Source organism: Lycium barbarum, chromosome 8, assembly GCF_019175385.1.
Source record: "Lycium barbarum isolate Lr01 chromosome 8, ASM1917538v2, whole genome shotgun sequence".
In the NCBI taxonomy this organism is placed as follows: Eukaryota; Viridiplantae; Streptophyta; class Magnoliopsida; order Solanales; family Solanaceae; genus Lycium; species Lycium barbarum.
The window spans coordinates 128,375,135-128,447,072 of NC_083344.1; the positions used below are offsets into that span (position 1 = coordinate 128,375,135).

A 71,938-nucleotide genomic window follows, 5' to 3' on the forward strand; every position below is an offset into this window, starting at 1 on the left:
GAAAGTCCGTGGCCGTCGACTGCACCGCCGATCGACTAAATCCACAAGACCAATCCAACTAAAGGGGTAATTTAGTAGTGCACGGGCGCAAACTGCGAAGCCGCTTTAAGTGTGTGAATATGTGTGAGTTTTCTAGGAGTGTAAGAAATATGAGCGGAATGCCAATTTAAGGAAAGTAATAACATACATATTACATAGAAAATTTACATAAGGAATAAAATAAAAACAACCAAAAGCATATAAGGGAAAGCAAAAGCAAAAAAAAAAAAAAAAAAAAATAAAAAATCCAACAAATTAACTATTAACCTAAGTTGTTATGGTTAAGAACCTAAAGTTCCCCAGCGGAGTCGCCAAGCTGTCACACCCCATTTTAACCGGATCGATTTAAGGAGTATGACGTATTGGTGATTCCCGTTTATTTTGTTTTAACGAGTCGCCACCTAATTAATTTAACGGTGAATTAGGACACCTAGGGGTTAATTAAGGCAAAGTTAAAACTAAACCTCAATTAATAGTCTGCTTAACTAGTGTGATTCCAGGTAAGGGCTCTATATTATCCTAAAGGGAAGGGGTTAGGCATATTTTAGAATCCGTTAACTACGGTTGTCCGGCCAAACTTAGGTTAATTAATTAAGAGTAAATATAATGCTTAAAATTTAGAAAATGATTTTAAGATATTGCTAAAGTTTTAAAAGAAAATAATGTTAGTTAAAATAAGATTTACAGAAAATATAATAATTTGTATAAAAGAGACTTTAAATGCCATTTTTTGAAAATACGATTTATGAATGTTGTTAAGGTTTTAGACGAAAGTATAATAGTGTTGTTTAAAATAATACTCGTAGAAACCATAATAACGTACGTAAAAGAAGATTCTAAAAAAATTAAATGAGACTTAAAAATATTGATGAAGCCTTAAATGAAAGATAGTATTTTAATAAGATTTATAGAAAATTAGATTTTTTTGCTATTACATGTCATTGGGTTGATGACAGTTGGGTTATGCAAAAAAGAATTATAGCTTTTTTATATGATGAAGGAAAAGGTCGTCACGATGGAATTTTTTTAGAGGATTGAATGTCTACTATTCAAGAGTGATCAGATAGATAAAAATATTTCTTGCAATCTTAAGTTAATTCTACCAATCTACATTCTCAATGGCAATTTCTTTTAAAAAAAAAATCTCTTAGTATAAATACTCTTTAGTTAACAAGCCAAAGTAAATGTCCTAGAGTTGACCATGCACTTTAACGACAAACTCGACTACCTAAACTCTGGGATTTAGGCAGGATCATTGGATAGAAATCTTATATTGACCATACCTCATAAAGAGGTAGAGATAATATACTCTCCATGCACTTCTAAACCTATAAACGTAGAGATCCAACAGGTTACACATCTAACATTTACATTGAATGTAACTGCATCAATCAAACATATAGCTTACTCGGGAAGTTTGAGTAGAATGAACCATAAATCGTATACATTTTTTATGGTCAATATACCAATCATGCCCGACCCAGTATACAACTAAACCACATATTCAGCTAAAATTTAAAACGTACTAATTACTCAAACTAAACATATGATTAACACTCAGCTAATACAGAGGCTACAGAAATTAAAAGGAAAAAGAAATTACCTTCTTCGGGTGCAGAGAAGTGAGGCTTCGGATCCTTCGATCTACCTCGAACACTTCAAATTCTCCGAATTAATATCCACTCGGATTCGAAGCAGCGAAAAAAAAAGAATGAAAACATGCAATATTTTCTAAATCGATATTTGAACTATATTGCGACTGCTAAAATTATTTTGTATGGATTTTTGGGGTTTTCTCAAAACTCATTCGAAAAGATTTCGTTTTTTTTTTTTTTTCGATCTGATTTTTCAGGGATCCTCAGGTTCCAGAGTTCGTTTTTGCAAGGCGATTTTGGGGGTTCTCCCAGAAACCTCCTCTTCTAAACGATTCCACCCGACTATTTATAGGTTTTTTGTATGTGTAGAAGAAAGAGAGAGAGAGAGAGCGGGAAAGGGAGAGAGAGAGAGGAGCGGGGGGAAACGGAAGAGGAGCGGGGGGAGCAGACGGCGATGGTGGGGTTGGGAGGTGATGAAAAGGAGCGGCGGTGGTGGGGTAAAGGGAACGGCGTGGTGGGGGATGGAGATGATGAATGAGAAGAGAGAGAGGGGAGCGAAGGGAGCGTGCGGCGGATGAAAAATGTTGGGTTGGGTATTTATTTTTTTGGGCTGGGGTGAATTAAAATGTGAGCTGATTTTATGAATTGGTCCAAAAATAGTATGGGTTGATTGGGGTTACTACATTTAAATAACTTGTGTTAAAATATTACTCAATATAAAATATGTAATTATTAGTGTTCAGATAGCAAAAATGGCGTTGTGATAGCCGTGCAATAATATTTCGAAAATCCACAGTAAATAAACACTATTATTTAATTATGCAAATATAAATGCGATGCGTGTGCGTAAGCTGGTAAAATATGTTGAAAATGATAAAGATGTGAATTATAATTATAATAATAATAATAATAATAATAATAATAATAATAATAATAATAATAATAATAATAATAATAATAATAATAATAATAATAATAATAATAATAATAATGATGATGATGATGGCTAGTAACTGTAATAAAATAATGAAATGTCAGTATTGATAAGAGGCTAATAATTATAGTAAAAATATAAATATATATTTTTTAATTTTCCAAAAATATTAGAAGCGTAAATAGGTATTTTGGAGGAGAGGTGGGACAAAATTGGGTGTCAACAGCAGCAAAATGTGGATATCAAGGAACTAGATGAGTTGGACGTCTTAGCATGGTGGAAAAAATACAAGGCAAGTTATCCGATACTCTCAAGAATGGCTCGAGATATCCTTACGGTTCAAGTATCAACCGTGGCTTCGGAGAGTGCATTTAGCCAAGGAAGACAACAAATTGGAGACCATAGACACTCATTATCCGGCTTTAGCTTGCAAGTACTAGTGTGCATTCGCGATTGGATTAGATCGGAGCGATGCAACCAAAACTTAGAAGCGGAGAAAGGCGAAGAGGAAGAGATTGAAGATTTGATAGCAAGTGGATCGGACCAAATGGAAGACTTTGAAGATATCTCCATGGCCGAATATGATATGGGGGAAATTAACCAAATGATTGAGAATTGGTGATTTTATTATTCTACTATTTCTTTGCAACTCATGTATTATTTGGCTCATTGAGCTTTTTTCTACTACATCTTGTAAATAAATGTTATCCAAGAATGAATAAAATATATGGCTCATTGAGCTTTTTTCTATTTACTTGTGTTTATATTTTTACTTATATTAAGTTAGGAATATACCTAAAATATACTAAGAATATACATCTACTTAAATTAAAAACTAGAAAGTTATATACTTGAAAAATAACTAAAATATACTTATAATATAAATATACTTAATTTATAAAATACGAATTTATAAACTTAGAAAAAATTAAGCTATAAATAACTTAAGTTATAATATATAAGTATATATAGTATACATATAACTTAAACATATATATATATATATATATATATATATATATATATAAGTTATAAAAACACACACACATAAATATATATATTTTAGGTATATGTAGTATAACTTAAGCATATAACTTAATATATATATATATATACGTATATGCTGCCTGTATTGCTGTTAGTCAGTTAATATATAAACCTTACTTATAAATAAATATAACATATGTAAATATAACTACAATATACTAATAAATAATTATATATATATAAAAAAAAAAAAGAGGTTTTGCCACTTTTGAACCGGATTGGTCCGGTTTCGGTTATTTAACCGGTAAACCGGAACCGATGGCCGGTTCCGGTTTTTGAACCGGAAACCGGTCGGTTTGTTAACCGGTTACCGATCCGGTCCGGTTCAAACCGGTTAACAGGTTTAGTTGGGACCAAAAGAAATATTGATACCTGTCTCATCTACAAATTAAAACACTTAGATAGGGGTCGTATACTTTAATTATTTTTCTCTTTTATCAGGTGGGTATTTCTCCTCTTTTTAACTTTCATTTTCTTAATTTCCTCCATTTTTCCTTCTTTTGGTGTTTTTGTGACCACCATCTCATTCCAAAAAAGGATGAATTCGACATATTCAAGATTAAGATGAATTGCATGCTTAGTCCTTTGGTATGTAGCAAGGGGCAGAGCTAGCATGAGAAGAGCCGTTTTGGCAGAACTCGGTAACTTTAATCCAACCCGTGTACTCCTCCGTCTGAAAAGCGAAACGTGATAATTATTTTGGAACAGATGGAGTGTATTTATTAATAAATCAACTCTCTCTCTATATATATATATACACATAAATTTCAAATTCAGATCATCATAAACTTTAAATTTTGAATCTGCCTTTGTACGTAGGTTTTTTCAACTTCTTTTTTTTTTTTTGGGGGGAACTTGGCATTATTGAAACTTGAAAGCATTAAAAGATGAGGAGTATTTGGCTTTGGACTACTTGGCGTTGAAAACAAGAAAAAGCTTCTCACTTTCGTCCTCTTTTAATCCATAGATAGGCCAAGTCTCTTTCATTCTCTTTTATTTCTCTGTATACACCTAGCTAATTAACTTACGTACGTAAAACACTTATAGAACAAGATCGAATTGATAGCCAAAGAGAAAGCTGCGTGCCTCTTATATACGCAAAGGTATATGGTTGCCCCCCCAAATAATCATAATATCTCGACACGCTTAAGCCCCTTCTATTGGTTCCTTTTTCTTAATAATCTAGAGATATTGATCCTTTTAAATTTTAGTCGAGGAATTTTCAATTTATATACAGGTAGCTCTATATAACAAAGCTTGATAAAAGAACTTACTCCCTCCGTCATAGTTGTCGTGTTTTTTTATTTACACTCCCTAAAGAAAACATTAATAAGAGTAGCATTTTGACTATTTTACCCCTTTTAAAATATTTCACATGTTATCCGTGTCAACTCCATCAGTGATATGTACTCATCTTAAATGTTGTAATTAATATAACGGAAAAGGTCCAAAAATACCCCTGAACTATTGAAAAAGGCTCATAAATACCCTCCTTCCACCTTTTGGTCTAAAAATACCCTTCCATCCACCTTTTAGGTCTAAAAATACCCTTAAGGTTTGTTTTTGGCTCAAATATACCCCTCAAACTAACAAGTTAAAATTAACTCTTTTAAAAAGCCAAATGGCAATTTGTAATTGGTCAATAATAAAATTCCGTAATTTAAAAAAAAAAATCCAAATTTAAAAAAAAAATTGCCAATAATAAATTTCCAGTAATTTAAAATACCAGATTTAAAAAAAATTGCCAATAATAAAATTCCGTAATTTACATATTTTTTTTAAAAAAAAATTGTGTGGAAGCTTAAAAATTAAAAACTAAAAAATTTAAAAATATGAACGAAACTGTTTTTTTTTTTTTTGCATTTCTTGAATTAATCAACGAAATATGTTTTTTTTTTTGCATTTCGTGAATAAAAAAATGAAATAGGAAATTATAATTTTTTTTTGCATTTCGTGTATTAAAAAATGAAATAGGATAAAAAAAAAAAAATTTCGTTCATATAAAAACGAAATTGGAAAATTGGACAAAATATATTTTCCAATTTTGTTTTTATATGAACAAAATTAATTTTTTTATCCTATTTCATTTTTCAATACACGAAATGCAAAAAAAAATTATAATTTCCTATTTCGTTTTTTTATTCACGAAATGCAAAAAAAAAAACATATTTCGTTGATTAATTCACAAAATGCAAAAAAAAAAAAACAGTTTTGTTCATATTTTTTAATTTTTAAATTAAATAATATATGTGTCCAATCACAAAATGTCATTTGGCTTTTTAAAAGAGTTAACTTTAACTTTATTAGTTTGAGGGGTATATTTGAGCCAAAAACAAACCTTAAGGGTATTTTTAGACCAAAAGGTGGAAGGAGGGTATTTATGAGTCTTTTTCAATAGTTCAGGGGTATTTTTGGACCTTTTCCGTTAATATAAAGATAAAAATGAAGAAAAGGCTACTTAATTTATCTTTATTTTTAAAAATGACAAGTATTTTGAGACGAATATTTTTAGTTAGGATGACAAAGTATCTTGAGTTGGAGGGAGTAAAAAATAAGTTTATAACATGCTATAATTAATTAGTTATTTTTAATTGCAATGATAGAGTAAAAGACGTTTAATGCATGTTTCTAAATTTCACCAACAACAATGATCGGTAAATGCGTGATCTTTCTATACACGACGAGCAGACTTCCAACATGGGAAGCATGCATGTTTGTCAGAAAATAACAGACAATTATTGGATATAATAATCTATAGTGGAAAATACCTAATAACCATTTCCTGAAACAAAGTAGACGGATGTGGTACATGCATGGTGCAATTGCAAATTGACAAGCGACGTCGTTGGTTTCTTCCTACCTACCTCAAAAGGAGTTCAATTATTTTAAAGTAGTGCTTAAGTTATATACATCGCAATAGAAAGGGATTTAACACGTTTACATGTTGTAACAGATGATTTATCTTATTTTTAATATTACAAATCTCATATTTTAAGAAGGCTTATCTATAAATTAAATATCGTTTGAATGACCTAATAATTTAAAAAGATCTTTATTATGCTGACTGTGTATATAATTTAAACTCTTTAAAATGTACTAATAGTGTATTTAGTTTGAGGATAATTCAAACCTATCTAAATGATTGTGACTTCTGATAATTATTTGCAATTGTATTTTCCTCTTAAAGATAAATTTACTTCTATATAGTGTATAATCGGAAGTAATATGTATCTATACAATGATGTACTTGTGTGTACCATATTGTGCATTTACGTGGTTAATATAGCAAAGTATATATTAGCTTTTATTGGATAACATCGATATCGATATCAAAACTTTTAATAGTTCCCTATCTTCAGAAAGAAAATTCATCAACGCCGAAAAAATAAAGTTATGAATTACATGAATGACCAAAGACAAGAAAGTAGAGAGGAACTCTTGTTGGCTTTCTACACTTCTTTCCTTTTTTTAGGTTTATAGATAAAGATGGTATAAAAAGCTCATTAATTCAAACAATTCTCCTTACGTAATTGTTAAGGATCTGTTAACACTTCAAAAACGAATGACAATCATTGTACCATAGAAACATATCAAATCAATAAACATGACACTTCTTTGTTTTTAATTTTATGGTGTAATTATCCCCATATATGTGCCTCGCACGTATCGATATCACCCTGAAATGTAAGATTCTAAGCCAAGAGAAAAGTCTAAAATCTATTTTAAGTGAGACAATTACTATAATGACGTGCTAATGATTGTTTATTAGGGTCTCTCCTCCCTTACTATAATAATGGTTGGTTTCGAAGGACGTACAATATTACTAGTTCATATCCTAAGTATGTCGAAAAGATAACAAATAGGGAAAAAATAACCAAAACATATTTGCTGTGAAGTTGATAATTGAAGAAGAATCAATGGTTAAATGTTTAAACCCATTTTAATAAAAAGAACTATTGCCAAAATTTTGTAGTTCAAGATCCTTAGGCTACCCTAATTTTTGAAGTTCTTTTGATGGCAAATAGGGGTGGCAAAACTAGCCCAAACCCTTTTGATCCGCTCAAGCTTTAATGGGTTCGGGCTAGAGTGATTTTGAAGATGGATTGCTTTGAGCTAGCCCAAGTTGACCCATCACAAATCATTAGCCCAAATTGACCCATCAAATGAGCCCAAACTGACCCATCAATTGTCATCCATTCATAAGTATAAAAGCTTACAAAACATTATTAACTTCTTTTTTAATTATTATTTAAATTTATTTTTGTAATTATTTTTATTTTTTAAAATGTTTATTTTTAATTTTTTTAGGAATTTTTTTTATTCCCTTATATTTCATATTTTACGACTAGTAATTTTTTTTTTTTTGAGTTTTTAATTATTTTGTTTACCAAGGGTCGATGCTTACCGTTCTTTTTAACCTATTTTCAACCCACCTATATACGACACACGTTTGCCACTCTTAATTATGTACAAGACAACCATAAAATTATATAAAAAAGGCAAAGGGGTAAAAAAGAGGAATCTGACAAAATCATTATTCATTACGTTAATTAACATTTAATTTTCTTTTGAATTACTTTTTGGAATAGTTTCGAATATAATTTATGTACTGGAATAACTTATGAGGAAATATTTCAAGTGAATATCTTTATTAATTTTGAGTAAAAGCATACGTTTGAGTTTTTTATATCCAAAAAGTATTTAAAATTAATTTTCAAAACACCGTTTATTTAGAAAAGCATGAGCAAAGAATATTTGCAATAAAAGAATATCGATATTTTAGTTTCTCAAAATGTTGAAAAGGTGGGTTAAGTTGGAGGGGTTGGGTTATGACCCTTCATTTAGCTTATTTTGGCCCAGTCCATTTTAGCCCAAACAAGCTTTGGGCAGGGTTGGTCTTTGACCCACCTATAGGTTAGCCCATCTTAACTTGCCCAACTTTAGCCCAAATGACCCATTTGTCACCCCTATTTGGCAAACATCCTTGCAAACACTTCATATAACAATAACAATCTCATTGTTATTTCTTGAATATAATTGACATCTCTAAATGTAATGTCAACAGCTAAGTAAGAAGACTTGACATCTTTATTATGGTCTTCAGAGCCAAAGAAAGTGTTTACTTCTCGATAACTCGTTTAGCTCCATCCAATGTATTCTTCAGAAGCATTGCAACAGTCATCGGTCCAACACCTCCCGGAACTGGAGTTATCCATCCAGCTACCTTACATGCTTCCTGAAAATCGACATCTCCAACAAGCCTATAACCCGATTTCCTAGTAGGATCATCTACAGCATTTGTTCCTACATCAATTACTGCAGCACCGGGTTTGATCCAGCTGCCTTTGATCTGGAAAAATAAGACAGCAACTTGGTTTAGAGGCCAGCCCTCTTAACTATTGAAAAGGCAACATTCTTGCAGAATAGTTTTAATATTATTTCATTGGGACAGCTCGAGGAAATGACAAAAATGGTCCTTTATCTTTCGTAGTAGGATCAAAATACACCCTTAAGTATCAACTTAGCAATTCTGGTCCTTTAAGGTTTGCCAAGAGTGAGTATTTTCAGACTTCGTCAGATATTTATCAAACTCTGAAAAGTATAATATAATGAATTGAATCAAAATGATACAAAAGGAAGTTTCTAGAAAGTGGGAAGGGAGAAATGAATAGTAATTGTTACCATCATAGCCTGCCCTGCGGCAGCAATAATTATGTCAGCTTCACGAATGATTTTCTCGGGTTCCTTGGTGCGTGAGTGGACTACAGTAACAGTGGCGTCTTCCTTCAGAAGGAGCAAAGAAACTGGTAATCCAACAATATTGCTTCGACCAACCACAACTGCGTTCTTCCCCTTTATGCTAATCCCACTTCGAACTAAAAGCTCGATGCATCCCTGTTTAGCAGAGACCGGATAGGAGTGCTTTTAGAAGACGACACACTATAGTATAGATTTGAAAATAAATTCTTAATGAGGCAGGAGAACTAGAGAATTGGATGTTTCGATCTTCCGTTTCTTAGAATCAATGAAGTTAAATCACATTATTACCTTGGGCGTGCAAGGGAGGAATAAAGGTTGTCTGCCTTTCATTGCAAGCTTGCCAATATTCAGAGGATGAAAGCCATCTACATCCTTTTCCAGACTGATTTCACCTAGAACTCTCTCTTCATTAATATGTTTTGGTAATGGAAGCTGTACCAGTATGCCTGCAGCAATGGACAGAGTGCCTTCAGTTATGCATCATGATATTCTAGAACTATAAAACCCCAAAAAATGCAAGGAATGAGATTTAAGATGGGTGCGGGTGGTACCTAGTGTGTCAAATAGCTTACTTATACCAACTGAAGTGGTACACATTTAGTACAAACATCATAAAGCAATATACAGGTTGCGTGCATAATGGTTGGTTAAAATTATCTGCCACTATTTTTGCCAACAATTAACACAATTGAGTTTATCCAACAGAGCAATTTCTACAACAGCTAGAACCTTATAATTTTCTTTTTGACTAACTACACAGGCATGCACAATGTTGGCTAAGAAAAACTTGATAGTGCGAAAAAAAAAAAAAAAAAGGAGGATTGATGACAAAATAACACCTGCAATATGTCCAACCCAATTACAGACAAACAAAGCTAAATTTCGCCACTGAAAAAACAGAAGTATAACAAAGGAAAATGCAAGAAAGATTAACTTCACATTATCGCAAATGACTAACCATGTACGTCAGGATTAGCATTCAGCTCATGGACCTTGCTAATCACTTCAGCTTCAGCTACATCCTCTGGGAGGTCTATGTCAAAAGACTTGATGCCAAGCTCAGCACAAGACTTTCTCTTCATGTTCACATAACTTTGAGAATCCTTCCTATTTCCTACAATGACAACTGCCAACCCGGGGACCTGAAGAATAACAAAGAACTTGGATATGTGAATACTGAATGACCCATAAAAAGATACTAGTTCATTGCTTCACCAGCCTCAGAATTCAGATGCATCATATACACTTGTAATATGCACTCTTTGAATTATGGTCATTGTAATAACGCGTCATTAGCAGATTAATAGGAAAAAGTATCTGTATATGGACTCACTTAAGCATGCAGATACCCTTGCCAGGGAACTTTTTTTGGTTTTGAAACTGGTAAAGACACATGCCAGCGAACCCTTTTTTTGTTTTGAAACTGGTAAAGACACATGCCAGTTAACTAACCTTCCCATACTTCTCTGAAAGAAGTCGGACTTCAGAAGCAATCTCAGAACGAATAGTTTGAGCAATTGCTTTACCATCAATGATGTTAGCCTTGTGATCTGACGACGACGCCATTGTTACTTCAATCGAGAGATAAATTCCCTATAATTTGAGGACTGCAAATCTCATACCACAAAACATAAGTTAAACAAAAACGTTGGATTAGGGTAAGAGTAGGCATATTCAAAGTCAATATTTTACTACACAATTCAGTACCAATCCAATACATATTGAATCAGCTAGGAAGTAACTTCTGATCTAGTGATACATTACAGTGTGTAGGGATTAGGGGGAGCATAACAGGATGATGGCTTTAAGAAGGCTCATATACGCCTGACTGGAGTGTTTTTGTGGACTGATGATTACATTTTTTCCCTACTTCACTGACACTTGTGCAGTACTTCTCTCATAGGCCATTAGGAAGAAAAATCAATTAGAGAGTGATTAAAAAGGAGTAGAAAAAATAAAGGATTTGATTGAGTGTTCGATTTTAATGCCTAATTAAAGTTGATTAGGTTCGGTTTTGATTTGGATCTGGATCTAATCTTGTTCAGCCAAATTTAAAAACTAAACCTTTTTTTTTTTTTTTTTTTGGTAATTAAAGATTTTATTACCAGGGAAATAATATATACAACCAAACCAGACCCTCTAAAACTGGACAGCCCCAGTTTTAGACTTAACGGAACATCAGCAACACCTAGCAACAACTGCTACCTTTGAAATCAAACACTACCAAAATATCACCTATACTATCTAGGAAGCTAGGGATAAAAATTGAGAGTGACCATCATTCTAGCCAGCCTATGAAAGGTATTTGCTCGACAGAGAACATCCTGTATAATTAGCCTCACAACTTGATCACCAGTCCTGGATGGATTCTGAAAGACTTTGTTATTTCTGAGCTGCCAAATGTAGTAGACTGTGGCTGCCAACGCCATCCTATATACCTCTGCCTTAGAGCCCTTGTTTGCAGCAAAGTTCACAGCCCATTGCAGCTCATTATGCCAGCTCATTGCCTGTCTAGTATATCCTTGCCATTTAAGAATTTTACACCAGATATAAGAAGAGGTAGGACATTCAAAGAAGAGGTGCTGAATTGATTCCTCCGTAGCTTCGCATATTGGACAGGTTTGGTCGTTGATCATGCCCCATTTTAGCAATCTATCCCTAGTATAAAGCTTGCCTTGAATTATGAGATAGAGCACAAATACCCATCTAGGACAGCCAGCATTGTTGCATGTCATTTTCCGCCACCAAACCTTTGGTAAGACTCCCCTTAGCATGTTGTATGTGTGCCGCATGGAGTATGTGGGTGTATGCAGCAAGGTGTCAGGGGTCATACCTGCTTCTATTAGATACTTCCCGGCCTTGATAATCTTGTTAATCATCCAAATGATTGTTTAGCCTCTGTTTCCCAAACTGGTCTATCTTTTACATAGTAAATATGCACCCACTTAATCCAAAGCTTGTCTTTTTTGAGGCATAAGTTCCAGTAGTGTTTAAATGTGGCAGCCCTATTCCATATCATGCAATCAGTAATGTTTAGGCCCCCCACAGTCTTAGGAAGACATAAAGTATCCCACGATATCATTACCGCCTAAACCTAAACCTTTTTTTTTAACAAACAAAATCTTATATATATTTTCTAAACCACAACTACAACATACAAAGTAAGATCACAACATCATAAACTTTCCAATTCAACTTCTGAAAGTAGTTATTTTTAGTGGTAGTAGCCAGATGCTTGAAACAACTGAGAGACCACCACAAATTACTCCCTTATCAATACTACATCTACCTTCAATTGCTGGAGACAAGATTCTTCTACCAATTCCACAAGGTACAGTTCTCAGGCACCCACCAGAGAGGCCGACACTCCATCAGTAAACACCTTTACCACGACTTAACAAGAAGAGATACAAGGGTAGACACTCTTGTCACCAATATAATGTGATAAGTTGAAAAGTAATACTGAGAAGTAATTCTAGACAAATCATAAAACTACACATCATTATATTCACTACAGAGGAGGGGAAAAACCCGAGTGAGATGTCAAGCTTCTGCTATATATAGCTGCATGTAGTTGAAGTAAAGTAAGTCTATGAATGGTTAGGATGGATGAAGCTTGTTATCTTTTCCACGAGGCAACGGAAATGATCATTATTGGGCAGGAAGTAGAAACCTATTGTTGCTTTTGCTTTAGCTATAGTAGATTCACCTCATGCCCTGGTTTCTGCAAACCTTAAACATAAGTCAATTGCCAATCTTGAACAAGATCCAAAATGGCTACGGCGACTAAACTCTTTGGAAAATTAAGTCCTTCAAGGCTTCTAGACCTTGGGCCAAATATATTACAAGCAGGATGGTCCCTATTATAAAAGCTTGAAGAAGCTATGGAAAAACTATGTATCTTATTGAATGTTTGAATGAGCTTAAATACACGTTGGTCCTAAGAATACTATTCTAACTAAAAGAGAACTCTAGAGACTAATCTATACTAAAGGATAAAGCTAAGAGATAAGCATAACGACATAAGGATAGATATAACAGACTCCTAACAATGATAAACGACATCTAGATAATGATGCTCCAATATGCCCCCCTCAAGTTAGGCGAGGTGTTGCTAAGCCTAGCTTGAACAAGTTGCGGTCGAAAGCTGATTTGGCAAGTGCTTTGGTGAGGGTATCAGCTAGCTGGTCAGCACCATGGACATGGACTATGCGAACTCTGTTGTGTTCAACATTCTTGCGCACAAAGTGGAAATCCACCTCAACATGTTTCATACGACCATGAAGGACAGGGTTCTTGCTCAAGAAGATGACACCAATGTTGTCACAATAAATTGTCGGAACTTCCGTTGGCTTTAGACGCAACTCAATCAGCAAGTTGTGCACCCAGAGTGTTTCAGCAAGGGCATGAGCCACAGCTCTATATTCAGCCTCTGTGGAAGAGCGAGCTACAGTCTGTTGCTTTCGTGAGCACCAACTAATTGGGTTTTGGCCAAGAAACAGTATATACCCAGAGGTGGAGCTCCTGTCATCGAGATCACCAGCCCAATCGGCATCAGGTACATATGGAGATTGAGATCGACATCCGGAGATACACGGAGGCCAAATTCGCTTGTACCACAAAGATATCTGAGCACTCTTTTGACAACTTTCCAGTGAAGTTCAGATGGTGCTTGCATAAATTGAGAGAGCTTATTAATTGCATAAGCTATGTCCGGCCTGGTGAAAGAGAGGTATTGGAGCTTGCCAATAACTCAACGATAGCGAGTGCCGTCTGTCAACTTGGCTCCATCATCGCGTTTGAGCACCTCAGTTGCACTCACAGGAGTTTTGGCACTTTTGCAATCAGACATGAGTTCGTCATTCAGGATTTCATTGACATAGTTAGCTTGTGAGAGCACAAAGCCATGGGAATTCCGAATGACCTCAACACCCAGGAAGAATGTGAGTTTCCCAAGGTCTTTTATCGAGAACCGAGCAGCAAGAAAGGAAATAACATGATTCACACTAGTAGTGTTGCTGCCAGTGATGATGATGTCGTCAACATAAACCAGAAGGAACGTGACATCGCCGAGACCATGTCGAACAAATAAAGAGCTATCAGATTCTGTCTTGATGAAGCCCATTGAGAGCAGATGACCCTTAAGCGCGGTGTACCAAGCTCGAGGTGCTTGCTTCAGGCCATAAATGGCCTTGCGCAGCTTACACATGTGAGAAGGAGTTACCTTGTCTGCAAATCCGGGAGGCTGCATCATGTACACTTCCTCATCAAGGTCGCCTTGAAGGAAGGCATTATTGACGTCCAGTTGACGAAGCGACCAGTGAAAGCGAAGAGCAATGGACAGGATGATGCGCACTGTGGTAGGTTTGACAACAGGGATGAAAGTAGCATGAAAGTCAATTCCGGGTCTCTGAGTAAAGCCCTTCGCAACCAGCCGCGCCTTGTAGCGATCAACGGAACCATCTGCTTTCCATTTGATCCTAAAAAGCCACTTACAAGCCACAATATTTTTAGAAGGATCATGTGGAACAAGTTCCCAAGTCCGGTTTTTCATTAAAGCATCAAGTTCATGTTTCATCGCTTCGCGCCACTCGGGGTATTTTTGTGCTTGTTTCAACAGTAGTGGGTGTGATAATGGGGGTCAAGTTGGCTAGGTAATCAAAGATTTGTTTAGGTTTGCTGATGTTGTTCTGGGACCTAGTGACAACACGGTTTACGGGAGACGGACAGTGAGGCGGGGATGGGGCCAGTTCTGGGGCAGGTTGGCGTGAAGCCATGGATGGTAATGGGGGAGGATTTCTACGTTGATATACTAAGCGTGGGGTTGTGGAACTGGTTGTAGGTTTGGCTGTGGGTGTAGACGTATTTATAGGTGGGGATTGGGGTTGTATAGATGAGGGTAGAATTGGGGATGGACTGAAACTTAGGTTCTGGGAATTAGGAATTGTAGTAGGAGAGGGAGAGAGAGTCTTACCTGAAGAAGAAGTCTGCAAAGGCTCTGAAATTGTTTCATCCGCTGGTGGAGACTCGAAAAACTTGGACTGCGAGGTAGAGTTGGAGGAGGGGACTGCTGGAGAAGACGCAGTGGATTGGGACACAATATTTTGCTTGGGTGCGTCAACATTGAGGGGTTGGGGCAGAACTGGAATAATGGGAAGGGGAGGGGGGATTTTGCAAGAATTAGTAATTGTAGTATCAGTCCATTCCAAGTTAGAACGCTTAAATGTAATATTGGAGAACAAGGTTTTAAAAGGAAAATTATTCTCAACAAACCTTACATCGCGGGATAAATAAACCTTAGACGTATTTGGATCAAAACACTGGTGACAATGGTGGGATAATGAGAATCCGAGATAGATACATGGTGTGGATCTGGGTTCGAGTTTATTTTTGGAGTAGGGTTTAAGCCATGGATAGCATAAGCAACCAAAAATTCGGAGGGAACTGTAATCAGGTGGTTTTCTAAGTAATCGGTGGAACGGGGATTGATTATCTAACTGAGAAGTGGGCAAACGATTAATGAGGTAGACAGCATGATGACACGCAAAAGACCAAAACTGGGGTGGAAGAGACGCCTCATGTAAGATTGTTCTTGCAGTTTCGACGATATGACGATGTCGACGCTCCGCAAGGGCAACTCGTTGGGGCGTATAGGGTGAGGTAGAAAGGTGTTCAATGCCGTGAAGAGAGAGATAAGAATCAAGACTTTTATACTCTCCTCCGCCATCAGTGTAAAGTGATAAAATTTTGGTGTCAAAGTGTTTTTCCATCAGAGGATGGAATTTTTGAAAAAGTTCTTTAACTTCACTTTTATTCTTTAGAGTGTAAAGCCAAGTGTATTTGGTAGATTGATCAACAAAAATACAGTAATACAATTTTTTGTCGAGAGATAAAACTGGTGATGGCCCCCATAAGTCACTGAAAATAATTTGAAGCGGTTTAGAGCTACACAAAGTTGCTAAATGGATGCCGATGGGCTTTATTAGATAAGCAGGAATTACAATGAGAAAAATTGTCTCGCTCATGAAATGGTAGCGAGAATTTATTTAAAATAAACCTAAGAACTCTAGAGTGGGGGTGACCCAGTCGTTGATGCCAAGTGGTGAGGGGAGTGGATGAGACGGGCATGTGAGCTTGAGGATGTGAGACAGGCCACTCATACAGTCCATTGTTGTTCCGACCGTGCACCAACGGTTTGCGCGTTTTCAGATCCTTCACAAAAAAATCAAAGGGGAAAAATTCAATAGACTTTAGGTTATCTTGACAAAATTTGGAAACAGAGAGAAGGTTGCGTTTAATGGATGGGGCACACAAAGTGTCGGTTAGTTTAAAAACATTATTTGATGCATTTAAATGAGTAGAACCAGTGTGTGAAATGGGAATTTTGTTACCATCACCCATGGAGACGTCCTCGTTACTGTTATACGGTTTTAGGTTGTGCGGCTCCGTTGTGATGTGGTGAGTGGCTCCTGAGTCGACTACCCAAGGGTTGGTGGAAGCATTGAATCCAGCAGCATAGTTGGCGAAGGCCTAAAGGTGATCATGGGATTTAGAGCGGCAAACATTGGCGGTGTGGCCAATCCTGTTACATAGTTGGCAACGAACAACAGTATTTGGGCTCGTGTTTGGCTGTCGCTGTGGTTGAGTACTAGAGCGTGAATTCTAGCACCCATTCTGGAAATTATTGTTCTGCCTGCGATTGTTGCGATAATTTGTATTTGTGGCAACTGCAGCAGTGATGGGGCTGGATAGTTTCTTAGCATCCTCGTGACGGAGGAAGAGTTCATGGTCCAGTAACTTTTCAAAGAGTTCCTCATAGGTGACATTTGTGTCACGTGCACGAATGGCAGCAGAGATCTCACGAAACTTAGGGCCCAGACCACTGAGTATTTTGACGATGAGTTCGGGGTTGGACACAGGGGCACCGGCGGTGGCTAACTCATCTGAGAGGGACCGAATAGTTTGAAGATATTCGGTGATGGAGCGAGAGTCTTTAGTGATGCGGGCAAGTTGATCACGCAGGCTGAAGACCCTGGTTTGAGACCTATTTGCATAGGTGGTATGCAAGGCGTCCCAAGCCGTTTTTGCCGAGTCGACTGCAGCAACAGTGGAGGCAATGGTGGGTTCAACAGAGGCCATAAGGGCGTTCTGAATGAGTTGGTCCTGACGGAACCAAGGTAAAAAAGCAGGATTGGGTGATATGTTTGTGCCAAGGGTGATAGTGCGACTCGGGGCCGGAGTGGTCCCATCAAGATGACCGAAAAGATTGTAGCCACACATAAGCATGGAAAATTGAGCTTTCAGGTGGCAAAGTTATGGCCACCGCTGAGTTTGATAGGTAATTGGGAAGCAGGATTGAACTGAATAATGATGTTGGTACCGGTTGTGTTGTCAGCATTGACAACTCTGAAATTGTTGTTGTTGCCATTGGTACCCATCTGAGTATGTTGGAGAGGGAAAAAAAAAAAATTGGATCGTACTCGTTAGAGTTGTGTTGGCTGTGATACCATATAAAAGCTTGAAGAAGCTATGGAAAAACTGTAATGTTTGAATGAGCTTAAATACATGTTGTTGCTAAGAATACTATTCTAACTAAAAGAGAACTCTAGAGACTAATCTATACTAAAGGATAAAGCTAAGAGATAAGCATAACGACATAAGGATAGATATAACAGACTCCTAACAATGATAAACGACATCTAGATAATGATGCTCCAATACCTATCTTCCCCTTCTGGTAGATATGCCCTCCAGTACCGATCCATGTCTTGAACTGTTACAAAGTATTTCCCATCCAATCTACTCTCAGATTCGGTCCTCTTTTGCCCACCAAACATTGGATGAAGAAGAATATTTCCCGATACCTCGACATCTGCTTCAGCAGTCCTCACAGCAACATCGTGAGCAATATTACCACCAGAACTGTCACCTGCCATGTAGACATGAACTTTCAAATGCTTACCACTCTGAACCCATGGCCTTAATTGGACCCATTTAAGAGCAGCCCATCCATCATCATATGCACAAGGATAGAGATTCTCAGGTGATTGCCGGCAATTCTCAGAAACAACAACAGCCTTGCAAATGCTAACAATATGACGGCAAAATGTATCATAAATAGCACTATCGGCTGAAGAATGAGTGTTGCTTCCACCGTGGGAGAAAATAATTACAGGAACAATTTCTATGGTGCTCAAAGGTTTTTCAAGCTCTACTTTACCCCAATAAGCCTCATTTTGGGGGGCAGGTCTATAGACACAGTTAAGTAGGCTTGTAGCCCGAAGTCCCAAACAAGTACATCAAAATAGTAAACACCATCAACTGGAATCGAGTTAGCAGGGACTTTCCTTTCCAGGAACTCAGCCAAATCGCGGTTGAATGTGCCATCAGACTGGCGAAGCATGTTGTAAGCCAACTTGAAATTGGATATAAGCATCCATGTATTAAGAGGAACCACCCTCTTCGCTAGTGTTGATCTCATTACTGCCCACCATGACTATTGGTAAAGACTCAACTTTGGACAAGAAACTTAAAAGGGTGCACTGATCTTCAAGACTACGAGTCGATGAGCTTCATAATGAGTCAATGGAGAACAGTGATCCAAAGACTGGAGTTGGGTTGTGGGGTTTGATTCCTCGTTTTGTGCTAACTAAAACCAGAAGAGACACTTCTCAAAACAACAACGGTCTCCCCAGAAAAGAACACAGCACAAATGTCACAGCAAGGGGACCGCAGGAGAAGGCAAAGAGTAGAGAGAAACCCCAAAATTCGAACTTTAAGACGTGGAGAACTTACAAAAACACACACGCAGAGAGAAAGAGAGTGAAATAGATGAAGACCAAAAGGGGAATAGAGAGAGAGAGAGAGGAAATCCATCTAAACTTTCATTATCTCAGTCATAACCATAGTTCGTAGAGATGCAATGTGCAGAAAAGCACAACTTAGTATAACAGGCACAGTTTTTAAGAAAAGCGAAACTTTGCGCCACAGTGCTCTCAATAAGTTTAGGCTGAATTGGAAAATTCAACAATTGAGGTCCATTTTCAGGTACGAAAATGGACAGTTAACAATGCTGGTAGTTGGTTCTACTACAGAAACCAATGAGGTTTAGTTACTAAAGGTTCTCAATTGGTTGAAAAAAATTTAGTAGCATCTCCGTTTGAATTTTTCACATAAACTAATTAGAAAAGAAAAACAATTCAAAGTGACTTCCATTAGCATTGATTGCTGGAAATACCTAAAGCATTTCTCAATTGTTTAGCCATATACATTCTTAAGTTTAGCACCTTCAATAGGCCTCAATCTCAAACTAGCTGGGATCAACTAATGAACCTCCATATCCTTTCATTGCTTTTTTACCCATTTCACTCCAACACTGGTAAATAATTTACTGTTATTATCACATTCTAGAATACTGAGAAAACCAACCATATAATTCAAGAAAGAATAGTCAATCAACCCCACTTAACATATACACTAAAAAGATAAAAATCCATTTTTTTTTCCTAATTGTTCTAAAAGCCGATTTTCTTCAATTGGCAGTAAATAACTCAGTTCAGCGGAGTCCAATCAAATAGTCTATTAAGCTCAAACCGGTTGCTTCAAAGCATTTATGTCGAAACTACTCGTTCACTCAGATCATTTAATCAATCAAACATATCATCTAAGCCTGAGTCCCAATATATTTTCATAATTTGACAATCTTTTACACTAGTCATTAACCTACAACAACCCCAATATAAATCTGATTCTCATAGTATCACCTTAATTTTAGTGAGAACATTCTAAAGACTCGAGCTTTATCTTGACTTTGACAATCACACAGACACATAATAAAGTAGTAAGCTAAATTTTACTTATCCATTAATGGGGTTCTAGCTAGACAAAGTAGAGATTTCAAATTGAATTTGCACTAGTTGGATATACAATAATTCAACTGATTAGCAACAATAGAGTCAGTTACTTTCCAATTACCATAGTTCAAGAACAGGAAAAATCTAGACAAAAAGATCTAATTAAGTTCATAATGGTTGCTTAAAAGCATTAATCTTGAAATTAATTGTTCACACAGATTATTTAATCAACCCAAAAATCTACAAGAACCCTCCTTTATAATCAAATTCAGTGCCATAATGCAATTTAATCAGATATAAATGGGAAAAAAATTAAATCTTTAACACTAAAGAAACAGTAAGGATTTGATACTTACAGCAAAGAAATCTTGAAATTGGTACGTCAGATCCGTAAGAAAAAAAGTGGGAGAAATTGCAATAAAATCTTTGGCTTAATGTGGAGCTGACTTGAAGTGGGACTATTCAAGTGTGAAAAATACTATTCACTCTTTTTTCTTCTCTGAAAATTAAAAAAATGTGGATAGAGATATTTTTGATGCCCAGTGACTGGAAAACATGAAAATTACCAAAACGAGGTTATTTTTTATTTATTTTGGACAACAAAATTACGAAAAGGAGAATTATAGCCTGTTTGACCAAGCTTTTTTTCCCCCCAAAAGTACTTATTTTTTTAATAAGTGCTTATTTAAAAAAAAGTAAGGTGTTTGGCCAAGCTTTTGGGAGAAAATAAGTGCTTTTGGGAGAAAATAAGTGTTTTTGGGGAGTAGCAGAAGCAGTTTTTCAGAAGCTAAAAAAAATAGTTTTTGCCCAAAAGCACTTTTTTTAAAAGTACTTTTGAAAAAAATACACGTAGAAGCACTTTTTAAAAGTTTGGTCAAATAATAATTGCTGCTCAAAAGTACTTTTTAAATTAATTAGTCAAATAAAAACTGCTTTTAGCCAGAAGTACTTTTGAAAATAAACTATTTTTAGAATCTTGGCCAAACAGGCTATTAGATAGTCTGAAATACGTATAGTTACTTTATTTTATTTTTTTACAGGTGAAATACGTAGTAACTTCTAAATAATGTCACTTATACTTTTTTAGATGAGAAACATATTTGTGTTCTAAACAAAAACGAAAATTGCTAGTTATTTTTTCTTTTGTTCCTTTTAAAATCGTTTTTGGAGAGGATATGTCCCAGGGGAGGGGTGGCACGGCACATTTTTAATCAATTCTCCATTTGATTATTTAAAAATGGCTAAAAGAAATTCCTTTTTTTGGTCGAATAATCTCTAATAATGTTCAGAATTGCTTCATTTTCTGGCATATATGACTTGGGTGGGCATTTTGGCCATCGGATTTGATATGAAAATTCCGATTTGGATTTTCAATTTTCAAATTGAAGAAATTACAATCCAAATCCAATCAAAATAAGCTTGGACCGGATTGGATTTTTAAGTTCGGTTTTGGATTAATCGGTTCGGATATTTTTCGATTTTCGGTTTTGACTTTTGAGCCTTTAAAGCAGGCTTATTACGAACAAAATTTATGTGCCCCATTTACCAAGTTAGAGGCCTTAGCATGATGTGAATTTAAATATGTGGATTCAGCAAAGAGTTGTTACCAGTAAATCAAAACGTATCAAGTCACATAGTTCAGTTATACATTAGTACTGCGCACATATAATATGAGTAGGGCTAAATATTAGGTATACAAATTTCGGCTTTTCGGATATCCAAAAGTTCAAAGTAATAAACCCGATATCCAATCCGAAATCCAAAAATTTTAAACATAAAATTCAAAGTCCAGTCCAGAAACCAAAAATCAAAACCAAATATCCAAAAATTTCGAATTTCGGGTTGACCCAAACTATGCCCACTTCTATATAGGACTATCAGAGAATAATTCAACTAATGAACACTGAACCGGTGGACTTCTCAGCATAGTAAAATAAGAGCAGCCCGATGCAGTAAGCTTCCGCAAAGTACGGGATCCGGGAAAGGACCGAACCACAAGAATCAATTGCAAGCAGCCTTACCCTGCATTTCTACAAGAGATTATTTTCATGGCTCGATAATTTGTAATTAGTTAGGTTTAGAAGCAAAAGCAAAGAATTATTGTACGATATTTGTTAGATCCTAAACTATGATCTTAAGATGTAATGAAAATCAAGACAGGTTTGGTTTCGCACTGAAGAGGAGTCTATGTAGGAAATAAACCAAAATTAGAAACTTGAGTTGTTTAGGATTTAGTTTATTTAATTCATGTCAGTTATTTATTTGTCAAATTTATATTGAAATGGTTTTCTCATCCTAGTCTATTTCATTTTTCTAGTATTATAAATACATGTACTCTGTCACATATTCTCTTATAGTGAGATTTAAGAGTTTTGAGTAATTAAGTTAAGACTGTTACGTACCTTTTTCTTTAGTTTGATAAGTTTCTTCTATATCGTCATTGTTGGATCTTTCACTTGTGCATTATTCCCTTAGCTGAGTTTTGCAAAATCGATACCTTCGATTGTGAATTAGTTAAAACAAGAAACACAATGGCTTCAGAGGCCTCAACTACTCTATCGATTTTCATTGATAAACCAGTAGTTCCTGGTGATGTTCTTTTGGATCTTTCGAACATAACTGACCAAACCATTACACTGCATGGCGGCCTCCAACAGGATCATGATGCTATAACTGTCGTCAAAACAGGTATTTTGAGTTGAAAGCTCACACAAGAGATATACCTACCGCGGGGGATACTGTCTTTGGGATTGTGGTGGACATACGCGCAGATGGTTTTTTGTGGACATAAAAGGGCCAATGGCGGCATCCTTGCCAGTGATAGCATTTGAAGGGGGGGCTAGGAGACATACCCAAATCTGACGTAGGTACTCTAATTTATGCGCGTGCTGTGAAGGCCAGTACTGGAAGGAACACTGAGTTATCGTGCATGATGCTTCTGGAAAAGCTGCCGAGTTGGGCACCCTCAAAGATGGCTGTATGTTTGAATCATCAACTGGTTTATCGCGGATGTTATTGAGCTCACCAACATGTCCAGTACTTGAAGGTCTTGGAAAGAAGCTAGCTTTTGAGATTGTTGTTAGTTTAAATTAATGGCCGTGTGTGGGTAAATGCTGAACACAAATCGTCGATCATCCTTGTTGCAAATGCAATAATGACCTCCGATTCCTTTATTCTCTCCAGGGAGCTCCAGGGAGATTCACAACGAAGTGTTTTAAGTCAGCAATGAGACCACTCAATTTACAACAAGACACTAAACCAGGAGACGAGAGAACTAAATTCTTATGCAGAAGCTCATGAAAAAGAGCCAGTGAACGTCGTTCCATCATGCTGTCCATGGCTGTTAGCCTGTTACTAACAACTATTTGATATTCATCTGATCAACCTAAGCTTTATCCGCAATTGCTGCCATGATGCTTCACGGACAACAGCTTACCTCAATAAGAAATATAAAATTTTATGGAAATCCAGCACTGCTTATGCAACCATGGAACAGATCAGCTTTTCTCAGAGAACCATATTGACCAATATACTTATCAAAATGTTGTTACTGCTGACTCTGCGGCCACTTATGACATTACTGCTCTCAAAACCGAGATCTCAGTCATTATTGGTCACTTGTAGCTGATAGGGGTTAAATTAGACTGCAACATGGAGGCTGATAAGAGAAACTAAGAATCAGTACTTAACATCCCTCATGTAATTGTAAAGGCTCTCATAGCAATAACATATTTTGGTTCAAGCATTTGCTCATATGATTTAACTAAAGAGGGAGCCATTTTCATTGTTACTGTTCCGCAACTCAATCATAGATGATGGAATCGTCAAAGATTTGACCTATTCGAACTTTGTCTGTAACTCGCTAGAGGCCCAGAAAACAAAGAGAAGATGTGTGCCAACGAAATATCCAACTACAAGAAGAAAGTGATTGACGGAACTGCCATAAAACTGACTTATTAATACAGTGCTAACCATAACATAATTACACTTGTGAAAGTTCATCTAAGTGAGCAATTTCAGCACCGACACTATGCACCAAATCCTAATTCTTGATAACACAACTTTAGCATGAAGACATGAACAATGGACTAGAAAGTGAATTCACATGAATAGAAATGACTATATTTATAGATACTAAAAACAGAAACACCACTTATCTAATAAAAGTTTCTAAATCAAAAACTAAAGCATTATTCCAAAGACAGTCTCTAGAAATACCCATAAGACAAATTAATCATCACCAGTTGGAAACAAAGTAAGAACTCTCTTCCCACTAGCAGTTGTAGCTGATTCAAAATCCTCTACATAAGAAGGCAACATTCTCTGAACATGTTCTTGCGATTGTCGAGACAAGAAGGGAACCTCAAATTGCCCATTTGGCGGTGACCCAAAATGCCTATACTGTTGCTGAATTTGTGGAGCACGTCCAACAACTGCAGCCACTGGTACAAATGGCATATAATGGTCCGGATTTCCCCTCCCTGGATGCAAAAAATGTGGGGGCACGGGCGAACTAGCAAACAGACGATCTGTTGCGGTGTCCGCCCCTGCCCCACTGCCACTACCCATGCCACTATTAGAAAATCCCTGCATACGTTTCAAATAAAGCCTATATTTTTGCAAATGACTAGCAACATTTTCGCGTGTTAGCCCATCTACACTCATTAACTGCATTATTGTTTTTGGGACAGCATTCTTGATCCCCAAATGTGCAACTGCATCCACAAACCTCTTGTGTAGCTGTGGGGTCCACACAAGTCTAGGCCTTTTTGGGGTGCGTGCAGGTTCGTCTGTGCCACCCAACTCAGCCGAGTCGAACTCGGCTGATGAGTTAGGGTGACATGAAGGTGTATGAACTAGTTGTGATGGTACAGGTGGTTGGTTTTTGGGATTTGGGGTATTGCGATTTTGAATATTAAAAGCTATGGCTAAATCAGGAGTAATTAACGTTTGGGATAAAGGCATTAGCTCATTAGGAGAAGGCAATTCTTCTTCCCATTTAACAAACCAACTTGAATTTTCTTCCTTCATTTCCCTGAAACTTCAAGAACCTGGAGAAGATTACAAAATTTTGGATTTTTAAATCACCTGGTTGCAAATTTTTCTGAGTCAATTTCTTGGTACTTCAAGATTGATGGATCAATTGACAATTGAACTGAAAACCAAGAAAAAGATCAGATTTTTATGATTGTTCTGGGAAATTTCTCGCTTTTTTGAGAATTAAGATTGATGGACTATTGATTAATGAGTTGAACACAAAAGTAGGACCAGGAAAAATGAGTGTTTTTTAGAGTTTGGGTTTGTGATGAACAGTGATAAACTTACAAGATAAGATTTTTCTGAGATGAGTCTGCAATTTTTTTTGTGGTCAATTTCTCTTCTGAACTAATTCACAAAAATGAACTTAATACCAAAGAAATAAGAGAAAAGGACTACTATTTTGTAAGAAAATGAGGTTGTGATATACAGTGTAAAAGACTTGACAGATTAGATTTTTTTCTTGAGATGAGTCTGCAATTTTTATTTTTTTTCAGGGGTCAATTTCTTTGCTTCTTGGAAAGTAAGATTGATGGACTAATTCTCATATAGTCAAAAATAGACTGAAGACCAAAGGTAGAAGGATAAAAAAGGGGTCTTTTTTAAGAAAATGGGGTTGTGATAGACAGTGAAAAAGACTTGGAAGATAAGATTTTTTTTTCTGGTCAATTTCTCTGCTTCTTGGAAATTCAGATTAATGGAATAATATGAACCTTACCAAAGTAGAACAAGGGAAGAAAAAAAAAAGGAGTATTTTTTCAGAAATTGGGGCTGTGATATACAGTGTAAAAGACTTTGAAAGATTAGAATATTTTTTTTTGTGAGATGGGGTTTTTGTCTTTCTCCTTGCACTTTCTCAAGCTTTGAGGAGGGAGACAAATGAGGTTTATTTTCCAAAATTGCAATTATGGTAATTTTGGCTGTATTTAGAAGGGCCTGGGGGGGTGTTCGAGGTGGATCTTGTTTTTTCCTTCAGCTTTTTCGTTATGGTTACTGTTATTGATTCTTTCTTACAGTTTTTGTGGAATTTTGGGAGCTTTTGGGATGAGAAAGCTGGTGTTGTAGTTGGGGTGGTGGGAGTATGGGGAGTTATATGATTTTTTATTTTTTATTTTTTGGAATTTTGTATTTGTGCTTATCACTAAAACTAGATACTCTTTCTATTTTAAAGTAAGTGATATTTTGTACTTTTTTTATTTTATTTTAAAATAAGTGGTGTTTTATAAAATTAAAAAGAATTTTTTGTTTTAATTTCACATGACCAAAAAATCATTAAAGATCTATTCTTTTTCAAGAAATTTGATTAAAGATAAATTAGTTAAAACACTTTTTATTTTTTAAGAGTTAGTAAATTTTTAAAGGGTGTGCCCAAATGTCGACGAAAGTCTCACAAATTTTTCACAACTCCATTCCCCTTGAAGGAAATTTTTGGTAAGAAAAGTTTTTGTTTATGGTTGCTTGCTAAAAAAGTGTTGAGAGAGCGAGGGGTAATATAATATTTTATTTCTACTTTTTCTTTTCTTTTTTGAAATTATCATATCTCTATTGTAAGTATTATTTTTGGTGGCATCACAACCATTTTGGTTGTACTACAATAATAATTATGTCTCAATCACAAATTAGATGGGATTGATTTTATGAATTTTCACTTCTTTATTTAAGCTTAACTAGTATAGTACCCGCGCGATGCGCGGAAGGTGTTGCAAAAAAAATATATAAAAAATTATTATCTTATTTTAAGCTAAATGTAAAAATTACGTTCTTTCACGTTCTTTGCAGGAGTTTTTGCGAGTCTAATTTGTATTAAGAAAAAATAGGAGTCTTTCATTATCAGAATTGTCTAGAAATTTTCATAAATTGACAAATGACGCATTTTTATAGAGATATTTGGCGCAAGAACAAAGCTAAAGTTCATGCTTTTGTATATACTATAAGCATCCCCATAATGCGCGGACAGGACGCCTCTAGGCTAAGGCCACTAAGGCATATGCCTTAGGACTCATAATTATGAGAGTCCCACTTTTACTTATAGTAAAATATTATGTGTTAGCTTGAAAAAGATTCAAATTGTTGCTTAAAAAAAAAAAAAAAAAAAAAAGAATGACAACTTTTCTTTTTTACCGTAAGTTGATTGCTATTGACTTATAGAGCCTCATTTTTACTGTTAATATATTTTTGTTAGTTTTTCAATTCTATTAGTAATTTTGAAGAAAAAAATTCAAGTTTATTGACATAAAATGAATTATAAGAAAATTAAATAACTTTGCATCTCAATGTTGTTGAGGCACCCCCGTGCGCAGATGTTGAAGTAAAGGAAACAAATATTGAAAGTTGAGGGCTATTTCACAATATAATTTATGCTGGAGTATAGGAAACAAATATTGAATGTTGAAGCTATTTCACAATATAATTTATGCGTTCATCACAGTAAAGAACCTAAGTGCACTATTCTTAAATAATATTTAGGTAATACATAATTAGCTTAACATAATTGTGATCGAAGAACTTTATTTAAAGCATAATAGTTCTCACATGGATGCATTAGTTTATGTATAGCAGCAATGTTTGTTAATAGCTGGCTTTCTAATTTTAGGATCCAATATTTAGCACATCTGGTAACCTAATCAATTATAAATAAATTAAAATTGCTTAGGAAATTTCAAGAAGAAATGCAATAAACATTTTTTTTTAAGATTTTACAGTGTTTATATGTTTGATATTTCTATGTGTTCCATCAACTTCAAGCCACATATGCCATGGCAAACTCGCCCGACCTTTGTTGAGTCCGGAGCCTAAAGGGTATAAAAATACACGGTATAAACCAAAAGGACATCATCAAAAATTTATATACCAAAAGGGATATAACGTGGGCTGATCCACGTTATACCCCAAAAAACTTTTTCCGTTGTCAGATGCCATCAACGAAAAATTTAAAAAAATAAATAAATTGTATAACGTGAAGTGATCCACGTTATACAAAATATATTGTATAATGTGGATGGGTTGCTCTAGGAGTAATTAAACACATGGAGACTGCAAAATGGCATGGAATATGTGTCTTATATTATACTCCATGTAGGTACTGAAAAAGTTGTGAATGTTATCGAGTTTTAGATTTCCACTTTGCATATGTTAAATACAACCTACATGTATGTTGCAGCAAACTTCTAATATACTCCTATTTAATATGAAGTTAGTGATCACTTTCATCGTCTAACAAATTGATCCGAAATTCATAGTACCTCCGGTTCGAAAAGAGTGTCCACTTAGCTATTTGCACACTCCTTAAGAAAATACTAACTTCTAGACAAAAATAGGTAATTTGACTGAATTACCTCTAATTAAGTATTGTGATTTGGTCACTTCACTTAATAAGGGTAAATTTGAAAAAATAAGGTTAATTCTTTTTTGATTTGGTAAGTAGACACTCTTTTTAAACAAAAAAATTAAAATAAAGGCTAAGTGAACACTTTTTTTGAACCAGAAGAGTAGTTGTTAACGTTTGATTACTTCAAGCTAAGCCCACTTACACAATTGTTTAATGTTGATTCTTATAGCAAGTTTATATTTTACATAATATAAGTGTTGAACAGTCGTCCTGCTTAAGCTTTGTATAGACATTGCATCTATAAATATTGTAAAAGAATTTTAGGCATAAAGATGAAGAGTCGTGGACACTCTTTTCGAACCGGAGGTAGTATGAATTTCGGATCAATTTGTTAGACGATGAAAGTGATCACTAACTTCATATTAAATAGGAGTATATTAGAAGTTTGCTGCAACATACATGTAGGTTGAATACTTAACATATGCAAGTGGAAATCTAAAACTCGATAACATTCACAACTTTTTCAGTACCTACATGGAGTATAATATAAGACACATATTCCATGCCATTTTGCAGTCTCCATGTGTTTAATTACTCCTAGAGCAACCCATCAGCATGAAATATATTTTAGGGCATAAAGATGAATTGTATAACGTGGATCAGTCCACGTTATACAATTTTTTATATTTCGTTGATGGCATCTGACAACGGAAAAAGTTTTTTGGGGTATAACGTGAATCAGCCCACGTTATACCCCTTTTGGTATATAAAATCTTGATGATGCCCTTTTGGTTTATACCGTGTATTTTTATACTCTTTAGGCTCCGGACTCACTTTTGTTCATATATCTTTAGCACATTCTTTGCACATCTCAATAAAGATAGAAATGGCGTGATAAACTTGATTAGACACGCACAAAAACACACACATAAATATTGTTGTATGATTTTCAATTATAATAGAATGATAGTAAAGTTTGGACATCCGATTAATGGGTAAAAGAGTAAATAGCATGTTAGAATGCTAATGTGAAAAGAAGAAAAAGAAAACTTGCAACTTCTCGAGCGGATCATCATGCTGCACTTTATACTCAGAACATTCGAACGTGCATATACACATGACACATATACTAACACTAACAAAGCAGCGACACCAAAAGATATAGAACCATACCTTTGTTCTTACCATCCATATCACAGAAGATATAGGTAAACTTTAATTTGGTCTACTAAATCAAAGACTCCCTTTCTCTCTTTACGTGTTATAAAGTTGGGATTTAAGATTATTTCCTCGACAAATCAATAAGGAACATGAACACACGATAGAGAGTAACACCATATATTGAAGAGAGTAATTTATCAGAGGGACTCGGCCACAGTTCTTTATTTAGTCCTAATTCTCTATAGGATTCGACCGTAGACCCCTCTTCTATGGCAATCCATCAAACAAAAAAAAAAAAGAGGAGAAAAATTGTCCCATTCAGACTTCTATTTGCAAAAAGTTGATGGTGCAACCTTAAACGTAAGAGTAACGGAAACATAAGAGTTATAATGATAGCTAACGGCACGATAAACGTAATAGTTCACCAATAACCCTGCACAGATGAGTATCAAAAACAACATAGGCATATCTAATGAGAGATGAGCTGTAAAAAAGTTGTAGAAACTATACAATCTTGACTTGTTCCATTCATTCACCAAGAGAGAATATATATAAGATACAATCTTGAACCGTAGTGAAACAAGAAAACTAAGATCCTAGTGAAACAAGGAAACTAACTAATATATGGTAATTAGTGAAACAAGGAAACTAACTAATATATGGTAATTATCTCCCTACAAATATGCTACCAAATAATATAAAGATATTATACCGCAATACCCCCCCCCCCCCCCCGCCCCCTCAAGTTGGAGCATGGGAATCAAAAATGCCCAACTTGGAAAGTAAGAAGTCAAACTGAGTTTTGCCGAGAGCTTTGGTAAAAAATGTCTGCCAATTGTGAAGATGTTGAAACGTGTGACGGAGAAATCAAACCTTCATTAATTGCATCATGAACAAAGTGACAATCTACCTCAATGTGCTTTGTTCGTTCATGGAAAACCAGATTTTTTGCGATGTGCAAAGCGGACTGACTATCACAAAACAATTTGATCGCCTTGGGATGTTGTATACCTAAACTCAACAACAGACCTCTCAGCCACTTCAACTCACAAGTGACCGCAGCCATGGACCTATATTCAGCCTCTGCAGAAGATCTAGAAACTGTGTGCTGCTTCTTTGTCTTCCAAGAGATGGAAAATTGACTTAGAAATACTAGCCAACCTGTCAACGAACGACGAGAAAGCGGACAAGCCGCCCAATCAGAATCACACCATCCCTACAAAGTCAACTCACTGTCGGCACGTAACAAAATACCCTGTCCTGGTGTGCCTTTCAAATAACGGACCACTCGTAAGGCCGCTTCCCAATGTTCAATCCGGGGTTCTTGCATGAATTGAGACAAAATATGAACAGAATATGCCAAGTCCGGTCGAGTGACCCCCAAATAAATCAAACGCCCGACTAATCTACGGTAGACCTCCGGATCCGACGACAAATCTCCATTTGCAAGGCCAAGTTTATGATTTTGCTCAATAGGGAACCCACTTGGCTTTGCACCTAACAATCCTGCTTCAGAGATAATATCAAGAGTATACTTGCGTTGACACAAAAACAACCCTGATGAACTACGAGCTACTTCAATACCCAAAAAATATTTGAGAGACCCAAGGTCTTTCATTTTGAAACAATCACTCAAATAGGCTTTGAAAGTTGCAAGTACAGCGGAATCATTCCCAGAAATAATAAGATCATCAACATAAACCAAGATATTAATCTGAATATTCCCTCTAGTAAATGTAAAAAGAGAATAGTCAGAATAAGATTGAAGGAAATCGTACCCTTTCAAAGCAGTCACCAATTTTGCAAACCAACATCTAGGGGCCTGTTTCAACCCATACAACGATTTGCGCAAACGACACACCAACGTAGGATCTGGACTTTCAAACCCGGGAGGGAGCTTCATATACACCTCATCATCAAGGTCACCATGTAAAAAGGCATTATGAACATCCATTTGGTGAAGTTCCCAATTTTTGGATGCTGCAATGGCTAGGAAGGCTCGAACAGTAGTCATATTAGCGACCGAAGCAAAAGTTTCATTGTAGTCAATCCCCGCTTGTTGATGATTTCCCAACACAACTAAGCGCGATTTGAGCCGTTCCACATCTCCATTTGACAAAAACTTGGTCTTGTACACCCACTGATTACCAAGTGCTTTCTTACCCGGAGGAAGATGTTCCAAAGTCCATGTACCATTGTCTTCCAATGCACGTATCTCTTCTTTCATTGCATGTCTCCAACCTTCGTGTTTCATGGCTTCTTTGAAGGTAGGATCCTTACCCGAAATAATAGCTGCAAGAAACTTATGATAATTTACAGAAAAATTGTCACAATTAATATAGTGTGCCAAAGGATAGGGAGTACATGAGGATTGATTGTTAACAGAAGTTGTAGGGGACGGACTATTAGCAAAAACTGAGTGTGTCACATAATCACGAAGCACAACAGAGGGAAATTTCTCCCGAAAACCACGCCCCAAGCCACCTTCCACATTTGTGACTGGGGTATGGTATTGCTGCCCCCCCTCGCTGCCAGCGGGCGCTGGGTTCCCAGCGGGCTGTGCAGTGGATGTCGGCAACTGCTCAGCCTCGCTGCCAGCTGGCGCTGGGTTCCCAGCGGGCTGGACAGTGGCCGCTAGCTGCAGCTCGGCCTGGCTGCCAGCAGGCGCTGGTTGGGCAGTGATTTTACGACTGCTGCTCGGCAGCCTCCGAACTATCAACTTCGCCCCCTAATTCATCCCCGTACACCATAAAATCACGATCAATTTCAGCACCCTTATCAAAAAAACTAGACGAAATATTAACATCTTCCGGACAAGAAAAAGGAAACACATCCTCCACAAACATTACATCACGAGAGACAAAAAATTCCTTCGTATCAAAATCAAACAACCGCCACCCCTTCTTACCAAATGGATATCCCACAAACAAACACTTTCTGCTCCGACTAGCAAATTTGTCACCCTGAGTTTTTTTATTATGAGCAAAGCACAAACACCCAAAAGTACGAATAGCATCAAAAGAAGGAGGTTTATTGAATAAAATTTCAAAAGGTGTTTTATTTTCCAATTTGGGTGTGGGGGTACGATTTATGAGATGAGATACAGCCAGAACACATTCACCCCGGAAAAAAATAGGCAAATTGGCCTGAAATCTGAGAGCCCTCGCAACATTCAACACATGTTTATGCTTCCTCTCTACCCTCCCATTCTGTTGCGGAGTACCCACACAAGAGGTTTGAAACAAATACCAGTGGCGGAAAAATAATCGATCAAACAATTAAATTTTGTACCATTATCACTTTGTACAACTTTAATTGTTTGATTAAATTGTCGATCAACAATAGCAACAAAAGCCATAAACATCGGAAACACTCCTGTTTTATCAACCAACAAGTAAATCCAAACAGCTCGGGAAAAATCATCAACAATTGTTAAAAAATAACGAGCTCCACACAACGAAACATGGCGATATGGGCCTCACAAATCACAATGTATTTTCTCAAATATTCTAGATGCATTATTATCACTTAAAGGAAATTTGTCTCTAGGATGCTTAGCACGTAAACACACTTCACAATCCTTTGCTAAACTACTCTTATCACTACTGACATGAGGAAGCAACTTAACTACTCTCTCGGAAGGATGCCCCAATCGTCGATGCCACAATTCGAATGCGGACGTTGCCACGACAGTAGACACATGTTGCACCACGTCCGGTTTGCTAAAATAGTATAGTCCATCCCTCCTAACTCCCGTTCCAATCAGCTCCTTCAGTGGGTCATGAATAACACACATATAAGAATTAAAAGAGACAATAGTATGTAAATTATCAGTAAGTTGGAGGACGGAGAGTAAGTTGCAACGTAAATAAGGCACATAAAGGACATGATGTAAGGTGATTTTATCTGACAGTCGAACAGAACCTTCCAAAGAAGCAAGCACCTTTTCACTATTAGGCAAACCAATAGGACAATCAACAGTATGGACATCAAACAACCAAGATTTCTCACCGGTAACATGATGAGTAGCACCAGTGTCAATAATCCAAGAAAAAACATCAAACTTACCATTCAAGAGATTTTCGGGAATTGTAGCATTACCAAAAAATCCCGTAATAGCCTTCCACTGATCGGAAGTAAAGTGCTGACCGACGGCAGCGTTATTTGATGCGCCCTTGAAACGAGTAGGCGTAATATAGTCCCCGGGTCGGTCTTGAGGACCAAGAAAATAGGGAGAATTAGACTCAATTTTGGGTGGTGGTGGAGAAGGTACGGCGTCACCGGCCATGGAAATTTACGATGAAGAGAAGAAAAAAAACGTGTGGCCTGATACCATGTAGAAACTATACAATCTTGACTTGTTTCATTCATTCACCAAGAGAGAATATATATATAGGATACAATCTTGAACCCTAGTGAAACAAGGAAACTAAGATCCTAGTGAAACAAGGAAACTAACTAATATATCGTAATTAGTGAAACAAGGAAACTAACTAATATATCGTAATTATCTCCCTACAAATATGCTACCAAATAATATAAAGATATTATAACGCAATAAAAGTCATGTTAAAATCTAGAAGATCTGATACATATCTATAACTACCAATGTGAAGAGTAGGGCCAACTAAAATAAAGTTCAAAAAATTATTACATGAAAAAAATACCAATATGATGAGCATACATTTGCATCAAACCTCTGTCACCGACAAATCAGTTGCACCGAGTCAATTATGATATACTTATTCAGAGAAAAGCAGACCTTCATTCCACATGATCATACTGTTTAGAAGGAGCTGTACTGTTCTTTCTCCACTTCAACTTCAGCTTCACGATTAATCTCATGATTGAATCTCAAAAGATTTAGCAAATCATGAACCTGCAGGCTTGACAATAAGAATTGTCCCATTTGTAAAACAATATCCTAATTCTAATACATATGAGTTATACCACAGTGTATAGGAAGCGAGATAAATCATCCCTATGATTTTTATAACCCTAGCACTTTTTGGTTGTTGTTTACATATTTATGGTTGGGCCTAATAATGTACTCCAGTTGACCGGAACCAATCCAGTCAATTCTTTCACTTGGAGGTGTTAGGCTAAATAACTGCAATTTACCGTCAATATAATGATCTATGTTGCTCGCAGAGTCTTTCACATTGTTCTGTTTTTTCTTTTGATCAAGCTAGCTAGGAATGTTGTAATTAAAAATTAAAAATTAAAAAAAATTAATACCTTTACGCACCATGCATACCAACACGTATCAAACAGTGTAGTTTAGAACTAATTGTAAAATTCGTAACGATACCTTTTTGTCTGTACCGTTACTACATTTTTCTGCCATGGACGACGATAAAGTCAAGTGCCCTTTTGTCATTTCTCTACCTCCTCCTGAATTTGACCATCTGCATTAACACATGAAGTTAGATAAAACATGATGACGACACGAAATGACCAACTCCTGGTCTACAACCAAGTGTTAACTCTCACCGGCAAGTTCAACGGCCAAGTTCGCCTGAGCATCTGCATCAGAGTTTGACTCCTATTAAAAGACAGTTTGCAAAGTGTTCAATCCTCAAGGACCAGCAATTATCTCCTAGCCGGATTTTGTGGAAATATAGATGTTATTAAATGTTTCTCTTTTCATTAGAGAAATTTTTCTAAACATCTTGAGCATTTATTTTGGAGTTGGAAGGTTTTCAATTATTATTCTCGAGAATGTTTATTCTCGGGAAGTCAATATCATGCTATAATTTAAAGTGTATCTTACCAAGATTCACTTCATGCCGCTATTATTTTTGTTTGGAACAGTATCAAAGTCCACTGAAGGCTCGGGATTTCTGTAATAAGTATTAGTTGCAATTAGAGATTTGCAAATGAAGAATGAGCATAAGAACCAATGTTTGATATGCAAGTTAGAAAATATAGAAGAAGAACGCACTAATCGGTTAATTGAAAGATACACGCAACTGCCAACCGGTAATAGAATCAACGCAATCCTTTTCTTCTTCATATGAAGTATCTTCCTTTTTTGGTAGTAGACAATCTTGATCTTTTTTAATAGTAAATGGTTTGACTTTATCGATGGTAATAATCCCTATTGCGCCTGAAATTAAACAAAAAAAGAAAAAAAATGAGCTTATTTAGAGGAAGAATGAAGAATCCACAAAAGATGCGGTTAAAATAAGAGGAGATTTTTAAGTGAAACAACTTTAATCTGGGCAACATCTTCCTGCAGGAACAATAATATTATTTTTATAAACACAAAGTAAACAAAATTTAAAACGTAAAGGAGATGAAGTGTTATTTACAAAAAAGAAAGTTCCCTTACCCAAATTATTATGCTTGCTTTCAACGTAGAAGAGATTTTTCTTAGAACCGTGGTAGTTCGAAGTTGCCGAAAGTGTTGCTGGATTATGAAACAAATCGAGTAAAAGGTGAGAAAAGAAGAGAGAAAAATCGTAGAAGTTGTAACTGCTTTGAATTCAAATTTTAATGTGTCAAGTGCCGTTGAGAGAATTGGAGAAGTGGGAGTGTAGTTGGTGGTTTCTAACTTTGTGCTGTTGTTGCAATAATTAATAATAATTAAAAAGCTGAGTATTTTGTGGAAGTATAGTTCAATAGGCTATGAACGTGTGTTTTGTTATTTGTGTGCAATTATCTCCTGCGAGTAATTTGAGAAAATATAGTTCCACAAAAGTAGGCCATTCGTGTTCAAGAACGTGTGTTCAGTTTTTTTTTTTTTTTTTTTTAATATTTTCAAACCCCAAATCTTTTGGAGCTTTGTCCTAAAATTGTACACATGTCTCAATCTGCATATGCCACTTGGCTTAATGTGGTGCTTCTTCCTCTGCTTTTAATAATAATATATAGATTATTATCATCATTATATCAAATAAAAATAAGTTATAGTAATTCGTTGCTAATCGGCAGCTAAATTTCCCGTAGCTAACATGAATTTGATAATCTATCTCTAATCCGTGTTAAATGGAATTACCAAAGACCTTTTTGTTATTTAGCAACCGAAATTGTCTGTCGCTAATTTCTCCTCTTTTTTTTTTTTTTAGTGAAATGGTATTAATAACAACAATAACAACAACAATATTAGAAGTTCGGTAACAATACTAAATTTTGTTGTTAACTAGTAGATATCACTCATACTCATCTTTTTTTGCCTCAATGAATTCACTAACTAACTTGTTACAATTTATAAGCAAGTAAAAAAGCATTTATATCTATTTAATGTTTGTATTAAGTATTTATGTCTATTTAATGTTTGTATTAAGTAATTCGACCTTAAGAATTATAAACTAAACTAAAAATACTCATTAATCAACTATGATATAATTAGGTAAATAATGTTTGATCAAATTTTCCTCTGGGGGCTACTATTCTGGCATCTCTATCATTAAACCAAACCCCACAAAATCCTTGGCGTGTGTAAATCACGACACGCTATAATTGGACTGTAGTGATCAATCAGGTGGCTACTGAATGTGTGCTATTATAAGTGCGCTAAGTCAAGGTCCTATAAGATTCTCTTATTTTTTTCTCGTAAGAATAGTTGTTAAGTACATTAATAGAAAAGGGAAAACACTACTAAAAATAATGCTTTTTCTGTACTTTCTGATCTAACGCAAGTGACATGCGCATGATAAAAAAATTATTCTAAGGGAACTTGTCAAAGAAACATAAATGAGGTTGGACTAAACGAAAAAGCAACAAACTTGTTAAGACATGATGCTGCTACTAAATCATGTTTTTTTTTTATAGGCTTAATGCATACGCAGTCTCTTAAATTTATCCTTTTTTTTTATTTTAATACTTCAACTAAGTGTTTTTTTTTTTAATTTCTGAACTCGTCCTCAAATGTGTCTATCAAACTTTCTAAATTTGATTTTTATCAGAAGCAAAAATTAAATTGTGATAATGAAGGTGAAGTAATATTTTAGACGTGTGGCAAGTTATTCTTTATGTCATGGATGTGTCAGTTTCTGCTCTTCCACTGCCAGCTTAATTAAGAGCTTACTCTTTTTTTCCCTCTCAATTGCTGCAAATCTTAGCTAAAAGATGGCATAATTAAATTAGCTTATATATTAGCATGTTGCTATATTGAAGATTATTATGTAAGTCAAATTGTGTTTGATAGACACACTTGAGGACGAGTTCATGGGTTCAATAGGAACAACAATTTGTTAAAGTGTCAAAATAGAAAAAAAAGACAAGTTCAGGGGCTACATATGAGCCTTTTTTATATTAAGCGATACTAATGTGTTACGCGTACAATTTACAAGTTCTAATTAATCAAATATGAACTTATCAGTGCTTCAACTAATTTGTTGGTGATTTAAGTCAACCATTCAAATCAAAAAAATCTTCTTTCTTATCACAACTCTTTCTTGTATTGTACAATAAATAAGGGTTTTCGTGATCTAGAAAGACACTAGAATTCATAACAAGAAGCAAGAAAAAACTCATGAATCAAAGGCTATAAATTTATCTATAGACGGCAAGCATTTCTCTACAAGTTTCAGATATTTGAAAATCAAGAATGAAAGCAAGTTAAATATAGTTAAGACGTTTAAGACAACATTTATAGAAAAGACATGTCATGGACTTATCGCTTTCGTGCATGTCTGATCGATTTGTTGGTGGAATTGAGGAAAAATATAACTAACAAATCTGTAAAATACTCAAAGTAAGTAACAAATACAACCCTCTTACATGTATTTTCTGATAAACTCAACTTTTTTTACACTTTTAAAACAAACTACCTATCTTTTGTATCCGAATTTAAAACGTAATGTCAAAAACTCAATGAATCAACTATATATACTAAGACAATATTATAAAAGTCCAAATTAAAATAAAAGACTTTGTGCGACCATTGAGATTTAGCGGTTAAAGTATTTATTTGATGGCGGAGATAGCACCCACATATCCTTCTTTGTCATTGTTATATTGATTAGGACGTTTTTTAAAGTAATTTTTCTGAAGAAAGATATCAACGGTGGAGATGATTATTTTAAAAGAAATTACTGACAAAATTACCCTTATTATTTCAAGTTTGTTGTCGAAAGTGGGAATCAAATGAGCCTGCTTTCAAAGAAAGGAAGTGTTTGTTAGTGGGAAGAATAATACAGAATGCATTGTTTATTTGATGATTTAACAGATAGGGAATAATTTTGGGTTGTCGATGTTAGTGGTTTGTTTGGCATATCAGGGATTAATAAAAAAAAATAATGATAAATGAACTTTGGTCATCATGGATGGATTTAAAAAATAATAAATAAAGTGCATATAATTTAACCATGATTTATATTAATTGGTGCATAATGAACTTGAAAAATGATTTGAAAACTATGAGTAAAACAGGAAAAAAAAAATTATCTTCTCTTGATATGCTAAAAGTGAAAATGTATTTTTAGAATATTAGACAAGTAAAAGAAAACGGAGAGAGAGAGGAGTATTTTGGTATATCCGATGAAATGTTGACACGACATATATCCGATGAAATGTTTGGAAGAGTTTCAAAACCGTAAGTATCCGATGAAATGTTGACACGACTGTTGGAAGAGTTTCAAAACCGTAAGTAACCTTATAATAGCCACCTTTTTTCCTTCCATATAATTCAATAAATGAAATTTGATGGTGACCTCTCTTCTTTTCACTAAAAAAGTCTACTAATGATAAAAAGGCCGCTTCATATGGTTTTTGTCAATAGGTGTTGTTAAAAGAGTTAAAGAGGACGAGGTAAAACAATTAACATGAAATTGAGAATCAGAGTAAATAAGACAAACTGAGGTGTTACACAGTTCACATGCTCTTTTCAACGTATGAATAATTTGATTTATATGGTAAAAAAGCAAGTATTAATTAAGAGCATCAATTGATCATTTTATTATAAACTGCTTCCAAATTGCTCAAGAAAATCACCACGGAATTGAAATTATTCCTTTCTTTCGGGCAACAGATCCAAATCAGAGAGTTTAAAAATAAAATCTCAGTACATTGTTTAACAGAAATTAGAAAAAGAAAAGGAATCAACAAAATTCAGAACTAGCCAACAGGGATTTGGCTGGAGGATTCAGTGCAACAGCACCTCTGCTAGAACTTGAATACTTCTTGTAAATCACTTTTAACTTGTGCTCTGGTGCCTCCATGTGATAGCTAACCAGCAACTTAGCACAACCCCTATTAACCAGAAAAAGAAATATAATAAGTATAAAAATAATAACAGCAAGAAAATGGCTAAATTTTGTAATTTTGTTGTTACTCACAGTAGCTGAGACTCTGAGAAACCAGTATGCAATTTCAGTGTGTCGTTCCAAAACGGACTGCAATGCAACGCGTGTCGAGCAACATAAACTGCTGAGGCAGCAATCATCGACGGGCAGTAGATATTTGTAGCATAACTCATCAGTCCCAATTCAGCCAAGAAATAAACCATGTTTTCCATTGAGGTCACATTGCAAGAATTTAAGACAGTGATGTCATTCGCTTGTGCATCAGAAATAGCAGCTTTGATGAATCGAACGAGGAACACGTAAGGAGTTGGAACTGTTAAGTACCACTCCAATTGGCCAAGAATCCTTTTTTCCATTGACAGAACCTGTTGATGAGAGTAAGCTCTGTCTGAGATGCACACAAAGTCATTCACCTGAAAACAGCACATCAAATTTGGTCATGCTAGCAACTTGAAACAATGGACAAGTAAGTAACTTGCATAATTTGCACTTAATGTGACTGAAAATGGTAAAATAACTTGCATAATTGACTAACTATGACTGAGAATGTGTGTGTACCTCAGGTGCCCAAATTTCTTCATATTTGGAGGCAATGAGCATAGCACTTATGCCTACTAACTGCAATTCTCTCCTTGATGTAGTCGTCACAGCGAGGTAACGATCGACGATGTTGATGGTGAGGTAAAGAGTCTCTTGATTTAGCTCAAATTTTTGATGCACTTCAATCAACCAGTCAATCAGAATAGCTCTCATCCTTTCATTTATCTCAGGCTGTGAATCCATGTAGTCATGAATTCTGCTCTCATTCTATGTAACAGAAAAAGAAAAAAATAGTAACCATAGTTAGTGTTATTTCAAGATTTGTGAAAAAGAAAAAGCGCAATGTAAATGAAAAAAGATCAGGTACCTCAGCTATCTTATAAAAGGTGTAAAGATCCTCAACATATTCAAGCACTGCCAACTCATTGTTCACATCTGAAGCATCAATGTCCACAATCTGGACCTTTGGTTTATGACTCAGTCCACAGGCAGCCTTCAAAAAACAGAAGAAAAATCAGACCCCCACAGTTCATAATTGGTTCAATAAATTAACCCATGTATATAAGCAGTGTATAACTTATGTAGGAAAACTAAACATTGAATTCAACGTCTATTTGTATAAATATTCCTAAGTAAAGGAAACATGACCATATGTGTATATTTCATGTATAGGAAAAGTAAACAGTGAATTCTGTGGGCAATGTAAATATTCCAAAGTTGAATATTTAACATAATAAAGAAAACATGACAATATGATTTGGTAGAGGATTAAATACGCGACGGATGTCTCATGTATATTCCGTGTATACCACTCGTATATAATCTATCTATATCGACTAGGAAAAACTAAACAGTGAACTCGACCAGCTATTTATGAAAACGTGACAAATGCTCACCTTACTCCTAGCAGTGAGAGTTGAAGTAAGAGTTGCTGCTTTTTGCATTGAAGAATCCTCAACTGCCTTTTTCTTGTGCTTGTTTTCTTTCACTTGTTCTACAGTATCAGGACTAATTTCAATCACCTCAGGCTTTGGTTTTGGTTTTGCAATGGCTGCTTTCTTCTGAGCTGGTTTCTTTGCTGCAGCAGCTTTAACCGGTAAAGCTCCATTAGCAACAATCGGTCCATCCCCATTTACAACCATAGATTTCTGCAAATCAATAATAAAACCAACAACCCCTTTATTAGTGTTACTTTAAAACTGGCTGAAAATACTAAGAGAAATTACGATTTTTAAGTCTTTATACCTTCTGGTTTTCGGCTGCTGCTTGTGCATTTGCGAGCAATTGTGCACAAAAGCTCCTCGTTATGGGGCGAGATACATTAGGAAGCGGCTTTACCCCCTCGACCCCACCACGCACAGTTACCATATTGCCAATATCACCGAGCGCCTTTCGGTTGTTTCTCCCTTGTGCTGCTGCCATATTCTTCTGCTTAATTGCTCCAGGAACTGCTGCCTCACCTGATCAATGTACAATGTATTTTGTTTAGTACTTATTAACATTGACAAGTGTTTCAAGAATCGCTTGTATCTTAAGATAACTAACTTCATCAATACATAGAAATTATACCAAATCTAAAGATTTTTTTGGCCAATAAGAATTGAGATTTGTATCACTGAAGTTTAGAAGAGACCATTCACAAAAAGAGTTGCATTCGTATACTAATCAGATTGTAAAGGGTGTCTAGTGGTAAAAGTGTGATTCGTTCTCTTAGTTTCAGCAACATCTCTGATAGATAAGATATTAGTTTCAGTAAGGTCTATGAAATTAATGTATTTTCATTAATGTCAATTAAGAAAAGTGTTCTTTCTCAAATAAATTACATGCCAAATTCACATTAGACAATCATTACAACTATATTCATATCTACTTTATATGTATAAACATTGAAGCGAAGATATCCTATGAATTATACTGCACAAAGGTTTCAATTAGTTCAAACACTCTTAAAAAACAACACCACAATCTTTTCCAATGTTCAAGTTTACTAGAATTCCAAAACAAACATAGGTACTAATCCAAGATTCAAAAGATCACCAAAGCAACAAAAAAACTACTACTATCTTTTTTCAAATTTACTTTAGGTGAATCGCATAACAGACATAGAAGGTACTAATCCAAGATTCAAAAGATCACCAAAGCAACCAAACCCCATCTTTTTTTCATGCTCAGATTTACTTTTAAGCCTCATAAAAAACAGACAAGAACAAAAATACCATGTAATCAAAGAACCCCTCAAGAACGTATCAAATGTAAACCCCCATTAAAACAAATTTGACATTTGGGTATGGAAGAAAAGAAAGCTGATTAAAGAAATGAGAAAAAAAAAAAAAAACCTCTGTTTTGCTGTTGAATAACGTTTCTTGCTGCCATTACAGAGAAATTAAATCACCCAAACTTAAATTTCTTCTAATATATCTGAACCCCACAAAAATTATCAACTTGGGCGTCCCTAAAATTACTCAATCTACCCCCCTTTACCCTCTCTGTGAAAGCCTCTAAGAAAGTATGGATTTTTGGTAGACTGAAGAAGAAGACCCCTTTTTGAAGCTGTAGAATCGGCGCTTCTCTTCTAACGGTCTTATTCTTTTTCGAAATACTAGCCGTTAGATGAGTAGACCAAGATCTGACGGTATTGATTTTGTTTCCCTATATTCCCACTAAGACTAGCCGTTGGCTTTGATACCATTAAATAATTTAATCGATCAGATTATTAATACTGCCACACATGGGAAGGTGATGACAACGTGTTCTACACTAAGGAGCAGTTGTTGAAGTTTTGTTTGGATATGTATTTTAGATTTTTTAAGTTGTATTTTTTTTTCATAGGTTTTATCTTACAAGTTGTAAACTCATCAAAACTTTTTGAATTCTTATATAATCTTACCAAATGAGCAAATCATAATTCATAACAAAATTAATACGCTACTAGAAGGTCTTTCTAAAAATATAAACATCAATTGATCGAAATTTAGTTCAATAAAAAGGAAATTGAACATGAGTGACAGTGTAACTATTTTTTAATATAATACTCCGACATGGTATGGACAATCTCGTAATATACTACTAACTTGCAAATATTTTAATATTTGATATAAATAATTGATAGACATGATTGGTAAATATATCTGTCAATTTATAGATCTTTCTTATGGGTCAAGTTTTAAAAAAATTAGAATCCCAAATCACACCTTTTTGGAGAATTTAAGATTTGAAATCATGATATTAAGTTGAAATTGAAATTTTGTGCAAATTGCATAAACACACGCTGATTTGAAATCATGATTTCATATCGCATTGTCAAACCCCTATAAATTTCAAGTACTTGTAAGATACTCCCTCCGTTTCAATTTATATGAACTTATTTTTTTATTAGTCCGTATAAAAAAAATGTCCTCTTTCTATATTTGATACAATTTACCTTTATGCAATGATTTATAGCCACACAAAATATACTCCCTCTGCCTCATATTAGTTATCCACATTACTATTAATATCCGCCCCAAAATACTGGTCCTTTTACAAAATCAAGATAGAATTAATTAAGTTTTTTCCTACTTTGTCCTTAACATTAATTGTTTTTTAGAGTAACCAATATTGATTAGAATGCAATTAATTGGAGAGAGATAAATGTAATATAGTAAAAATATATTTTTATTTATGAGTTCTTAAAGGGCGTGTAAACGGAAAAGTGGACAAGTGATATAGGACGGAGGGAGTATAACAGAGAAATGTGATGTTTTACATTTTTCGGACCCTGTTAACGGGGATATTTTGTGCACCAAGCTTCCTATTATATTTGTCGCGGGTAATAATTAGTTTTGATAAAAATAGAACCAAAACGATTCATTTACGTCCCTATACTTAATATTAAGTTTAATACCATACTAAATCAATCAATATATTCTATTAGGCTAATTGATTGTGCAAATTGAGAGTCATGAATGTGGTTGTGTTGTTTCATTTTCATTTGAGGACCTGCGCGATTGATCGTCCTTTAGAAATCATATTAATTATCGTTCAAATAGAGTCTAGGTATTGATACCCTTGAATATGAACTATTAATAAAATGATCTATTTGGACATGGCTTATTTGGACTTATTAATTACCAAAGATGACTACTTTTTTATTTTTCTTGGTTGTCGCAATACTTTTTATGATTTTACCATGCTCTTGGACTAGTTAATTCTCATGCCTTAATTTATTTTTATTTTTTGCTAGAATTTTTCTTATAACGGTTTCATTGCTTGCATGGATATTTTATTTGGATGATTGTGGTAGGAATGAGAAAGTATTAAGGCAATTTTATATGAATATTTTATTTGGATGTTCTTTTTTGTAAGAAGAAGAAACCCAACGTATAGGCTCGAAATCTAAAATCTGAATTAACTAAATCGAGAAATTTGAAATCGAACTTAAAAAATCCATCCAATCCGAACTTTTTTGGATTGGATCTGGATTGTATTCTTGAATCCAACAATAAAAAATCTAAACCAAAATTTCATGTCAATTCGACTGTCGGGAAACGCACCCCTAAGTTTTCTTTTTATTAAATTCTTTAAAAATACTTCTTCGTCCATTTTTACTTGTCCTAAAATGACTTGGCACGCCCTTTAAGGAGCCATAAATAGAACCAAAATTTTACTACAGTCAAACCTCTCTATAACAGCATCGTTGGGTCCGAAAGCTGTTATAGAGAATGGTTGTTATGCACATATAACAACATTGACATTTAGATAATATTTCGTTGTTATAGGCAAAAAAAGATGCATAAAATTCAATTTTTCATTTTTAATTGTCAAATTCTAAGCTTAATCACAATTTGTATAAAGAAGAAAATCTTTTAATGTTGAATATATATATATATATTCAAATGATGTACTTTGTCATAAATAGTGTATTAAAGGATCAAATATTTGGTCAAAAATCTCTACTCTTATTATCGGTAATCATGGATATTCTTTCTTTATAAAGATGGGTAATTATTATATTACCAAAAAAAGATGATAGCTATTATTATATGGGGGTAATTTTACAAAGAGCGTACTGTTAGAAATTTGGTTGTTGCTGTTATAGAGAATTAAAATATAATATAAAAAATCGGTTCCGAAAAACTTAGTTGTTATATACGAATGTTGTTATAGAGAGGTCCGACTGTATATCACCCCATTCGCACACCTCTTAAGGAGTCAATAACCATAAATAGAACCAAAATTTTACTATATCACCCCCTATTGGCACACTCCTTAAGGAGTCAACAAAACATACTTTAAAAGTTATGCAACCACTAAAAGTTTCTTAAACTTTTCAACCCGATAATTAATAATAAGGGTAAAATAGGATAAAATGATGATCTATCTCTTGGTTTTCCAAACTGGACAAGTAAAAATGAACAACTATTTTCGTATATAGGACAAGTAAAAATGGACGGAGACGGAGGAAGTAGCTAAATTCTTGGACAATCCGTGCAGTTTTCCGACTGAAGCTGCATATATAACTCGATTACATATATACGGTCTTCTTTCTTAAAAAGTAATTAGCTTGGTAGTATTATGCTAGAAAATAATCAATAGAATATGTGTTGGCAGTGTATTTCACATATTAAAGAAAAATCGACAAAAACCAAACCAATGAAAATCCTGATTTAATTGATTTGATTTTGATTATATTTTGAAAAATCAACTTAATTGATTTGATATTCCTAGGAAAAAACAGACCAAAACCGAAAATGAACACCGAGTAATGAAAGTTGAATTTGTGATTTCCTTTCCTCCCCCTTTTCTCCAAATCAATAAGTAAAATAGTTCTCTGATTTTTTTATTTTTTTTTTTGTCAATACAAGTACGGACTAATGTAAATAAGAATACACTATTTTGATAAAGCACAAACATATACAAATAGCAAAATTGTTGAATGAATTGTCAAGAAGAGAGTACAATTAGACCTCTCAATAACAACATTTCACTATAAATTATTCCACCCATGGTGATATGCGATTAGGCAAGACTCCTAATTGTATATTAGCAACCAAAAGAGAATACATGTATCCGGGAATAACAATTCTATCCACCACAACTTCTAAAGTTAGAGAATATCTGCTCCACCCTATACAAAACTTACAGGTTATATCCCAATTCTCGGTGGAACAATTACTTAGCAATTTAAGTAAACAAAAAATAGGAGACTGTGTTTCTCTATAACAACATTCGCTATAACAAAAAAAATATTCGGACAAATGACGTCATTACAGAGAGATTTGCTTGTAATAAAAAAATTAGGTTGAGCAAGCCGACTGAAATTCAGCTGCATCTTGATCATCAGTTAGGTCGCTAGACATGACATAAGGTATTTTATGGCGTTTCAATATACGCGGTGTGGCTATTCTTGCCAATTCATAATCCAAAACAATCACCCTCTCACCATCCAAATCAAATCTCACATACTTTTTTTTACCATCTTCCACAAGCTGACGTAAATGTTTCAAATTCAAAAGGCTTAATACCCAGATGGACCCTTAAACTTGGCATGTTTTGTAAGATAGACATATAAACTTATAAGGTGACCAGATAGACACTTAAACTTACTCAAAGTGTATTTTTCAAGTTTTTCAGTTGTTTTGAAAACAAAAACTATATTTTTCAAACACTCACAATTTTCATGGCCAAACAAGCCCTAAATATATCACAAAATATTTTTTTTAAAATGCAAAAATAAGGCAAACGCATATACATGAGACTATAAATGTGCACTTAAACAGATAAATACTCGCTAATCGCAATTTTGCAGCTTTCAATTAACTCGATTTTTTTTTTACACTTGAATAATTAAAAAACAATAACTTTAACCAATAAAAATCCTTAAAAAAGAAATTTCAAATTAAGAAATTTCTTTTTTTTAAGGATTTTCTTCTCGGCTTTACAATTTTCTTAATTTGAAATTTCTTTTACACTTGAAATACTGAACTTAGAAATTTCTTAATTTGAAATTTCTTTTTTTAAGGATTTTTATTGGTTAAAGTTATTGTTTTTTAATTATTCAAGTGTAAAAAAAAATCCGAGTTAATTGAAAGCTGCAAAATTGCGATTAGCGAGTATTTATTGGTTTAAGTGCACATTTATAGTCTCATGTATATGCGTTTGCCTTATTTTTGCATTTAAAAAAAAATATTTTGTGATATATTTAGGGCTTGTTTGGCCATGAAAATTGTGAGTGTTTGAAAAATATAGTTTTTGTTTTCAAAACAACTGAAAAACTTGAAAAATACATTTTGAGTAAGTTTAAGTGTCTATCTGGTCACCTTATAAGTTTATATGCCTATCTTACAAAACATGTCAAGTTTAAGGGTCCATCTAGGTATTAAGCCAATTCAAAACTTGTACACCATTAACCTTCTTCACCTGTTCAAAAAGGTCCAAAATTCACAAAAACAAAGAGGAAAATGATTCAAAGGCGCCATTATGCTGTCTTTTTTAAGAAGAGAACGAAGTAATAGAAGCAATGAGCACTTTACCTGTGACTCGGCAAGGCGCTGATAACCAGCATTAACATCATCCATCAACACCTAGTTAATTGCAAAAGGTCACATTAGCAGCATATAGTACGTCAATTTGTGAGTACAATCTTAAAGGAACAGAGTTCGTCTATATGTGTAAGGTTAGGATATTATGTTTCAGCATGTATTTAGTATGTGAAATTATGGCGGAACTTCATGGCTTCTTTTTTCTTTTCTGTTTTTCTAATTTTATAAGAGATACATTATTTAAGTTTTCCATTTGACAGAAGGATAAGAAACTCTAGATACCTGTGAAAGGATGATGAATTGTTCTCCAGGTTTCTTACGCAGTCCCCGAGGTGCTCGTGCACACAGCCGACTCCGACGGGGTGAGATATTATACCAGTCTTCTCCATACTCGTTAAGGAATGGTTGAGTTAATGGAATAAAGACGAGGCCAGCAAAAATGAAATAACTAGGGAGCTTGTCAAATTGATGAACTGGAACAAGTGGTTGCAACTGCATAATATTTGGTTATTAGATACAGTAGAGAGTTTTGAGAAAAAAAAAATACAGTAGAGTGTCATACAATACAAAAGAAACCTTTAGATTTACAATCATACAAGTTCAAAAATGTTCTTTCACCTTACCTATTTTTTCTATTTTTGCAAGAGATCAGATTGTTTAACTTTTTCAGCTGACAAAAGGATAATGGATGTGAAATTCTAGATACTTTAGTAACGGTAAGAATGATGAATTGCTGAACTTCCACATCATACCTTGTGAAAATGAAGAATCTACTTCTACTAGAGCATTGTGTCATTAATTTATTAACTACAGTTCTCTTAATTGTAGATGCAGTAATCAATATCTATTTGTTTGACTACATGCACCCAGGATATGACCAGAAGTTTGAAAAACCACTGGCAGGTATCACATTTGAAAACAACAATCAATATTGAAGGTTAAATGAAAGTGACTTACAGGATGAAGCGTGATCTTGAAGTCATGCACTTCACCATTCCTCAAGACTTTAAGTTCAGCAGTTTCATTTGGTTTCTTCATAGATACGAGATGGTCAAATGTGATTCTCTCTCTGTTTCGGAAAGGAACTGCAGATCATTAAGCAATGTCAGAACTTCAGGCGATAATTTATACATACATGGAAGTCAAAATGCAGAAGGGAAAGCATTTCTAACACTAAATAAGTTAACCCAGCCTTAACAATTCTTATATCCTGCACATCACTTACGCAGTTCTGGTATAATTACCAGCTATTCGCATGCAAGAGAAAACTCAGAATGAAAAGAGCCTATACTCTAGGCTTTTCATCTTCCAAAGGGAAGTCACTTAAGTTACTCATAGTTGCAAGTTGAGAGAAGATGGTCGCTTTTTAGTTGATGCTACCCTGTCTAAAAGAGCCTCAATGGCGAGAACTACATCCATATTTCATCCAAATCCATCATTTTACCTCAAGAAACATTTAAAGAAAGAAAAAAGCATCTACTATAGAATGTAAGAAAAAGAAAGAACTCTCCAGTCTGGTAACTTACAGTAACTGTGAAGAATAAGAGAGCTCTCCAGACTAGTTTAACTATTGCACATTAGAATCACAACAAAGAGAGGAGCAAGAGCAATCAGAGAAAGTCTACCTGTTCTATCATTTGCTATGGGTACACCATCAAATGAGAGGATTATATCGTCTTTCTTCAATACTCTAGAAGCATCAGAAAGTGGGTTGATTCCACTAACAAGCACACCTGTCAATTTGGACTGCATTTGGAAGTATTCTCGAATTTGTGCATTTTCAATACGTTGGCATGACAAGCCTAGAGAGCAAAACCCAACGTATTCACCATGTTCTTCTACGCCAGCTATAAAATGCTTTATAACAGGAACAGGAATAATGTAGCTGCAAAATCCAACCAGAAAAGGAACTTGTAAGGTCAACCTAGAATACTGTAAAAAAAAATCAAATTACAACTGTTTTTTCTCCAAAGTAGATTGTTTAATCAAGAGGGAACAGTTTAGCTTTGACTGGTCGCAGAATGAGAGCTACTAAATGTTCCCATAAGCTAAACAAATGTTGACTAAAACTATTAAATGTCATCAAGTAAATCTCGCTATCAACTGCATGTCACAATTAAAAGCTTTCAGGCATTCCCACATCTGTCATTCTCTGTAATCCTTTGGGATGAAAAAGAATAATACTATTATGAAGCTAGAGCCAAAGGGCTACAAGTCAAGCTTCGAATTTGTAAATGCATGAACAAGGACACATATTTCAAAAAATAAAGGAATTTCCAGAATGAATTGAATTGTCTATGAAGAATGATTTTTTGTCCCAATTAAAGAAGTGAATCAGAAGAAGAAGAATAGAATAATAGAGAAACTAAGACAAACGAATGAGAAAACTAACAATAGATGATAGAGAAACTAGGACAAACGGATGAGAAAGATGTATAACAATGTATAAATGATGTATAACAAGCCATTTATTATATCAAAAAATGGTATAACGAGCCATTTGTTTTGACAAATTGTGATCCGGAATTTGACATAAATAGCCATCACCCAAGAAAATAACTGATAAATGTACTATATATACATATATTACGTATATTGGCTAATGGATTTAAATATTCTTGGCCGACCGGCCAAATGTGTAACTTCGCCATTGTGATTGCACATTATAAAAAATTACAACTACAAAGGGAAAGTCAAAGCATGATTGCAAATAGGAGCTGAGTGTAATTTTAACTAAAAGAAGAGTTACTTTGATTTTTTGATAGGGAAAAAAATTATAAGTTACTTTGATTAGTGACAATGCGACTGGATATAAGCGTATATCCCCCATCAGTATTTAAATAAATAACATATGATAGACCAAGCAATACATGAGGCAGTGGACCTAGATATTTATAGCAGTTATGGAGACACAAAGTGACAAAGAAAATTCTAATTTACCCAATATTCTCTGCACCCAAAAGGTTTTGGAAAGCAACTCCAGCAATTTTATCACCCATGATTGCTGGTCCTCCACTATTTCCTGGATTTATAGCCGCATCAATTTGTATTGCCAATAGCTGACTAGCACCTTGTACATATTTTGTAGGTTCAACCCTTGAGACAACACCTCTCGTAACAGATATATTGGTGCAAATTTCAGAAGCTTTTCTCTCTCTCTCCCCCTCTACTTTTGCAGAAGAGATTTTATTGTCTACTTCTCCATTTTGTGCAAGGGCAAATAGAATGGCTTATTAATGATTCCATTTACAAGAGTCTCAGATCCACAAATAAAATGATTCTAATAATGCTTATTAAGTTTAGCTTCAAGTAAGGATTTGATTGTATGACTTTGATATGAAATCTCTACCATTCTATATAAATATTTTGGGTACTACTGAACAAGAAACTATCTTGTATTATCAAACCTTATGCGAAACTGAATAACTTTTGACATTGTTAACATTTAACATATTAATAATTGATATCACTCAAACTAAATAGAGATATTAATAGCAAACTAAACAGTTAATGAGTAGCAATATAACTAGCTAAATAGGAATATTAACCTAGCTTTGTTCTAATAGATCTCAATAAAACGTAAAAGAAAATGACAATATTCCATCCACCAATAAGATATCTAGTATAGTTCCATAAGTGGGGTCTGCAATGACAATATTTCATCCATTTAAAGTAAAAATAAACTTCTCAAAGAAACTTCCATGGCACTTATGGCCTATCCAACACCAGCACATTATCTTCATCAAGTACATATAAATTTGTTTGTGACAATGTTATCTTAGCATCTTCACTTTCTTTCAATTTTTTAATTAAATTTTGTTATTAGGCCCATGGGCCGGCACAACCCACACGCGCTCAAGCCCACCGACCAACGGGCTTACTTGGGCTGGGTTTTAAGCCCCGCCTATCAAATCACGGGCTGGGTTGGGTCAGCCCACGAGCCTCAGCCCGTATTGACGGCCCTACTAAAAAGGTACTCCCTACGTCAGTGGCGGATGTAGATAGAGCCGAGGGGGTTCAGAACCCCCTTCGGCGAAAAATTACACTGTATATATAAGGTGAAAATTATTTTTTATGTATATATAGTAGACGTTGAACCCCCTTAGCTTCTTCATTTATGGCTTCTTTATATTTTTGAATCCCCTTGACATAAATCCTGGTTCCGCCACTGCCCTACGTCTCTATTTATTTGACACCCTTTTCTTTTTAGTCTGTTCCAAAAAATATGTCACATTTCTATAATTTAAAATAAGCTAACTTTTGAATTCATCTTTTATTTTTAATAAAATTATTTATAGCCACGCAAATATCTAAAGTTTGTCTTAGACCACAAATTTAAGAAATCTTCATTTCTTTCTTAAATTTTATGTCAATTGTCAAATCAAACGGTGTCACATAAATTGGGACACAGAGAGAGTACAAAATAAGCTAAAGTTAAAAAATGGGTACTCCCAAGCTTTTAACTTATAAGTTACTCACTTCGTTCACTTTTACTTGTCCAGTATTCTAAAAATACAATTTCATTTTTACTTGTCACTTTTAGCATACAATTTTTTTTCCTGTTTTACTCATAGTATTAATTACTCATTTCAGATCATTTTCCAAATTCATTAAATATATACAACAATTAATATGGATATCATGATAAATTATGCACTTCATTTATTATTTCTTAAGAGGCGTGCAAAGTCCATGATGGACAAATAAAAGTGAACAGAGGGAGTATTAGAGTTACATTCTCAATGTTGTGGTCAATAAAGTGTGTGCAAGTCTTATAAATTAGGGCTCAAATTACAATTTAAACAAAAAAAATTATTAGGTGATTTTTTTCTTATCTGTCTGTCTATGTTTTAATTGACGGAGTTATCTATATATATGTTGATTAAAGGTACTAGTGAAATAATCGGGGTGCATTAAAACTGCCTTAGTGGGCAGAGTTATATAATATACTACTCCCTCCGTCTCAATTTATGTGACGTAGTTTGACTGAGCATGAAGTTTAAGATATAAAGGAAGATTTTTGAATCGTGTGATTTGAAACAAATTAAAGATATTTGTATGGTTATAAATCATATCGTTAAGCGTAAAATGTAGTAAAGTTAAAAGTTAAATTATTGTCAAATAAAAAAATATGTCATTTTTTTTAAATTGATTAAAAAGAAAAGTGTATCGTATAAATTGAGGCCGAGGGAGTATGCGTTAGTAAGCGGTAGTTGACTTGTATATCACGATTTTAGTTGTGACTTTTTTCCCTACCAAAACTACCTATCTGGACTAACACTCATATTGAATTAGTTATGACATGTAAAAGTGAGAAGCCGTAAGAAATTTAACTTGTCTTCTTTGATTTCAAAGTTAAAAGGGGAAAAACAAACTATTTGCTAATTGCAATAACGTCAAATATTTGTAGAAAACTAGAAATAGTGTTTATTGCCCACTTTTCAATTTTGTAATTAAAAAGTAGTAGTACTTAATTGCTATGGAGTTTCACCAATGGAATTTGAAACTTCACGACCTAACTATTTTTCAATTACAGAAGATGAAAGGGGGCTATTTGTGAATTTTATCTCATAAATAAACTGACCCCATCTAGAGAAATGAAGCAAGAAATTACACCCAATGACATTAAAATGGGTGGCCTTGAATTTTTTACTCTCGCTAGCCCAACGAGCAAAACCTTCAAAATCAAAAGTCAAGACTCGTCGAAATTAAAATTTTGCTCATGGGATAAACGAGGTCAAACACCACTTACCTACTAGTCACCTCGTAAATCAACCAAAATGGAGCCTTGTTTCCTTCATTGTAGGCTGGGCTTTGAATTGGGTTCTTCAGACATTTGCTTATAATATCTAGTCCAGTTCCTCCTTATTAATCAGATCTACCCGAATGGACCCATCCTAGTTCCTTGGTACACCATGTTCTTTCTTTAATCAGTTTGAATATTCATAATTACATCTAAATGGCGGATTTAAAATTTACACTGTATATTTTGAGTTGAAGAGTGAGTTCGGAAGTAAACGTCTAATTATTAATTACTTATTTTTCACACACAAATAAGGTTCCCCCAACTTTGAGTTATATTGGCCCTGTGCACCTTTATTTGAATTCGTCACTGACTATATCAGTAACGCAATTAGTATATATATAACTACACTTCAAAAGAATATGTTTGCTTCCTATTTCACCTTCCTTTTCAAGTGGTGGACCGGTGGTTGTGACATCAAAATCTGTACTTCAATTGTTCAGGTGAAGCGATATGCTCAATCATTCAACTTAATCATTATTTATTGAAGTACACGTGGGTTGGAAGCAAGTTTAATAGTAGAAACATTTATCTTTTTTTAACTGGTACAAAAACGAATGATCACATTCAAAGAAGAATATTCATACTCGAATTCAGAGAAATTTCTGTTTAAAACTTCACAAGTACTTTTCTGTTATCTTTATAAGAAAAACACAAATATTAAGTCACGACCTCTGCATGCCATAATAATTATTTCCGATACTAATAATTGTTGTGTTACTAAACTACATTTTCTTTCTTCCCAAACAATGGGTCGTTATTTGTTTTTCTGTGTTCCAACTAGACATTGTTTTTTTTTTTTAGAAATAAAATCAGATGTTACTATGCTAGGGCTTGGCCATAGATTCTCCAAAAAAATTTGAAAAACTTGATTTGGGTGAAATTTTTCAAGTTTTGAAAATGTGGTTGGCCATAGTTTTTCCAAACATGTTTTACTTTTTGTTTTGAAAAACATACAAAACATTACTTATACTCACTGGGTCTAAAAACTATCAAGAATACCCAACCATACAAAATATACGTACTTGTTAATCCCAAATTATGCGGAGCATGATATTTTAATAACAATCGCTAATAACACAAGTACTAGCTACTCCAATTCAAGTTACAATACAAAGATCCATCCGTACAAGAAAAAAAACAACGGTAGTAACTAGCCATTCTTTGGTATAACCTTTCCACAACGGTAGTAATTGTGGAAACATGATAAAAATAGCTGTAATGGAGGAACATGGTAAATAGAATTAGTTGGGTCATAAATAGATGAATTTTTTTTTTTTGTATAAAATACAAAAAATTGAGGTAGTTTTTAAAAGATTTGAAAAGGCCAAAACATGGCCCAAAAACAGGTTTGAGCCAAAATTTGGGATTTGAAGATTTGTTTTCACAATCTATCAAAATTTTATGGCCAAATAAAGATTTGAAAACAAATCTTCAAATATACCCACAAAATCTATGGCCAAACGGAAGCTATATGTGTAACCTAAATATATTTAGATCTCTCCATAACAATTGTCTTTTATAATAACATTTCATTATAATCAAAGCCGGATCTATATGTAAGGGTGGGGGATGACATGGCACCCGGACTCCACGATTGAAACTTTATATATATATATATATGTGTGTGTGTATATGTGTATCAAATGGGACATATAATCATCTTGCCACCCAGAATAAAAAATGAGAGAAAAGTGCCACTGCCGAAAGGGATAGGGTACCACACAAGCGGCGAGAGATCGAATCTCGCGTGCAACACTATTTTTGGCTTGCTCTTTTGTACACGCTTCATTTTTATTCATTTTCATCTTTTGTGTTTTTGTTTAATTCTTCTTTACCTATTGCTATTTTTTATTGATTCAAATTGACTCTTTTTTGCTTTAATTAATTCTTGAGTTTTTTAATTTCCTCTTTCTTTTAAGTGTTAATTTATTGATGCGCATGTTGTGTTTGTGTTCCTCCACATCAATGAGTACTAATATTTAAAAGGTCACGTAAATATTAATAAAAATATATTTAAATAGTAAATTTTATTTTAATTTTTTATGCTTTTAATAATGATGAATATTATTATGTTAGAGTTTTAGAATTTAAAGGTTATTTTGATCTTTCACCAAAGTTCGCGCTAAGTGAAGAATGTCTGGGATGAAGTTACAATTCTTGATTCTCTCTCGACTATATATCTGCAACAACACACAAAGGTAATGTTGTATGAGCATATTGAGGTGACGGTATTAGATGGTTTATACAGGTTTGAATTTTTAACGTGAAAAAGTTTCAGAGAATAAGGCTTTTTATTCCTATTAAAAAAAAGTGGACTAGTTAGGTATCTTTAATCTCAGAATATTTAAAATAGAACATTGCTAAACAAGTTTGCATATTCATTTGACTTCGTCTATATAAATTGAAAAAAAAAAAACCGAATCGTAGCCCAAAATTCAAGAAACCGAACTGTTTACCCTATTTGGACGGCGTGGCACCTAGAACTACTAAATCCTAAATCCGCCTCTGATTATAATTGATAAATTTTCTTTGAAATCTATATTTTATGTAGTATATTTTACCTTTTTATAACTGTTTATTAACTTATATATAACAACAACATCCACGAACATGATCGATTCGTAGTTTGTGTAATCAATTAAAGAGTAAATTACTATAATTTGTCTAAGTACGATGTGATCTATAATTAGTTTTTTTTTTCTAATAACGGAAAAGGCTCCAATATGTCATCCAACTGTCGAAAATGACTCATTTATGTCACTCGTCAATAGTTTGACTCATGTATGCCATCAAACTATAGGAAATGACTCATTTATGCCACTCATCAATAAATTGACTTATTTATGTCATCGCCCATTACCAAAATGACTCATCCATGTCATTTTTCATTAACGCCAGTTTTATAATACCAGATATGACACGTGGCCTCTAATTAGAGGTTTATGTTGTTAAATTAAACCAGCCCAATTTTAAATACCAAATTAATAAAAAAATCCGATCTATACACCTTACCCACCCGCAATCATAATCTAGTTGGAGGTCACGTGTCATATATGGTATTTTAAAACCAGCGTTAATGAAATATAACATGGATGAGTCATTTTGATAACAGGCGATGACATAAATGAATCAAACTATTGATGAGTGACATAAATGAGCCATTTCCTATAGTTCGATGACATAAATGAGTTATTTCTTATAGTTCGATTACATAAATGAGTCAAACTATTGACGAATGATATAAATGAGTCATTTCTGATAGTTAAATGACATATTTGAGCCTTTTCTGTTCTAATACTAATGTCCCGTAATATAAGAGCAGAAAAGATCTGTGATACAAGGACCAAGGCACACCACATGTTAACAATGTTATTTCATGTGAGCTCCAGTTATGGTGTACTCAGGGACTTATTTGTCTCTTTCCTTAATCCAAACCATGTTCCCTTCACTCATTACTGGCTCGTCAATGTATGACCAATAGAGATCCAACAAGTGAGAGTATCCATCTATCCGGATAATACTTTACTAATTTATTTTCAAACATAGCATGTGAAGAAAACAACTAATTTATTTTCAAACATAGCATGTGAAGAAAACAAAAGTGGTATTATTAGCGGCATATTCAGAATTTAAGCTTATACTTTCTGAATTTTAGAAAAAGTAGTTTACTATGTTATGAATAAATTTAGTGAATTTCACAATATAAATACTAAAGTTTGGTTAAATTTATTGAGTTTTGTAGAAATCATAGCTAAAACTCTAGCTCCGATCCAAATCTTAGAGTCATAACTATACCATCTAAGTTGAACACAGAATAGTTAGTTATGTGTGTGTGTCAATAGTTTCCTTGCCCTCCAGCTAGAACCTAGAAGAATAGTACCGTTCTTCATTTGCAGAAATTTAAATCTATTTTATCACAAGTTAGGGTAGACTGATAGTATGATAATAAGACAAAGTTGCTTTATTGATGTGATAAATTTAGACTAATAAAGATCTCCTAAATCCCTGTAATAGACGTGATGTGCGCGTTATTTACAAATTACAATGTAGTGGGGTTTTCGAAAATCAATAAAGGCATTAGAGCCCGTTTGGATTGGCTTATAAGTTACTTATAAGCTGTTTTCAATTTTTTTGAGCGTTTGGCTGACCAGCTTAAAATCATTTTGTGCTTAAAATAAGTTCAAAAAAATAATTGGGTCTATTTGACTTAACTTATCTAAAACAACTTATAAACTGAAAACAGCTTATAAGCAAAAAAAAAATAAGTTAGACTACCTAACTTATTATAAGCTGTTTTCAGCTTATAGGCATAAGCCCATCCAAACAGGCTCTTAGTCTGGTTACATCTTAATTTGTTTTTTTTTTTTTTAGAGATAAGGGTAAAAAATATATTCTAATTTTTTTTTTGAGTTTCATACCTAAAGGTTGAGAAAACTACTTAAATTATCACTATCTAATTTGTAAAACACACCTCAAATTATTCTTGAATGACATGTGATCTACACTCTCCATTTTATATAAAAATGTTGCCAAGTATTGTCCACGTGAATAAATAATGTCACAATGACACCTAAATGGAAATTAAAAAAAAAACTATTTGTTTTAAAAAAAACAAACTGAAAAAATAATATTTTTTGAAAAAATATATCAAAGATTATAGAAAATAAAAAAATAGTTTAAAAATGGAAAAGCTATTTTTTTTTTAAAAGAAAAGTGATTATTTAGTTTTCACATTTTTAAAAAAAAAATCAACTTTTCTATTTTTTAACTTTTTTTTTTCTGATTTTCTAAATATTTTGACATTATTTTTTAATTTCCACGTAGGTGCTACCATAGCATTACTTATGTTATGTGGATAATTTTTTTGAGAAAATTTCAGCTTCACTTGCCTTTTGGAGGGTGAGTTCACACATTTAGTGCATGTGTGTTTTGCAAACTAAACAGTGATAGTTTATGTAGTTTTCTCAACTTTATGATAGTCTAGGTATGAAACTAAAAAAAAAAAGTGATAGTTAAAGTGTGTTTTTGACCCTTATCTCTAATTTTTTTTACCTATTTAGATCCTTAGTTTAACATAGTGGAAGCAAAATAACATATATGTTAAAATCTAATGGAGTTATGCTGACCGCATCCATAATGCTGCATCAAAACAATAAATATAGAACATATTTTCTTTTATACTGTATAAGATTTTCACTTTATTATAGTTATATTTATTACTCCCTCATTTCAATTTGGGTTGTGCTGTTTAACTTGATATGAAGTTTATTTGTTTTTAAAATTTATAATCTTAAACTTATCTTGACAATTTATATATCAGTAAAGATTAAATAAAAGAGAGTTTAATTAATTATTTCAAATATAATATGATAAAATATATTATATTTTAATACAAATTAATAAGAAAATACAGTCCTGTAAAATGGATCAAAAGGGGTATATTATTATATGTTTCCTAAACCTCAAATCAAGTTATCACCTAACTTTTATATAAATACGTGACACCGACTTAAGCAACATCGTAAGACAGCTAACATGGGAGGGCATCCAAGTCATTTCAAATGACGAAGGACATAATCGTCACAAAAATATCTCAAAACTATATTTTACCATTAAATCAAATCTCACCATTTTAGATCTCATCCTGGCCGTCCGTTTCTCCATAAAAAAGGTCCAGATGTAATAGGAGGGAATAAATTACAACCCTTGATCTTTCTCTCTCGCTCATATACTCAATAACATTAATTAGAAGTGTTGGTAAACTAAATTACTCTAATCTACTCATAGAAAAACTTAAAGAGGTATTGACAGACTTGATAAAATTTTATTCAAATCATTATTAAACAAAGATAAACTTGAAAGAAAAGATCAATACCTTCTGAATTCTTAACAACTTACACATTTTGAGTCAAATGGCAGAAACGTTAGAAAATCAATTGTTATAATAATAATAATAATAAAAAATATATTTTCGGAACTCTTAGCAAAACCCGCAATCGCTATCCTCAGGTGATACTGAGTAACTTGTTCACTGTGCAATGGTTCGCAAACTATAGAGGAGATGAAGGCGCACCAGATATGTTTGGTGCGACGAGCTCTGACTGAGAAGATCGCTGATGAGGAAAATCGATCCTAAATCTCTCACGTGAGAAATTACTCACGCAACCAACTCAGCCTTTCATTGCGTGGTAAAAATAAATAAAAAATTATTTCGACACAAATTAATTAAGAAAACATCACTTAAAAATTAATAGAAAAGGGTATAACTTCTGTAAACCGTATAAAATTAACGTGATACCGGACTTCGGTAAGATCGTAAGACAGCTAATGTGGGTCCCGTGGGAGGACATCCATGTAATTTACAAAGGACATAATCGTCACAAAAATATCTGAAACTATATTTTACCTATAAATGAATCCTCACCCCATTTTAGACCCCATCATAACCGTCCATTTGTCCATCAAAAGGGTCCAGATATAATAGGAGGGAATAAATTGTGGCCGTTGATCATTCCCTCTTGTAGATATAAAATTCACTCAATAGGCTTCACTTGGTCACGCCCACACTCTCATCTATACTACTCTCTCTTGATCGAGTGGGTAGTTCCACTTCAATTTTCAGATCTCTTCCCGATTTAGAAGGTATGCTTTCTATTTTTAGCTGATCTATGAGTTTTTGAATTGCATTTCTAATTTTGATCGGAAAATGATTTGAAATTTGCTCTACTTTTGCATAGAATGTACTATGTCTAGTCAATTTGTTGAGATCTGTGGAAAATGTTCCTTTCCTTGTATGGAAAATGTTAGTTTGGATCAACATTTTGAAATGATATTAATGATTTTGATCTGAAAATGATCTTTTTTGTCTCATTTTCCTTGTTTACTTCGTGAAAATCTTTCGGATATGATAATTTTTTTTTAGATCGATTTGGATTTATTGTTTTATCGGTTCATTTTGTTTGATTTTGATCTGTTTCTGCAATATCATGTACTTCAATTTTTAGATCGCGTGAAAATTGATTTTTTTTGAATTGCATTTCCAATTTTGATGATTTTTATGTGATTAGTGATTTTATGCTACTTATTTTAATCTTAAAAATACGATTTTCTGTCTCATCCGCTTTGTAAAAACCTTTCATTATGATAGTTTTCTTAGATTGATTTGGATTTTATTGTTTTATCGGTACATTTATTTGATTTTGTTTTTTTTTCTGCAATATTATGTGCTTCAATTTTTAGATCTGAGGATTTACTGTTTGTTAGATCAAATGTTGTAGATTTACTGTATTTTTGCATAGAATCTACTCTGTGTAATCGATTTGTTGAGATCTGTGATTTTTATAGATATTTGTGTGAGTAATGTCCTTGATTCAGTAGAATGGATCAACATTTCGTAATGAAATTGATGCTATTTAAACGCACAAAAATACTTCAAGCACTAAGCTTTATAATTCAATAAGTAAATGTCGTAGTGATCCACTTTGTTTTTTTTTTTTTTAAATTTTCGTGAAAATCAGATGTGTTTGATTGTGAATAATGTCATGTTATAGTTGATTTGTTGAGATATGTGGAAAATGTGCTTTGTATAGATATTTGTGTGAATAACGTCATTGATTTTGATAGAATGTTAGTTTGGATCAACATTTTGGTAATGATATTGATTGATGCTATTTAAAAGCACAAATTTCTTCAAGCATTAAGCTTATCTACTGAAGTTTATGATTCAATAGGTAGCGATCCACTTTGCTCTCTTTAAAATTTTGTGAAAATCAGATGTATTTTATTGTGAACATGAATAATGTCCTTGATTTAATAGAATGTTAGTTTGGATCGACATTTCGTACTGATATTGATGCTATTTAACCGCACAAATTGCTTCAAACACAGCTTTATGATTCAATAGCTAAATGTCCTAGTGATCCATTTTTTTCTCTTTGAAATTTCGTAAAATCAGATGTATTAGTTGTGAATATTAATTTTATACTTTCTATAGTGGTTTTTTAATGTAAGAGAAAACATCTTGTTGATTTCAGAAAAGATGAGAGAAATCCTTCACATCCAAGGTGGACAATGTGGAAACCAGATCGGATCAAAGTTCTGGGAAGTTGTATGTGATGAACATGGAATTGATCCAACCGGACGATATGTCGGAACCTCAGATCTGCAATTGGAGCGTGTTAATGTGTATTACAATGAAGCTTCGTGTGGGAGGTTTGTTCCCCGTGCAGTGCTCATGGATCTCGAGCCTGGTACAATGGACAGTGTGAGAACTGGTCCTTATGGCCAGATATTTAGGCCTGATAACTTTGTTTTCGGTCAGTCTGGTGCTGGAAACAATTGGGCTAAGGGTCATTACACCGAGGGTGCAGAGCTTATTGACTCTGTTCTTGATGTTGTCAGGAAGGAGGCTGAGAATTGCGACTGTCTTCAAGGTAAATTCATGGATTTGAGTAGTATGATCCAATCATGCTTAATTTGGGTAAAATATTGTGCGGTTATTGATTATTTTTCTACTTTTTTGCAGGTTTCCAAGTGTGCCACTCACTTGGTGGAGGAACAGGTTCTGGAATGGGAACCTTGTTGATCTCCAAAATCAGGGAGGAATACCCTGACCGCATGATGCTCACATTCTCAGTGTTCCCATCACCAAAGGTTTCGGATACAGTGGTTGAGCCATATAATGCCACCCTTTCAGTGCATCAGCTTGTTGAAAATGCTGATGAGTGTATGGTGCTCGACAATGAAGCTCTATATGACATCTGTTTCAGGACTCTCAAGCTTACCACACCCAGCTGTGAGTCTATGTTATCCAAATTGATAAATTTTACTTTTTTTCTATGTGCTTTGTTTATCAATGTATAGATTGAACTTACCCATTTTAAACTGGTGAAAATGCAACCATCAAAAATAATATCTGGTTATAAAGTGGCTTCTCTAGATGTACTCTTTAGGTACGTTGTCGACCTAATCTCTAGGCAGTGTTTCAGATAATCCCTAAGTTGGCATTAAATGATTCTATCAGTAATCAATGATTCATGTTTTAGTAGGAGTACTTGCTTGAGCAAAAGCTATTGAAATTCCTAAGAACCCTAGATTTCCTTGATCTGTGGTCCTCCTGTCACAGGGTCAGTTAATGTGTTATAAGTCATGGTCCCTGCTATTTATTCATCCACTCACTATAACAAGGTAGGTAAGCTGGTGATGTGGCCATTTTCCTAGTGTCTATATGTTGTTTCGGTTAACTTTTGAGCTGTAACCCACAAACCTAATCAGATACTGACAGGAAACATATTTTCACCTACAAACATGTTCATGCATGTTAATGTCTTGAGCTAGTCATTTAGCCTTGATTATGATAATTGGTAAATATGTTAATTGGTTGATCTCTTGGTGTAGTGTAGATCTTTTCTTGGCTCATAACCATTCTTGATCCTTTTCTTTTCAATTTTATTGTACTGTTATGGTAGTCAAAGTAGGAATTAAAATTTCATTAGATCCCCTTTCATTTAGTTCTTATGTAACATTGATCATCATACATAAAATCTTTTTGGATTAAAATTTTGATTCAAACTACACTCATTTTAGACGGTACTTAATTCCTTTAATTTTCACCATCCTTTTAGAGATTGTTATAGATCTTTGCTCATCTTTTCTTACACTTGCTCAATATGCTTCTACATTATGTTGCAGTTGGTGATTTGAACCACTTAATCTCTGCTACGATGAGTGGAGTCACTTGCTGCCTCAGGTTCCCGGGTCAATTGAACTCTGATCTTAGGAAGCTAGCTGTTAACCTGATCCCCTTCCCTCGTTTGCACTTCTTCATGGTTGGATTTGCTCCTCTCACTTCTCGTGGTTCACAGCAATACCGTGCACTTACAGTCCCAGAGCTGACCCAGCAGATGTGGGACGCCAAGAACATGATGTGTGCTGCTGATCCACGTCATGGTCGTTACCTTACTGCCTCAGCCATGTTCAGGGGAAAAATGAGCACTAAGGAAGTTGATGAGCAGATGATTAACGTTCAGAACAAGAACTCTTCTTACTTTGTTGAATGGATTCCAAACAATGTGAAATCCAGTGTCTGTGACATCCCACCAAGAGGTCTCTCGATGGCATCCACCTTCATTGGAAACTCAACTTCCATTCAGGAAATGTTTAGGAGGGTGAGCGAACAGTTTACTGCTATGTTTAGGAGAAAGGCTTTCTTGCATTGGTACACCGGTGAAGGAATGGACGAAATGGAGTTCACAGAAGCCGAAAGCAACATGAACGATCTTGTGTCTGAGTATCAGCAATATCAGGATGCCACTGCTGATGAGGAAGGTGAATACGAGGATGAGGAGTATGATGTGAATGAAGAGAACTGAAGAAACACATTTTATTATATGTTGTGTAGTATGTTTCTGATCTCCCTGGGTTATGAGCACATTTCTTTTTCTTATATGTTCCATATTTGTGTACACTTTACTGTGAAGTCCAGCTAGTTTTGGGCTCATGTAGTTTATCAGGAGTGAATGCTGGAGAGAGTGAGGAGGGTGGATGTCATGTTGTAGTACTGTTACCTGTTTCTGCTTAAATATTTGTTTATCTTTTCATGCCCGTTATAACGTTTAAGCCATTTGGCGTTGTGATTAGTTTATTTCTCTCTCTTCCGTTCATATTTGTTTCCAACTAGAATTTCTCAATAAGTCAAGGTTCTCTTGTTATTCGATTGGCTTGTCGATCAAGTGGGGTTATGTTATTTATTGTTCTAGTACTGGTATTAGTAAAAGTTGCATTATTTAAGGGTCAGGTGCTCTCAGTCCCCTTGTCAGGTGAGGCGCCAACATGGGTTTGCTTCTTATTAACTGCATTGCGTGCTTCATCATGTGCTTGAAGATAAGGTTCCATGTGCAATCAGCAGCTTTCATGAAGATGTTCATACCTTTTTGCACATTCGTTGTCATTGTCATAGCAAAACTAGTGGAACCCGATCATTTTTCTCCTTGCGGTCAAATTATTGGATCTAAGGCACCTAAGGGCTAAGGATGTGGCCGAAATCAGGATTCCAATCTCAGCAAGGACAAAAATGTTAGGTGATTACTTCTAGGTAGTTACTTCTTCTCTGCATAAACCTTGGAGGATAGAGTTACTCATAGTTGTGCACGATATGGCTGAAATCAGGATTCTAGCAGCGATAAAAATGTTAGGTGATTACTTGTCTGACAAAATGTTAGGTAGTTACTTGTCTGCATAAACCTTAAGAGGATAGAATTACTCATAGTTGTGAAAGTGGAGGCAGCAACACAAGCTGGCCTAAACACTACCGTTATAAAAAAAAGTCATACATTTCGTGGGATGTAGATTGGTGAGGCGAAGGGTAGTTTAGGTACTCTTTGTTTAGTTGTCTCGAAGAAGAATGGGTCTAGGAGAAAGTACTAATAAATAGGCTCTCACTATGCTTGTCTGATTCTGTGTCTCTTTGTCAATCAAAATTTTGGTTCAGGCACCTAAACTATTCAGTTGTTATTAAGTAGAATATTCAGAATTCAGTTGTTCTACTAACTTGCTAGGACTATTTTAGCTTTTGGTTATCATGTTTGAATGATCAAACAAAATGTAATACCTGAATTGAAGTTAGGTTTTGCTGGAGACATTGGGTGTGATTCTATTTACTTCTAACTGAACCAAAAGCAAGAAGGAACTGGGAGAGTGGTAGAGGGATTTCGAAGTAATTCGGTGATTTTTAGGATACTATGCCCTCTTCTGTAGGATTGTAACAGTGCAGTCCACTAGTAATATTGTCTACTTAAGGCCCAGGCTCGCACGATTTTAGAATGTGTTGTTAAGGTGCACGATTTTAAAATGTGTTGCTAAGGTATAAGATTGTTTCCTAATATACTCGGTATTTTTCGTATTTCGTTGATGTGGAATTTTCTTAGGGTGTCACGTACATCCCTAAGGACTTGAGTCCTTGCTTTTGCCACGTCTTCACCAAAGTGCACTGATACCCGATTTTGAGATTACCGTTTAAGTCATACTCACAATATATAAAAATTTGTCTACCGACTTCAGAACAACTTAAGACATGCGCTGCCTAAACTTCATATGATCAAAGTTCAGGTATATATATGGCTGAAGTTCAACCATTTTTGGTTGAATTCATTCAGTTTTTCCCGAACTTTGAGAATATGTAACTTCAAACATGTTTGTCCGAAGGCAAGCCTAACTATAGACATGTTCCTCTGAAGTCAAGCCTAAATTCAGACTCATATCTAAAATTGTTCCAAAGTAGATAGACGAGCAAAAGATTAAAGCTAAGGACAAAAATTAAATAGCAGACCAAATAGGCTACCTTGTGAAATTATTACTATAACAATCCTTTCCACTAGTGATATTGTCCAATTAGGATCTAGGCCATTGCAAACTTTAAAATGTTTCAGTAAGGTTTAAGACTTGTTTTATAATATACCCAACATCTCTCCCATATTTTGTCGATTTGTGATTTGGTTAGGGTGTCAATAATGTTGCAAGATATGTCCCATTTTTTGACTAATTAGAGCCAGCAAATCAAGCGGCAAACTTAGTTAGCACTGCATTATTTGATTATAATTGATATGATCTCCTTAGTTGGTGGATAAGGACGTTATAGCTCCCAACGGTCTCTCTCTGTCGGCAAAAAGAATTGACTCAAACAGTATGATGAATGCTTCCGTCTCAAGTGTCCCACTTAACTCAAGCAAAAATGAAATTTCACTGAAACACTAGCCAATACTTTTCTTGGGTCGATGAGCTAAGATTTATATTTATTAGCAGAATATGAGGGTGTTTGAGTTAGCTTATAAGATGGTCAAGTGTTTTGGCTATGTGTTTGGTAAATTCTAAAAGTGTTTGTAAGCCAAAATAAGCAATGAGTCATAAGTTGGTCACCCCCAACTTATGATTTTACATCTTACAAGCACTTTTGGTTTGATCAAACCTTTTACGATTTTATCCCTGATATCTTTCTATAATTGCTAAAATACCTTTTCTTAAAACAAAATTCCTAACGCCTTCCATGATTTCACTCCCTGCTGTTCTTCCAAATTTGAAATTTCCTCTACCTCTTCAACGCAAACAACAATTACAGTTCTTCATGACATTATTTGGGGTAACAAATTTCTCTCTTATATTGTTTTTAGTAGTTCTTCAAATTCCACACCAAGCATGGAACCCTTCTTAACTTGACATCAATATTGTTGATTTATGGGTTTTGTAAAACATGGAACCCCCTCCTACTTATCTATGTATATTTGTTATTGATTGCAAGAGCTAAATAAATTGGAAGATAAATAAAATATTATCGATAAACACAAAATATGTAAATTAGAAAGAAAAAAAAATTAGAAAACATGCAACCTTTGCATTTGGATGGCAACTCGTGATCCTATTGATGAGACTATTGATGATAGTTTGATGTGTTAGTTTAATTAGCGACAAAAGAAAATTGTTACGTATTTGTTTCTTCTATACAAATTTTGTGTAATATTTAAGTATGTTTTTTACCCAAAAAAAAAAATAGTCAAATTATTAATTGTTATATTATAGCTTATGATTTAAATTTTGCTTGACATAAAATAATTTATATTTATAAACAAAATTTAGATTTATCTAAAAAAAATTGTATTAAGAATAAATGAGACATAAATCATTTTGTATTTGAATTAAATAAAATTTAAATTCTTGTAAAAATCACATCGTTATTAGTGTAAATAACTTTAAGGATATTTAAGTCATTTTAACATAAAAATATGCTTATCAACACCTTTTTGTCAAACATTTAGCTGTTTATTATCAGTTTCAACACTTTTATCCAAACATATAACTGCTTATTTATTAAATCAGCTTTAGCACTTAAAATTACTTATCAGCACTTAATGCTAATCAGCTACTTTAAATCAATTAAGCCAAACGAGCTCTATATATTATAAAAGTATGGTGGTACAAATTCGTTTGTGACATGACAAAGACTTGTATCTTTGCTTGTATAAGCTTGGATGGAAGTTTTATTATTTTGGGTGGATGTCTTAGTTGTTGCCAGTTCATGGATTCATCCAAATTCCCAACTCTCTTCTTGACCTATGATGATATATAATATTCCCTACGTTTCGGTTCATGTAATCCCATATATTCTTTAATTTGTTAAAGAAAATGACTCATTTTTAATTTAAAAATAGTTTACCACCAATGTCAAAGCTTTTATGACCAATCAAATATTATGCCATGTTTGAGATTACAAGTTTCAAACATTTTATTGTCACATAAATAACATGTTTAACACTACAAAGCTATGAGTAAGGTTTGGGTACATTCTATCCTCCCCGTACCGCACATGTGGGATTACAATGAGTATGTTGTCCCTGTAGTAAACTCCAATTTTTTTTTTTTTTAAAAACAATCAGTTCTCGCTTTTCTTGCTCAGGCGCACATGTCTGAAATTTCGACCCATTTTTACGTGTAGTTCATGCATATATGCAGGATGAAGTGCACGCATACTTGGAAAAAAAAAACTTGTTAAATGGGTTTGTTATATTTGTTGTGTTTTTTGACAAATTGATGATTAAGGTTTGTTCTGTATGATATATGAAACTTATGTTTCAAATTTGAGCTTATTTAGAGTAGATTTGAGTATTGAATCATGTGTTGGATTGTTGAAATTAGAAAATAAATTATTATTTTTTGTCCAAGTGCACATGTCTTAAATCTCAGCCCCTTATTACATGTATCATGGTCATGTATGACCAAGGTGAAGACATAACAGGAAAAAATATTTTTGACAAAAAAATAATTCAAACACACATGGCTGAAATTTTAGTCTTATTTTACATGTACTTCAGTTATGTACGACTGAAGGTGAAACATGAAAAAAAATAGACATACATGACTAAAAATTTGAACCAATTTTTATGTACCTTAGTAAAAAATATCCAAACTGTCTTGGGAAGCCATACCAAACATTATACAAAAACATTTGAAGTTTGGCCTTCACAAAGCCACACTTTTCAGACGCTAATGTTGAAGTTGCCAAACTTGAAGTGGTTACTAGTGCAAAAACAAACAAACAAAAAAAAAAACATGTGCACTTGGACAAAATAGGGTATTTGTGTACTTTCCCCAGTGAAGATCAAACAATTTTCCTACAATTTATCTATTAGATTAACAGACCCATTGAGACTCAAGCAAAACATTTGATTTGAAAAAAAGTGGAGTATTATTTCAAAGGAAAAGGACTCACAGTGGTCATCAGAAATTTGACCTATGTTTGGACTTAATATCCTGAATTGGCCGTTCGGCCCAAAATATTGCCAAGCGCTAGCCTGGCAGCCCATTCACCACGAAAAAATCAGAGCCCATTGCCCATTCACCACGAAAAAAATCAAACTTTTTGTAGCGACTTTAATCGCCACAAAAGATCGAAAAGTTGTCACTAAAATGTTCGCTGCAAAAAGAACAGGATCGAAAGTCGCCATTAAAGATTGATGAAAAAAATTCATATTGAGTCTTCAAAAAATATCCCAAAACATGTATAATATGTGTATAATTAGTAAGTATACGTTAATTGAGCTTTCAAGAAATATCTCAAAACATGTATTATATGTGTATAATTAGTAAATATACATTAATTATACATTTATTAAAAAGAAATTATACACCAATGATACATTTTCTAATTATACGTTGATTATATATAAATTATACAATAATGATATATTTTCTATACATATGCAGTAGTGATATATATTCTATATAACAATGATACAGTTTCTATACATATGATACATTTTCTATGCATATACAGTAGTGATATATATACAACAATGGAATTATTTTGAAAAGACTAAAAAAAAAAAAAACTTGCAAGATTCTTGGGCCATCATGTGTCAATAGTTTCACCCGGATGGCAGTTTGTGTCCTTTTCCCTTATTTCAATGCAATTTGAAATGAATGTGTATCCATTGGGCTCTATTGGATCAATCTGATAATGTAGGCTTTAGTAGTCTAAGCCCAAATCGAGAATCGTATGCTTAGCCCATTTATTTCTTTCTCGTCTTCTGCTTGGAAAATATTCAGTTTTTTTTTGTTTTTCCACTTAGTATATTATTTCAGTCACAGTCCGAGGCGGCCTAGGAGGTAGTCTTTTGAATATAGATTCACCTAAGTTCAGTAATTTTCGACATGAAATATAGATATACATATAAAACATCTACTAAACTCTCAACTAAGACTATATCTAAATTTATAATTTTAACAGTACAAAAATTCAGTGTTAATAACCTAAAGATTGAAGCCATTAAGTTTAATAAGCTGTAACAAAAAAATCTTATTTCAAATAGTACATCATCGAATAAAAATAGATGAATACGCTTCTACCGAGTGAATTTACTTATATTTGACTAAACTATATGTATAGCTGTCCGGAGCAGAAAAAATTATTACTCCCTCCGTTCACTTTTACTTGTCCACTATTTCAAAAATAAATTTTCACTTTTACTTATCCACTTTCACATATCAAGAGAAAAATAATATGTTTTTCCTGTTTTACCCTTAACATTAATTACTCATTTCAAACCATTTTCGAAATCTAATACAATTATACATCAATTAATATGGATATTATGATAAAATATGCACTTCATTTATTATTTTTTTAAAAGCGTGCAAAGTCCATAGTGGATAAGTAAAAGTGAACGGAGGGAGTACTATTTTTTATGCATTTTGGAATTTGCTTTCTTGGACAAATTAATAAGCATCCTATTTTAGTTTAAAATTGATGGAATCGATTATTAAAAAAAAATGCTGACAAATATCAGAGGAAAACTTGTTATTTCACTTTTTCTTTTAGTTTAATTTCATTAATAATGGATGGAAGATCATAAGAAGATACCTAAAGAGGGAGGAAAAAGAGGAAAGTGTATTTGGTGAAACACCAGCTAGCATAGATTATTAATTTGACGTTAAGATATTGAGTTTGACAAAAACAAGTGGAGAAGTTGACTAATGTAAAGTTTTCTTTCAATCTATTTAAAATTTTCTGTGGTTTTCTTGTGAATAATGTGGGCTAAGATTTGAAAGCATTAAATTAACCACCAAATATTGAGTATACATTTTTCTTAAGAGCCTTCCACTGTTGACCATATTCCTCACACAACAAATAAACTAATAGGCACTAGCCCTTAGACTAAACTTCAATTTTTTTCATGAATAAAGTTGACTTTCCTTTACCCAACAAATATAATTTCCATTAGGTTGACCAAAATATTTTAGCTCTTTTTATGGAAAATTTTATTATGCCTTTTTTTTTTTTTGATGTACATTTTTCAGGGACAACAGAAATACACTCTAATTAGGTATTATAAAAATAAAAGTAAAGTATAACAAATTAAGGTACAACTAGACATACTTGTAAAAATGCAAAAATGTAATAATTGGGAAAAAAGCACATATAGCCAATTTTAAGACATCCGTTTAAGATAAATCCAAAGTTTTTAAAATTTTGCAAGCTAGCCGTTTTGAATCAATTTTAGGCGCGCGAGTCTGTTTTAATTACTAAGAGTGTAGAAATCCATCTACATTTTAGAAAAGGTATCTGATAAAATTAAAATATTTTTGTAAGTATGAGAAACCTAAATTAATGATGAAAAAGTTTTAATTATGAATACACAAAAAATACAAATATTAAAAAATTTGGAATAACATTTTCTTGGAGTTGGGCACGTGCGTAGCACGGGATCTTCTTATTGTAGTTGTTTTGGAACACCTAAGAAAATTTATTTACTCTATATCTGCCATATGATTGAGGTTATTTCCCAATTTTAGAGAGGAACATTTAGAACTGATTACAATATTGAATTAAAAAGATGAAAGAGATCTGCAAAACCAACTGTGAAATGAAATTGTGACTTCTGTTGGGTTGCATTTGTAAATTATGAAATAAGAAATCTGAATAAAACAAAAAGGTGGTTGTGCAATAAACTTATTAATTTGGGAATTTATTCAAAATCTATAACATACATGTATCTTCTCCAATAGAATAAGAATAAAAAAAA

At 34.2% G+C, this 71,938-nt stretch overlaps 6 protein-coding genes, 1 long non-coding RNA gene and 2 pseudogenes across 7 annotated transcripts; 2 read left to right on the plus strand and 7 right to left on the minus strand.

Annotated features, from left to right (window-relative positions):
* Window positions 1–8,585: 8,585 nt before the first annotated feature.
* Window positions 8,586–20,776, minus strand: LOC132607326 (bifunctional protein FolD 2). The gene is made up of 6 exons (XM_060321263.1): window positions 20,585–20,776; window positions 10,828–10,982; window positions 10,334–10,517; window positions 9,664–9,821; window positions 9,298–9,510; window positions 8,586–8,965 (listed from the first exon to the last, which is right to left on the minus strand). The coding sequence occupies exons 2-6, from the start codon at window positions 10,939–10,941 to the stop codon at window positions 8,735–8,737; spliced, it is 900 nt and encodes a 299-aa protein (XP_060177246.1). The 5' UTR covers window positions 10,942–10,982; window positions 20,585–20,776; the 3' UTR covers window positions 8,586–8,734.
* LOC132607327 (gibberellin receptor GID1B-like) lies at window positions 10,991–20,554 on the minus strand (annotated as a pseudogene).
* Window positions 11,628–12,110, minus strand: LOC132608330 (uncharacterized). Its single transcript, XM_060322365.1, has one exon. The coding sequence runs from the start codon at window positions 12,108–12,110 to the stop codon at window positions 11,628–11,630; it is 483 nt and encodes a 160-aa protein (XP_060178348.1).
* Window positions 20,777–22,413: 1,637 nt separating the features above from the next.
* On the plus strand, window positions 22,414–24,005 carry LOC132607329 (uncharacterized; annotated as a pseudogene).
* A 331-nt stretch (window positions 24,006–24,336) lies between these two features.
* On the minus strand, window positions 24,337–26,479 carry LOC132607328 (transcription factor MYBC1-like). The gene has a single exon (XM_060321264.1). The coding sequence runs from the start codon at window positions 25,257–25,259 to the stop codon at window positions 24,459–24,461; it is 801 nt and encodes a 266-aa protein (XP_060177247.1). The 5' UTR covers window positions 25,260–26,479; the 3' UTR covers window positions 24,337–24,458.
* A 7,791-nt stretch (window positions 26,480–34,270) lies between these two features.
* On the minus strand, window positions 34,271–35,416 carry LOC132607330 (uncharacterized). Its single transcript, XR_009570236.1, has 3 exons — window positions 35,248–35,416; window positions 35,066–35,162; window positions 34,271–34,633 (listed from the first exon to the last, which is right to left on the minus strand). It is a non-coding gene; the product is annotated as an uncharacterized LOC132607330 (long non-coding RNA).
* Window positions 35,417–39,633: 4,217 nt separating this feature from the next.
* Window positions 39,634–43,101, minus strand: LOC132607331 (G2/mitotic-specific cyclin S13-7-like). The gene is made up of 7 exons (XM_060321265.1): window positions 42,881–43,101; window positions 41,790–42,004; window positions 41,441–41,692; window positions 40,912–41,037; window positions 40,563–40,811; window positions 40,038–40,417; window positions 39,634–39,951 (listed from the first exon to the last, which is right to left on the minus strand). Exons 1-7 carry the CDS (start codon window positions 42,915–42,917, stop codon window positions 39,801–39,803), a joined length of 1,410 nt encoding a protein of 469 aa, XP_060177248.1. The 5' UTR covers window positions 42,918–43,101; the 3' UTR covers window positions 39,634–39,800.
* Window positions 43,102–46,536: 3,435 nt separating this feature from the next.
* LOC132605475 (protease Do-like 10, mitochondrial) lies at window positions 46,537–51,187 on the minus strand. Its single transcript, XM_060318613.1, has 7 exons — window positions 51,005–51,187; window positions 49,690–49,949; window positions 49,022–49,149; window positions 48,347–48,556; window positions 48,056–48,106; window positions 47,909–47,942; window positions 46,537–47,028 (listed from the first exon to the last, which is right to left on the minus strand). The coding sequence occupies exons 1-7, from the start codon at window positions 51,061–51,063 to the stop codon at window positions 46,820–46,822; spliced, it is 951 nt and encodes a 316-aa protein (XP_060174596.1). The 5' UTR covers window positions 51,064–51,187; the 3' UTR covers window positions 46,537–46,819.
* Window positions 51,188–60,355: 9,168 nt separating this feature from the next.
* Window positions 60,356–64,472, plus strand: LOC132607332 (tubulin beta-5 chain). Its single transcript, XM_060321266.1, has 4 exons — window positions 60,356–60,512; window positions 61,904–62,302; window positions 62,395–62,664; window positions 63,561–64,472. The coding sequence occupies exons 2-4, from the start codon at window positions 61,909–61,911 to the stop codon at window positions 64,238–64,240; spliced, it is 1,344 nt and encodes a 447-aa protein (XP_060177249.1). The 5' UTR covers window positions 60,356–60,512; window positions 61,904–61,908; the 3' UTR covers window positions 64,241–64,472.
* Window positions 64,473–71,938: the final 7,466 nt, after the last annotated feature.

What these genes read in the sequence shown, in the direction of transcription:
- LOC132607326 (XM_060321263.1), bottom strand. Translation starts at nt 10,941, where the DNA reads ATGGCGTCGTCGTCAGATCACAAGGCTAACATCATTGATGGTAAAGCA. An exon ending in TTTCAGAGAAGTATGGGAAG is followed by an intron (nt 10,518 to 10,827) that starts GTTAGTTAACTG and finishes GTTATTCTTCAG; the next exon opens with GTCCCCGGGTTGGCAGTTGT. An exon ending in TGCTAATCCTGACGTACATG is followed by an intron (nt 9,822 to 10,333) that starts GTTAGTCATTTG and finishes CCATTGCTGCAG; the next exon opens with GCATACTGGTACAGCTTCCA.
- LOC132608330 (XM_060322365.1), bottom strand. Translation starts at nt 12,110, where the DNA reads ATGACATGCAACAATGCTGGCTGTCCTAGATGGGTATTTGTGCTCTAT.
- LOC132607328 (XM_060321264.1), bottom strand. Translation starts at nt 25,259, where the DNA reads ATGAAGGAAGAAAATTCAAGTTGGTTTGTTAAATGGGAAGAAGAATTG.
- LOC132607331 (XM_060321265.1), bottom strand. Translation starts at nt 42,917, where the DNA reads ATGGCAGCAAGAAACGTTATTCAACAGCAAAACAGAG. An exon ending in TATTCAACAGCAAAACAGAG is followed by an intron (nt 42,005 to 42,880) that starts GTTTTTTTTTTT and finishes TACATTGATCAG; the next exon opens with GTGAGGCAGCAGTTCCTGGA. An exon ending in CCTTTTATAAGATAGCTGAG is followed by an intron (nt 40,812 to 40,911) that starts GTACCTGATCTT and finishes TCTGTTACATAG; the next exon opens with AATGAGAGCAGAATTCATGA.
- LOC132605475 (XM_060318613.1), bottom strand. Translation starts at nt 51,063, where the DNA reads ATGGGTGATAAAATTGCTGGAGTTGCTTTCCAAAACCTTTTGGGTGCA. An exon ending in AATTCATCATCCTTTCACAG is followed by an intron (nt 48,107 to 48,346) that starts GTATCTAGAGTT and finishes GCAATTAACTAG; the next exon opens with GTGTTGATGGATGATGTTAA. An exon ending in AGCGCCTTGCCGAGTCACAG is followed by an intron (nt 47,943 to 48,055) that starts GTAAAGTGCTCA and finishes CTTTTTGAACAG; the next exon opens with GTGAAGAAGGTTAATGGTGT.
- LOC132607332 (XM_060321266.1), top strand. Translation starts at nt 61,909, where the DNA reads ATGAGAGAAATCCTTCACATCCAAGGTGGACAATGTGGAAACCAGATC. An exon ending in GAATTGCGACTGTCTTCAAG is followed by an intron (nt 62,303 to 62,394) that starts GTAAATTCATGG and finishes ACTTTTTTGCAG; the next exon opens with GTTTCCAAGTGTGCCACTCA. An exon ending in CAAGCTTACCACACCCAGCT is followed by an intron (nt 62,665 to 63,560) that starts GTGAGTCTATGT and finishes ATTATGTTGCAG; the next exon opens with TTGGTGATTTGAACCACTTA.